General features: G+C 39.0%; 1 protein-coding gene across 7 annotated transcripts; it reads right to left on the reverse strand.

Moving 5' to 3' along the window:
• Positions 1-15,970: 15,970 nt before the first annotated feature.
• Positions 15,971-58,170, reverse strand: GABRA4 (gamma-aminobutyric acid type A receptor subunit alpha4). 7 transcript variants are annotated; one of them, XM_068680259.1, is made up of 9 exons: positions 57,698-58,170; positions 57,482-57,600; positions 47,985-48,052; positions 45,275-45,495; positions 45,090-45,172; positions 43,175-43,318; positions 41,638-41,790; positions 35,992-36,251; positions 15,971-20,811 (listed from the first exon to the last, which is right to left on the reverse strand). In XM_068680259.1, the coding sequence occupies exons 1-9, from the start codon at positions 57,778-57,780 to the stop codon at positions 20,278-20,280; spliced, it is 1,665 nt and encodes a 554-aa protein (XP_068536360.1). In that variant the 5' UTR covers positions 57,781-58,170; the 3' UTR covers positions 15,971-20,277. The 7 variants fall into 7 exon arrangements, with proteins under 7 accessions (XP_068536360.1, XP_068536359.1, XP_068536358.1 ...); XM_068680258.1 differs by lacking the exon at positions 57,698-58,170 and adding an exon at positions 53,695-54,237 and having other exon boundaries at positions 57,482-57,601; XM_068680257.1 differs by lacking the exons at positions 57,482-57,600; positions 57,698-58,170 and adding exons at positions 53,695-54,237; positions 55,083-57,379.
• Between the last annotated feature and the right edge of the window lie 13,919 nt (positions 58,171-72,089).

Below are 72,089 nucleotides of genomic sequence, written 5' to 3' on the forward strand. Positions count from 1 at the left end.
GTATGAATGTCAACTTGTGAGTTTGAATCACTGTAAAAAAAGTAGAAGACCAAAAGCTACTATGCATACAGAAAGTCCAGGGAGAGTATAAAGTCATGATAACAAAAACACATGCTGAAAACCACTAAAGTGCACAATGAGGTGGATCTGTGCACACACCATATTCCTGAAGTGGGGCACAGTATTGTCACCACCTGAGCATTAATTTTTTCCCCAACCCTAAAGACACTGACCATCTTCTCAGTTTTAAAGCCTGACACAGATAAATTTTGAGGGAAAAACATGCACCTGCAGCTTGCTTAAGCCCAGGATGCTTCCAGGTTTGAGTGGTTTCTATCTTGCCTCTGGATGTAAAGCATCATGAGGATTGGATACCTTGGAAAACTGGGTTGCTTCTTCAAAATGAGTTTTCTGCCTGCAGTGCACTTCCAGCTATCTTCCAAGATTTTCTGTTTGGAGATAACAGACTCTGGGCCAAGTCACAGATTAATCTAATAGGCAGAGAGGCATCCTCAGGGAAGAAATCAGGAAGGTCCCATGAAATCCCAGCCATTGTCAATGCCAGCAACCACACAAGGTCCTAATGGGGTCAAATCTACTCCACACAGTCTATCCAATGCCAGAAGGCCTTCCACTGTTCAGCAGGGACCTCACCAACAGGCACACGATCAGTGAGCATTGGGCTGTTTGACACTATAAGCAAAGAGTGTGAATCCTTTAGAAGATGATAAATATAAAAAATTAATTTAAATCAGGGTAAGAGTCCGATTTCAGTTCTGCCCTTGAAGTAACTCGTTTGCTATAGCTACACCTTTTCAACAGCAGTAGCTTCATTTTTTAAGTTGTCAGTAGGAGTACAACTTCACTTATTTGTTCTCAGCTTTTAAAGGGCCTCACATCAGGGATGTTATACAAGGACTGTCTTTATCAGTGACTGCTGAACCAGGAAGTCCTGAAATGAAGAAAGGTATCAAGCTTTTTTTCCTATAATAACTTGAAGTCAACAGCATTTAGGATTAGCTTTTTTTATCCCTTACCATTTCCTGTTCAAGAATCGGGAAAGCTGCTCTCTTTATGTAATTGTTTCCTTAAATTGCTGTTTTCAATTTGCATAATGTATCATTTAAGTAAAGGTAAAGAAGCATTTCATCTTGATAATTTCTGCCAGAGCTGAGATTGCAAAATTGCTTCTTGTTAGAAGGAAATTTTTAAAAAGTGCAATCACTGCAACTTTCCAGATGGGAACTAACATATTTTCAGTGCACTGCAATAGTGTGTTATAGCTATTCAGTTCAGACTATGAAATGTTAGTTCCAGCTGAGGTAACTTTTATAGTCCCACTTCTTCACATTTTATCACATTTCTTGCCATTTCATGGTGGTTGTTGGTTGGTTTGCTTTTTTGGTTTTGCCTTTTTTTTTTTTTTTAATTTCCTTGGCTCTAAATTTTGTCTTGGATATAGAAAATGCTCTAAAAAATTGACTTCCAAGATATGTTATTTCTCCATTACTAATTTGCTATTAAAGCTGATTATTTTTTTCCAGCTTCACCTAAGAATGAAATTCTTTATCCAGAATGCCATTAGACATTTATATTCCTTACTTCTTGCAAGACATTTTCCATTGTAAAATTTTTGTTTATTACTAATAACAGGTATTGATACCTGCAGTACCAAGCATGCTGCATGCTGGATATGTTGGATCTATTCAGAAGTCCAGAGCTACAAAACACAGAATTCTTAAAAAAAAAAAAAAAAAAGTTCACATCTGATACTTCTGTGGAATTAGTCAGAAAATTTGCCAGAAATATCACTGTCATTATATTGAACAGTATCAGGTATCAGGGAGTTCAAAACTCTGGCAATTGATCTGTAATTATATATTGTTTTTATGGGTTTATTTCCAAATTTATCTGAGGTTCTGACTCAGCCAAACATATAAAATATATTTTCCTCTTTAAAATCCATGCTTACATGCCTAAACTTTGGTTCAGTTCTGCTCATACCAGCCATAGCCATTCAACTATTAAATAATAATAATAAGTACATTACAAGCAACAAAAAACATACAGATGATACTGGTTTACACAATCCCATTCTTTGACTTTAAACAAAGTAACAACAACTCTAGTCCATGGCTATCTACCAGAAAGGAAGAAAACACCATTACTCAAACTGAAGCTCTTCATCGGGGTATAACCTTATCAGGAATCATTCTTGTTTACCTGATCTCTCCTCCTGATCTCTTCCCGCCTCAAGGTGGGCAGGATACAGAGCCATATTGTCTCTGTAGTGCAGTCCAAAGACTTGTGCAAATGGTCAATGGAGTGGAACAATTGTGCTTAATTCAGGCATCTTCCTTTTACTACATTTTGAATGTTATCTTTCTCCACCACTTTTTCCATTGTCAGTACTAAAAATGTGAGTCTGCAAGGTGATACAACCCTTCACTTGAAATTCTTTCATTAGAACAAGTAACTAGAATTAATTAAAACATGGCATGCACTTCCCTACCCAGTGGCTTTTATCAATCTTTTTCTACCAGAACTGGACAAAACTCCTTTTTTTGTTTTTCTCATGGAAAATTTGAAAACTTTGGTTTTGATGATATATAAACTTAACTATTTCAGATTTATTTTTCAGTGTCTTCTGTTTCTAGGTAAATCTCTTTAATGCAGAAGAAACCTAAACATTATAATGGACATTATATAAACATTATAATAAACATTATAATTTGTAATAATTTCATTTTGATACCATCTGTCTTGGTCAAAGCAAGCTCTATGAAACATCCCAGATCCAAACTCCAGTGATTCCCTTACATTTAATGACAATAACATGGACTCAAGAGACCTGCAAGAAGATCTGCAAGAAGACAGTGATATCAGCCACCTGCACACAGGGGCCAGAAGGATTGACTGTTTGCTGTCAGATCTGAAAGACTGAGAGCAGATTATATCCAGAATACATATGCTTCAGCCATGTGGGTGATGATTCATGGAGCTATCACTTTATCTCAGTCCTGGTGGAATAATTTGAGCTATGTCTGAGGGGATTTATTTGTATGCTACCACTTGGATGTGATCACAGGCTGTGAAGATCACATGTGATGGTACCAGCAAGATCATTTATATGTGATGCTTGAGATGCTAAATGGCTTTACTGAGGAATGCCTTACGGTTATTTCCTAGACAAAAGAATACATTTGCAAAGGACCAAACTGCAGTAATACACGTCATTTCATATTGAAATATAGTTATTAAAGTCACCCTATGTCATTAATAGTAGTTAAATTTGACCTTCAGCTAGAACTATTATAACCCTGTGGGATAGTCCTACGTAACTGCTTTTTAAAAAGTCTCTTTTCCACAAACACAGTTTGCATAATCCCTCCATACATTCACAGTTCAATTCAAAGAAGCTCCTTTGCTGCTTTTACCCCCTTAATGACTAGGTAAAATTACTGTCCTTTAATTAAGGAACATGAGGAGTCTTCTGTGCCCTGCTGCATCCTGGTGCACCTATACTACAGGGCTAAACCTGCCCAGGACTTTTGCCTGTTGCTGAGACTGAGTAACACCATAAATGTCTCTTGCCTTCCAGTGAAAGAAGGCACTGTATTGAGAAAGCTTCTATCATTAACTCCCAGATTGTGTTTTGGAACCACCTGGCTAACTGGTCTGAGCCAAAACCAGTTCAGAAACTAGGTCAGGCATTAAATTTTTAGTACAGATGTAATCAGAAAGAAACAAAATCAATAAAGAAACAAAACTATGCCTTTGATTTGCTGTCCAAACACTGGACTACAAAGTGTAACTACTGTACTGGAGGATGCCAACAAAAGCTCCCAAGTGAATATGTAAGTTGCTTTTTTTTCTCTTGCACACCAAGTAACTGAGAAAGGTTTATCTAGCTGCCTGAACAATTTATGAATGAAGTCATTTGTGACAAAATAAACATAAAAAAATGTTCTTGAATTTATTCATAACTCTGAAAACTCTTCATAAATGTTATTTACTTCACAGACAATTTCAGTCCTGATTAACTAGAGCATCCTTCTTCAGGAGAGCACTTGAACACACCCTCAAGTCCCATTGAAGTCAATTATTAGGTTAGTTGAGGGAATCAGTTATGAAGAGAGATCTGGGAGGAACATTGGACAAAAGAAAGAAGGAATTGAAAAGCAGAGAAGGAAAGAAACAGAAAGAATACATGGAACAAAGGCTAACAACAAAAAAAGTTGGTGCGGGGAGGTCTTTGAGATTAAACCTCTTGGCCTTGTACTACTGTACTTTTTGTACATTGCCCATTGTGGGAATCTGCACCTCACTTTTCAGTAGCTCCAGCACAAATATCTTCTGTAATTTTCTCATTTCTTTATGACTCCCATAAAATGTTTTATTCTATACAAGTTTCCCTAGAAAATCTTTAAACAAACATGTTAATAATATGATACAAATCTATTTGTAGCCTGAATTAACTCCTTGTGGATGCACCTAATTTAAAGACATTAATGTAATGTGTGTTAACTGAATATTGAGAAAAGGAAAGATCTACTATAGAAATGAGGCAGCAATGCATTTGCAAGTACATAACAAATACTCTTGAGGAAGATCCATGACACCAAATTAAGCGCATGATTAAGTAAAGATTTGGTTGATTTGCTCAATTTAGCACACCCTGACCTTATGATAATGGAAGTAAGATATGCTCACATTATATAAGATAATTTACTCAATGAATTTGACTTTCATGTGAACAAAGTAACAATAAATCATGCTGCATGAAACAAGGCCATTTCACCCAAGGGAGCACTCAGACTCATTCCCACAGCTCTTGCTTTGAGCACCTGCAACCTATCACTGCCACAGGACATTTCTGCCCATCTGATCAAACAACCAGACCACAGCATAGGCTGGGACAGAGTCTAGATACCTAACCAAGGATCTTGTTTGGAGTTCAGTGCAAGTCTTCACATCCATAATTTAAACATTTTAGCAAGACCTATATTCCACAACATACTTGTGAGAAAAAAAGACATAAAATTAGTGACACTGAAACCAATGTTGCCAAAGTGCATTTGTTCAGCGAATTGTGTTGGTCTCATATTTCCAGAACAGCTCCTGCGGTTTTGTCTCTGACAAAAGCAGATCTCTCCTCTTCCTGAGAGCATTTATATAAGTCCATTGTTTTTCCATTCCCACCAAGCACTTCAGTAAATACAGCAAGTACTTGCTGGCTAAGTGTTTAAGATGTAGATACAGAATGTCAACACAAATTTTCATGTCTAAGTTTTGATGTACCTAATTACTAGGCTTTGCCCACAGATGACTTGGAGAGACATTTGAACAATACATTAAGACTATCTGTTTCCAAGCCTTTCTCAGCAGACAGATGTCACCCAGATTTCAGAATCTGCTAACCAATTTCTCTCTCCATCACCACCTGCAATAGCAGGTTGGTCATTTATGCCAATGTGATTTTTATTTGTCAGTGACACAAAGCAGCCTAATAACTCATATTTTAGAGTGCAGCTCATTGACAACAACCTATAAAAAAAGGGCAAGATGAAGCATACTTTTTAAAAAAAAAAAAAAATCTATCAGATACAGTGATCTGCAAGTGGTCGCAAGTTTATAACACTGAAAACAAACAATAGGTAAACATATTCAGAAGCATCAATACTGACAACTTAGCTAATCTAGTTAAGTGGATATTATTATGTAACTGCCTGTTCCAATGATATTAAATCCCTTATAATAGGCTGAGTAAAAGGACAGTATTTACTGAACTTTTAGCAGATAATAAAAGAGCAAAGGATCTAACTGTCTAGGGTGCAATCAATTCATTTTACTACAGGAAGACTAGATAAAAGTCAAGTGAATTAAAATTATAATTTAAGAATAAGTAAAATCCATTAAGAACACTGGGAATTTGGGTTTACACATTAAATGGTAGGAACTGACTTTTTCTAAAAAGCTGCATCCCTATGTTTCTCAGCTAAGTATTTCTGTCAGGAATTAGGTTTTCAAGATGCACAAAATCTTTCAGTGTCACAGTTTCTATTGTATAGCCTGACAGCAACTTAAAAATCAAAAATAAAAACAAAAAAAATAAAAAATCAACAGATAATTCACTAAAGCCACTTGCTCTTGCTAGTTTGCCTGTACCTGTGAAACTCAGCCACTGCCTCAAAGATGGCTCTGAAACACTCATACTTTCTGCACAGCTTCAGGTATTATATCAGCAGAAGGCCTGGTGTTTTCCTTTACTCCTTCCCTTGGCCAAGTCCCTCTGATCAGAGCTACACGCCTTCAAAAGCAGCCAGTACTGTAACAACCTTCAGAAAGCATGGGAGGAGGCACCTTATCAAAGCTGACGATGCTTATAGGATCCCAGGCTCTTGAAAACACAGAATAAGAGGCTTATAGTTAGAGAAGTGGAGCAGACATGCCATTTCCTTACTTGCAAAGCTACATTTATGAACAGTTATGGTCTTTTCTCAAATTCACAGATAAAAGTTATCAGATTTGCTCTGTGAAAGTGATATTTATTTCAATCTTACATGCTGAAGTTAAAGCATACTAAAAAGGGGTTTCAGGGCTAATTCCAGAAGGAGAAACTCACAGACAACAGAGTGCTTAAAGAGGCTGGGAGCCACATGGAGAGCATGGAATCAGACATCCTCCTGTGTGCTGATCAGGGTCCTGCTTCTGCAGCCCCAAGGAATCCCACATACCAAGAAGAGCCTACACACATCATCTCCAAGGCACCACACTGCTTCATAACCCACAATGAATCACATAACAAAGGTGCAATGAAGTTTAGAAGAGCCAGAAATTTAGAAAAACCACAAGCACAACTTCCAGCCCAAACTGTCTTACAGATGTACTAGATTTCCATAAAACAAAAACAAAACAAAACAAAAAAACTAAGGTGATTAAATAAAGAAATCAAAGTAAATTGCATGGTAAAAAAAAAATAAAAATAAATTATATTAATAATAATAAAGAATGCTGTAATGCAGTAGCAAAAATTATTCGTTATTATGATTATTATTACTATGGGGGAAAAGATAGTGCTCCTATATCTGTTTCTATGTCTATACAACCCACATAAAGCTTAACCCTGAAAGTTATCTTTTCAGTTGATTTCAGTCTACTTCTCATATTGAAACAGGCCATAAGCTGCTTTTATCAGCTGCTATCTTAACAGCATTGAGGGCTGATTCCAGCAATATACATAGGGACTTTAGGTACAGACTCCTACAATGCTACCTGGTTCCTGGCTCCCTGTGTGTGTGTGTTCCTCCAGCAAGGGACCCAGAAATACTATGAAAAGTGTATTTGAATCACACATCTTTGCTCATTCATGATCCAGGATAAACTTCTAAAGCAAAACACATTCCAGTATGCTTCAAGGAACCCCATGAGCTTCTCCTTTGCTGTAACGGACTAGTGGTTATGGTTAATTACTCCATGGAATCTGGGAACATGCAGTAATATGCAAGTTGTAAACTGGGCAGGAGTATCTGAAGGTCTTTTATGGACAAGATCTCTAACCATTAGCCTATAAAGAAAAGGACATAAGAAGTACCTCAGTCTGCAATCAGTTAAAGGAAGACAAAAAAAAAAGGAGGGGGGGGGGGGGGGGAAGTAGGTACAACACTGGGAAGAACCGAGTTGTTCGTGCTGTTTTGGCATGCTCTCTTAATGTTGTGCATGACACTTCAGAGTGAGGAGCTCTCTTTATTCAGCTTCTTGTCATCTGAAAAAGAGAATACTTCAATACATTTTTAATGAATTTTCTGTAGTTAGAAGTGAAATTTTCTCAGCTCAGAAAGTAAAAATCTCCACAGACCAAGCAGAAAATGTCATATAGGAAACATAGCCAAAATTTAAATAAATACCACAGAATAAGCTTGGATACATTTCCCATCTTAGAATGCCTTTGGTATCTTGTTCCAGCAGTTTTATAGCCTGCTGGTTTTCCAGAGAGATTCCTTTCAAAACATCCCCCAGGGCAGTGGTGTAATTCCAGTCCAAAGGCTTTCGTCAGCATTAAAGCCAGCTCAGCAATACAGGCAAGTCCTCCGCTCCTCTTAAAGGCTACCCTTCAGCCTCACTTTCCAATGAAGTGAACCTTATAATGTTTCATTTAATATTATTAAATAATTTATCTAAATCATGCTGGCTTTACCACACCAGCTCTTGTTTTCATCATCATCTATTAACATCCATCCACAACCAGTTCCTTCCTGCTCTCACACTAGGATGGCTCCTTCATTCTCTCCCGACCTTTACCTCCAGCCTCAGTCAGCTGTGCTCTCTCCCTTCGTTGATGTGAGTACAACTGCCTATCTCTCTGTGTCTTTCTCATGTAAGCTATGAAAAGCCACGTGGGTCACATCTGCCCTATTCCTAGGTGTTCGTTCACTTATATCTGCAGCTGTTGCCTGGTTGGTATCTTGGACAACTTTACTCTCATCATCTCACATGAGCTAACATGCTGAGCTCATTTTACTTTTATATTCCAGGTCAGAGTTTACTCAGTAGATGAACAGTGATATTCAAGATCTGAGACAAGGGCTTTTTATTATGTTAATGGCATACTTACACTTCTCTTCTTCGGGACTGTTCCAACAAAGCATCCCAGAACACATCTGTGAGACCAAGCCCTGCAGAAAGGAAGGAGGAGAAGAGCAGAGAAGAGCAGCAGGAAAAAGATAGAGCCTGACTCCCCCAACTAAGTCCCAAACTGTGGTTTTTCCTTTATGAGAAGGATTGGGTTCTATGTAAAAAAGCAGAACATTTTAATGGGAATTGAGAGCACCCACTTCCAGCTCAGCATCAGGTTTTTCACAGGCCTGTAGACAGACTACTCACATAACAAACCCAGGCTCAATTTCCTTCTTCAAACCAGACCAAGAAACTTAGAAGTTTCACGCTCCTGCCTACCAGGAATGGACCCCAGTGCTCTCAAGAAACACGAATCACACTCAAGCCCTGCACACTAAGGCATTCACAGCTGTGAATAATGAATTTAGGAGGTGCTTTACACCAGCCCAGAGAAAAGTTCCCAACTGCTTTCAGGCTGCATACTGAACTCCTTTTACACTGCCAGGAGACAGAGCTCTGACTTGCATAAGATCTGATCCCATCACCCTCTGAAGCCAACAGCAACTGGGATGCTAAACAGGCCTTACAAGCAGCCTGACAGCAGAATCACCTGCCAAATCGATACAAGTGCCATTAATAAAACGTGATGTGGGGTAGCATCATGCCATATAGCATTAAATGGCAGCAGCAGCCCAAACAACAAGTTTGTGCATCAGGCTTAAAAAGTACACCCACAGAAGCCAGGAGAAAGAGACGCAGAATCTCCCAAATCTAAGAAATAACTGTGGTTGTCAAACACAGCAGATTTCTTGGTGTCAAAATCTGTCCCTGAAGCAAGCAGCAATTACAGCACTTTGCAGCACTGTAAGCCATTCTGACAGCTCTCATCTCAGCCTGCAAAAAAAGATTTGATGTTCCTGACCACCCTTAAGCAAAAGAAATAAGGGTGCCCCACTCCCTGCCCTGCACAGGCCACTGCACATACTGAAATGATTTCTCCATACATCTTTCTCCCTACACATATTTATTGCTAGGTATTTTTCAACCCTCACTGAAACACAGTTTCTGCAAGTCTACGTCTGCCTTCTGATGCATGGGAGCTGTATCAGGCCCAAGCACAGAATATTAGAAAAATCACTTTAGGTCGTGTAATGAAGCAGAGCAGCTCACAACTGGACTGCTGGCAGGTAAGGCAAGGAGTAAGAACTGTTAGAGCACCTCACAGAAAGAAAGGAGAGAGAAAGAGGGCACCACTACCATGAGTGTTATTTGTTTCTGTTGCTGTGAGAGGCAAGGTAATTTGTTTACCTCTCAGCTGATTAACCTGGTGGGACACATTGACAACAATACATCAGTAAATTGGTGTGCCATCCTAAGAAATTATACAACAAATTATCATTCATCCTATTACTGATGAAACCCATCCCTTTATCTGTCCATTAGGTAGACTGACACATTAACTAACATCAATATCCCAGCACTAGGGGAGGATCTGTACCAAAGAAGTTTGATATGTTTTTTCCTCTTCCTGCTGCAGGCCACAATTAGAAAGACAACCGTTTAAGAACTCTCACAATTGTATTTTATTTGACATCAGCAATATACACTGGAGTATAATAGGAACAATTTTTGCACAATCTTTCTTGCAAGATGGATTTATTTTCCAAATACATAGATGTTCATTATACAGGAAGGTAACAGTTAAGCTGCACAATAGCAAAACAAGTTGACAGCTATCAAACCACCTTTTCAGTTTTTTTTTAGTATAGTCAGGTGACCAGCATTAAATATATGCATTCAAATAATTTAGTTAACCTCCGATTCTTCCAATCTTCCAGCCACATTGTTCCATGCAACAAAAATGTGCACAAAGAATGATGTAAAATAACTCAACTCCAAGGCTTCCCTTGTTTTGATTTCCTTTCTGGTTTTCCCAAGGTATGGGTCAATACAAAGGGATACACACCAGAATTTGGCATGGCACAAACTCTTGCAACATGCATCTAGGACAGTCACATATTGCAGAAGTAATAAATTATTGAAAGAAAAGTTAGGGGATTTGGGTCTTCCCTAAGAGGGTGTTAAAGAAGCATCTCTACTATGCTGCTTTAGAGGGTATTTTCTGCATGCCACAGCTTTTACAGAAAACAAAGATTAAAATACTTCAAAAAGCTTCATATCTTTCACTGGGAATATTTCTTACAATGGTCTAAGATTAAATGCAAATGCTTTGGTTACAATGGACAGGGCTCCACAGGAAAAGAAAAGTTTACAGTTAATTAAAATACCAGTAAATATTAGCTTTTTTTTTTTTTTTCTTTCCCCAACTTAAAAATGACAGACAGCTATAGCACCTGCTGTAGCCACAGTAGAAATTCCCCTTTTCTTTTGGTTCCTCATCTGGTACAGCCATTACATTTTGAATTATTTACCAGCACAGAAATTAACACCTCCCAGCCTGCCCCACTGGTCACCATGATCTGAGAATGCAGGAGAAAGTGTGGCCCCACATTGCTTATTAGATGAACCAATTTTAGCAGCTAGGGGGAGGAGTCTTCACGGCAACACTTCCCCCCCCAAAAAAAAAAACACAGCTCTCCCTCCCCAGGCTCGTGGCCCTCCAGTGTCCTGGAGCATCCCAGCAGCTACTGGTCCCCTGCTCATCCACTGGGCAAGGGAGCAAAGCCAGGGACAGGTCTGGAAGGAACCAAAACAGTGCAAAAAGGAGCAGGACACGCTGAAGCATGGGTTTAGAGACTGTACATAGGAAGTTTTAAAATAGCTAACAAGCAGCTCTTAAGCCTCAGCTCTCTTACCCTACCTCAGCAAAATGTCTAACAGTCTCTAGGCTCAGCTTTCTTCCCCAGCACAGGGATACCTTCTCCTGCTCAACAGACGGTTTTACTAGGACTAAGTTCAGGCCTATTAGACCCCAGTCCCCACTCAGTAAAGCAATTACTGGCTGTGTTTGCTGCCTTCCCCAAATTTGCAAAACAGCCTTTGATCTCCATGTGTGCAGTGAAGAAACTTATTTTTTAAAAACATAAATAAGACAGCGGGGGGACAGCAGGGGAGAGTCAGCTCAGTTATTTTCTTCACAAATACACAGCATAACAGGGAATTTAAAAGAAGAGTCAAAAAGAAAGCAACTTTTGCAATGTTTAAGCTATAGGACAACTGATAGGGGCAAAATAACTATGCCTTTAAAAAATGGAGATGCTATTTTGCTTTTGAGGAAGCCCATGTGCTGCTACAATGGGCTTCAGGAGCAGAGCTTGTACAGCTGGACTTTTTTTTTTTTCCTAAACCACTGCAGGACTAGGAAAACAACTACAGAAACCATGGATATGTACCAAGCAGCTGCACTAAGCAAGCCCATTTTCATGTCAGTCCCACTACTCTCCATATCAGAGCATTTAGCAGATGTGTAAGGAGAAGACAAGTGCAGGACACCTTGATCCTCCTCTGGGATGTTCAGTGCTGTTACAGCCAGTATCAGCTGTGCTGAGCTGAAAGATGAAAGATGTTCACCTCCAGTCTGCCCTATTGGGTACTCCAAGAGAGCATTTTCTATCCTGTCGCCAGTACTCTGAGGGCCCTGATACATCACGGCATGGTTTGGAGGCACAGCAGGATGGATGCATCCCAGCTGGCAGTCACTGCTATAGCTCAAATCCTTCTAGTCTTCCAGCCACAGCATCAGAAACCTTAGGACAGACTAAGGATGCTGTTCTGCAGGCAGGATTTGCAGTTGGTGTTGACTTCCACATTACACTCAGCCTATACCTAAGCTTCCCACTTGGAAAGGAGTTTAGGGGGCATTTTCATAAGTGGCATAAGCCAGCATAAGATCTGCATCATCTCTGAAAGAGGCAGTCTCATTCTCCTTCATCCGTTTTCTGACCACAGGTTCCTAACCTTTCTCCACATCAGCAACATCAGAGTTCTCAAGCAGCCAAACGATGGGTTACAAACTCATCTTTTCCTTTCATAGGATCCATACTATACATGTGCCAAGGTTTTGGATGTACATTTTCCAACTACTTTAAATGCAGCCACAGTCCACAAGCTGTAGTACTGACCAGATTATCAGAAATGCTCAGCACAAGAAAGCTTCCCATGAATTTAGGTACACGAAGTCTTTAGATTTTGTAGGAAGGTGACACTTCCGAAAACTGGCTGTCACTGTAATGAAAGCTTTTGTTGTGTTTTTTTTTCCCCTCCTTCTATAATTGAGTTAAAACAGAGGCAGGAATCTCTCTATTTGGTCTCTTAAACAAATCAAGTTAAGCACTGGAAGTTTCAAAGTGCTTTAATAAAACTCAATCTTTTTCCTTTACTATTCTGCCTCTTAATTCTTCCTGACTATGAAAATACACTTTTTAATGAAAACAACTTCAATGGAACATAAACGTTTCTAGGAAAACATTAGCAACTTGTTTTCTTTATTACTTTCTCATTTTACTTATAATGAAGAAATAATTATTTCTAGGCTGTTTCCTGCCAGATGCTGCTCTAGTACCTCTAATAGGACATATCTTAAAATAACTGCTTGGTAGCAAGAAACTAAATTTTTCATCCTTGCTGATATTTTCTCTTCTCTTCCTTTTCTCTGTCTTTGACTTGACTCAAGATCTTTCATAAATTCTGGCCTTCATGTATTTTTTGTCCATTATTTATCATTGATGCAATTGACAAAATTGCCTTTGTAGAGGAAAAAAACGACCACATAGGGTACCTAAGGTTCAAGGAAGGCTGTGAGCCTCTGCCTTAATGCCAGAGGAGGCAGGGGAAGAATCCTATAGCTGTGGTTTCACAATAACTTTAATCCACCCCAAAACACAATCCCAGCCTTCTCACCACCTCCTTTGTACCAGAACTAACACAGTGAGCAGGATCAGAGAACTGATTCAGCTGCCTGCTAACTCAGACAAAAGACAAAAAAAAAAAAAAAAAAAAAAAGACAAACTTGCTTTTAGCTAGACAAGCTATTTCAGCCAGCTCACCATGACCACACCAGTACTTCTCACCACACAAAGCAGACAGCAAGAAGGTAGGAGCACAGTTAGTTTTGTGGCAGAGTAATAATGTAATAATGTTGTCTGTCTGGTGCAGACTGCTTCAGAGGCTAGTAGTGCATAAGGTAGCTCCCATCCATGATCCCTTCAAATATGGCTTGTGTACTCAAGGCCTGGATTAAACAGCAGTGGATTTGTCTCCACCATGAATTTGCTAGAGGCGTTGATCTGCAAAGGCATCCTTCTACATTATAAAAGGCTGCCTTAACCTAATTCTACAGGAACTTCAAGAGTTGGACTTGATGATCCTTAAGGGTCCCTTCCAACTCAGGATATTCTATGATTCTATGATTCTATGAACCCTGGTTATCCAAAACTCCTTACATCTCCACCAGCAGTCTGGTGCTAGAAAGTGTAGTCTTAAGTTAATAAAAATTAAATGAATGTACATACAGAAAAACTGATTTACTTAAAGTATGTTATGATATATATTACTCATTTGATGACCTAATGAATTCTAGCAGGGAAATTTTCAAGCTTGCAACTGTAAAACGGACTGTGAAGTTACAGTATAGTGAGGAGGTTCAAAAAACACTATTAAAGTGCTTTGAAAGCACTTAATGACACACTTGTATGTGTTCTTGAGTTCAACATGTTTGGTTCTCCATACTTGTGCATCTTTACTTACCATGGAGATGAGCCACCAGCACAAGATGACAAGGCAAGACAAATCAGTACTTAATTTTGTAATGCATTGAACTCACAAGTCCAGCTGAGTGCTTCATACAGTCACATGCTTCTTCTCCCAGTCTCCAGACAAGAGTTTTCAAAGGAGTAAAACATATTCCCATATAAAGATTATTTCTTAAAATGCTTATTTTATGCCAACCAACCATCTATGTGGATACAGCATTCACTAAAACAGACTGTAAACGGTGAAGTAGATCAACAACAGCAAGAGCAACTCAGATCTCTGTTCCAGTTGAGGGTTAATTCAGTAGTACAATATTTTTTTTTCCCCATCAGGATATTTTTCCTTGAAAATACAGATATGAAGATAATAATAATAATAATAATAATAATAATTTCTTACCTCACATGGTGCTTTGCATCCAGAAAGGTACTCTTTCAAAATAAGCCTGCTTGCAAGCGTATCTTGAGCCTGCTTCCGTTACAATTCAGAGAATTCATATTATTTGAATGTTTTTATATATATGTATCCAGGCTGTGATCACATTAGTATTTTTAAATACTGAAATTATGCTACTATTTAAAGAGATCATTTTATAGCTGTTGGGAGTTTGGATGCTTTTTCTAAAAAGGGAGTCTCCAAGGCTTTTTTTTTTTTTCCTCTCTGTTATTTTTATTTTAAAGATGACATGACATGATTTCTCAGGAAAGAAGGAAAGAAAATAGAATTATGACCAGAAAACATAGTGAGCTGCAGTGGATAGTAACTGGTTTGCTTTGAAATAAGCTCTTTCTCTTGAAATAATATAAAAAACAATAAGGAAGTGTAAAAGAGATCTGTAGACGCATTAAGTTACGGACTAGAGGGTAAAACTAATCAATTCTGAAAAGGATACCTACCACATTTTCAAATCCACATGAAAATAAAGTATGGCTTACAAGTTCCATCAATCTTACAATAATTGCTTTTTCATTCCCTCCAGTTAAGAACACAGTAATTAACATTAGCAAAGAGAGAGTTTTTCCGAATGCTCTGTATTTCTCACTACTCACACTTGCTTAGAATGTGCCAAAAATTTACTTTCAAAATCTGATGTACTCAGAACATGCAGAAACTGCACAACCACACTCATATTCTCCAAAAAAAACTACAACTTGTTTCTAAGTAGAGACCTACAAATGAAGACTATAAAAATTAGTGTGTATCAGACTCTTCCAAAATGATGCACTTTTCCTTCCAAGAGAACCAGTAGGCCTGATTTCCCTTCCACTGAACCATCTGGTTTTTTGCACTAAGTTTTATTTACGCAATTCTGCTCCTCCAACTTTTTAATGTACTGATTTATGTTTGTCAGACCATCCAGAGAAGTGCATCCCATCCTCCACTTTCCACTGACCTCATGCAAACTTACTGCCACACATCTCTGCTGTTCTCTAATACTTTGAAAACTCTGATCATCTTTGGCTTTATCCATGTCATCATTAAATGCTATATGTCACCTAGCTTTCTCAACAATGCATTTGCCATTTTTTTTAATCCATGATTTTAACTTTAGAATTAAACAAATCCAAAAGCAGTGTTTTTCAGCTGTCTGTATTGTAATTTACAATTTTATTAGCCATACAACAGCTATTCATTTTAGTAGAAGCTATTGGGATTTGGGGGGAGACTGTGCTACAGAAGAAACCACGCTCCAGCTTCCCACACTAAAATTCTCCTAGAGAATCTCCTGAAGTATCTACAAGAAAGTGTCTCAGGCGGCCAGCATGTCTCTTACACAACCTGTGTGTGTGTTCTTTTCTTCTGTTTTAGCCTACCCCTTCACTTCCAACAGCACAAGGGATATACACTGTATATTCCGATGTTCTGACACAACATACATGCAACTTCACTACCTCATAAGGTGCACTGTGTAAGAATGACATACAGGAGGTATGCAAGAAAACTGAAGGAAAAAGAATTCTGCACTTATCAAAAATAGCTAGTTCATTTTTCTCTGGAAATAACTGGTTAAATCCTATTACATATAGTTAATTGTTTTTCCCATTTTTTTCCAAGTCTATCCTCAGTCATAAAAATGATGAGATGCCCAAGACTATGCTTGAGCTCCCTATAATCGATAACTTTTAACTCTTGTTAATAGAAGAGCTCTAGTCACATTCCTTATTAAATTATTTGCTTCTTTCATTCAATTATCATATGTTCTACTTGCCTGATTGCAAGGTGACATAGACTGGATGACTTAATTTACAAAATCTGCTTTTTTTTAAAAAAAATAAAAACACATGGGAGAAGAAATCCAGAGCACCTCAGAAATGTGCCATTGACATCCATTTGATGGAGACAAGTCCCTTCTGCAGGGACAAAGACAGACTCCAGTTCTGCTGCTGAGCTCTAAGAGGGCTGGGGTTTGGATTTGCCTCTTTACTTGACTTCATCACTTTAGAAAATGGAGTGAAAATTCTTAATAGCAGGCTGAGAGAAATTTGACCTTGCACAACTCGGCCTTACAGTTGACCATGAAATACACTTCAACACCTGTGAAGACAATCTTCTTGAACTGAGTTTTCAACCGTTTTTCTCAAATGACTGCATCACTGGTTGGGGCTGCATCACTGAAATCTGTGGGAGTTTTGCTATTGGTAACAATGTCTCCGAGGAAACAGCAGTTAGTGGAGATTGATCTCTGCTTCCTGGTAAGGTTCTTTGGCTCTCTATGCATTTTTTTTTCCTGGTTAGAAAGATGACTATCTGAAGTGATTGGTTAATTTTAAATGACTATGCTACTGTCAAAAAAAAAAAAAAAAAAAAAAAAAAAAGGTTGTTCAACAAAACCAATATTAAAAAAAATAAAAATCTTGTAAAGCTCATCTCACTCAAAACCATCCCTAGTAACCTATCTGGTCACTGAAATGACACCTGCAACACTTTCCCTTGTGATTTTAGTTACCAGTGTTGAACATTTGGCCCTCTATATTTAGCATATTACTGCCTTGCTTTTTTTTTTTTTTTTTTGTGCTTCTAAATTACACAGTATTCAGAACCAGACAGTATTTCTGAGTATACTGCAGGCTATTTACTGTTTCTGATCACTCCAAAAGGAGATTAATTATGATGAAAAAAACACTGTTAACAATAACCTTCTATCTACATTGTCCTTATGTACTTCGGAAAGCTAGTTATGATAATTTCCTCATACACAGGAACACAATAATGTAGCACAGTACAATAAATTAGTCCTAGACTCAATGAGAATTTTTTTTTATCTCATTTTAAATATTAACATGCAAGTGTTGGAATGTAATTCAGAAATATATTGACAGATTAAAAACATTTGTTCTGAGATATGATTAAAAATTTCTTCTAACATGGAAGCATAGAAATTAATAATTGGAATTCCATTAATTTTTGCAATCCTTTTCTCCTCCTTGTAAGTCTTCAATATGAAACAGGACATACAAATGAACCCAAGTAGCATATTTAGATTGACCTTGGTCAAATAGCCTGAACCAGTGTTGATCCTACTGAACAATGCACTGAAAAAGCTGATTATGTGAGCAGTAGAGGGGGATGGGTGGAAAGGAAGAGACAGCTATTTCTCGTGAATAGTTTCAAGCTCTGTCTGAGAGAAAATATACATGTTTTTCATCAGAGAGAAAAGCAAAGAATAACTTCAGTAACTTCTGGAGCAAATTCTAGGTTCCCAGCACACACAAAACCATTGTTCTTTATAGTAGGAAAAATATAACTCTTGTGCAATTATGATTAGCAGTTGGCAAAGGATTAGTTTTGTTTCTTCTTGCTTCACAAAATAAACAAACAATCTCTTGTAGAATATCTTCTATTCTGACAATCTGCAGTAATATGACTTAATTAGAGAAGAAACAGTCACAGGTCCTAGTGATACCTCCAAAGATGCAAACTACTGCAGCTACACAACTTGCATGGGTGCTCCATTTCTGGTTCCGCGCTATGGCATGTGTAATGGTTTTCCAAGAACTGTTGTAATCTCAACCTTCTTCTACACATAAAACGCAAAAAGGAAAGGACCATGCCTAGCCTCTTGAGAATATCACTTAAGTAAACAAAAAAAGATTAAGGTAACTGTTTATATTACTACTTCTTAATAAAGTCATGTAAGACATCCCAAATCCTATGCATCCTATCATAAACGTTCTAATGCTATACATGAAGTAGGAGCCTGGGATCCCTTCTACATGCTGTAAGACACATTTCTTATATTCTCCCAAGTCCTGTAAGCTAGAGGGTCAGATTCACAGCTCTGAAATAGTTACAAAATTTGGATAGAAAGAGATGGTCACTGTGCACTGATTCTTGTCCCAACTCTGTTAAGGCAGTCTCATGCATGACCTCAATCACCCCAGTAGCTTGTGATTTCCATCAGTCTCTCAGTCATTTGACCACTACTTGGGCAGAGAACCCCACAACACTCACCTTATCTGCCCCCCAGTATAAAACTTTGACAATGGGCTACCAATCTGCTACACAAATTAACTGAAGATAAGAATTGGCCCACTTGAAGGAGAATCAGCTGCTTCCCGACCCTTTAGAGGTACGCTGAGAATTTGAATTTTCATTTGTTGCCTGCACAGAAAGAGTAGCCATTTGCCTAGCCAGATGGATCTCTGCAAACATGTTTAGATTTATTGCCAGCATATCTTCTACCCGTTCTGGTAAAAAGAACAATGCAGATAACATTTTTATCACGTTTAAACTGTTCGCGTTTTTGTTGTTGTTTTAATAAAAACGGGTAATTGCCTGCTTGCATATTGAGCCAATAAAGAAAGCACCTATCTATGCATAACAGAAACAAATTGACCATAAATATACATTGTGTTCTGCCCTGCTTTGCCAAGAAGCATTCTTTTCCTATTTATGTCACAGCGTTCCTTCAGAAAAGGGTGTCTTGCATTCACTCAAAGATGTGCCATAGCCATGCTCATCAAAGCACTGGAAATTTTGTTTTGCTCAATTCTGAAGCTACTTCAAAATTTGTTGAAAATTTAACTTGAAACAAACATTATATAAAAGAGGGGGAAGAAATATGTGTTCAAAGGAAATCAGAAGTGTCAGACTGAAAATTATGGAAAACAAGCAAACAACTCAAAAGCATCCAAAGGAAAGAACAAAATTCAAGCAGTTGAACACTGTGGGCCTGGTTGCCTTCTACCACAACAGATGTAATTTAGGAATAAATCCACTCAAGCTGGTCAGCAAAGTTGAAGAATCACATTTAAGATCACCTTACCAAACAAAAAAACTCCAATTTTGAGAATTACATCAGATTTCAGATTTTATAAGGTTCACTCATTCCTATTTTGAAGTGAGAATTTCTCAGGTTGCAATGCAAAATAATGTTTAGTAAAAATATATGGAGCTCTACAACTCCTTTGCATAACTTTTCTGGAGTTGCACTCTCCCAGGCTGGACTCCATCCTCTCGTTCCACTGCTCATTTTTCCCCCATTCTGCCAATTTTAATCTAGCAGGGAAAGTCCTTTTCTAGCAAGTACTGTCAAAATATTCAGGACATAGGCCTTGCACTCAAAGAATGCAATGTTATGTCCAGACAGCAGTGCTAAGTGCCTCAGGGATTTGTGGTAATCAGCATGCATAATTCCTAGCAGTCAAGATGTGTTCCACTGCACAGTTGTGCACCTCTGCCTTTGATTTGTTCCCTCTGCATGTTCCTCCCAAAGGCAAGCATTCTGTGTGAAGAGACTGGTGGTTCACTGCTAGCTGAAGGGAGGAAGACAATTCTGTTACCTATTACTCTGGAAGGACTTTACTAATTATCCCCAATAACTCCAGCCTTTACAACGGGAAAGTAGCACACAGCTTTTATAATTATTGACTTTTTTAAATAGTTTCAAAAGAAGAAACTCTGCATCAAATGTGAGTATAATTTAGGAACTACTACATAGCAGCAAAACTACATTAGACTTTCTGATTTTTCCATGGTATCCTTGGATAGATACACCACCCAGTAGACCATGTTAAATGCTCCAAAGGTAACAGGAAATAAAATACGTGCATATTTGTCTATCTTACTAGTGCCAGAGTGGGAGGCAGGGGGAGCAGGTGGTGGGACAGCCGATGGTTTTGCAGATGCTCCTAATGTATTAGGTGTGGTGGTCTGAATCTGCTCCAGTCTAGATCCAAGCAAGTGCTGAATGGAAGGGGATCCAGCTGTGGCATGCTGGGATACAAATCCAGTTAAAATTGGGGTAGAAGGAGGAGCTGGAGGGGTAGCTCTTGCAGAAGATAATGTCTCTGATGCATTGATGCGTGTGAAAGGGTTGGGACTTGATGCAGAAAGAGAGTGGGGTGTAATGTCAGAAGACCCCTGCGCTACAGAGGGAGTCTGGATGGAGCTGTGCCTTGTGTCAATTCGGCTCCCACCGTCAGCTTCTGACTGTACTGTGGCATTCGTTCTTTTCCTCACGTTTGAATTGGCATCTGTACTCTGCAAAGTTACAAAAAAAATACTAGTCATTCTTAAAATAAACACTAAAACAGAAGCAATGGAAACTTTATAATCAAGTATTAACTGAACAATACTCACAAATATCAATAGTAGCTTGATCCTGAAGTACAAAAATACCATATGCTCATGGTAATAGATTTAATAGCATATAAAGTGATAAACAAGAATTCCTTTTACCTGTGGCTGTAATACCAAGGTGAACATATCCAACACTGCACACTCCATGTGATATGGTACCTATGTAAACTTAGTAACATGAAGCTAAGCATTCTTGGGTTGGGATTTTTTCAGGCTCACCACCAAATAAAATTGTCTGATGCTTGCTTATTTCTTTGATAATACACAAATATTCTAGAACTGACTTACCAGCCACGATGGTTTACTTCTGCTTTTCATCTCTGTAAAAGTAACTACCATATATTAGGAACTGTAGTTTTCCTTAGATAGTAAATGCTACTAAAATTCTAGTATTTACCAAACCAAGTTACCCCCTTCTTGTTCCTTAAAAACAAACAGACAAACAAACAAAAAAAAAAAAACAACAAGTCAATGCTTTTTCACATCAACCACAGGCAATAAATTATCCAGCTGCAACTGAACCAGTGAATAAATCAGTCTTTCATCAACTACTCCTTTCCTTTAATTAACTAAGAAAAGTGGCGAATTCTCCATTACTCGATGTCTTCAGGCAAGTCCGGATGTCATTCTGAAAGATATATTTAAGCCAAATGGTACTTATTAGGCTAGATGAGAAACTAAAATACAGATAAGGATGTAGAGATGGCAAATCCATCAGGTTTTAGTATTTTACTGACTTCTGAGACTAGGACTTGGGCTCTGTCCTTCTTTTCTGTATTTAAGAACAAGCCTAAAATCTCCTGAAGCTCCTTCAGGAAGGGTACCTGAAAAGCATTCTTTTAAACCACCAGCTCTGCACTTTTTTTTTAGATATATGAATATGTTTTGCACAAAGGCCCACTGCTTTTCATGAAACATGGATTTAGTCATGGGTAGGGTATACACACTCAACAGCAGCAATGCAGGTGTAAATACAGACAGGACTAAACAATCCCTTGTTATGCATCAAAAATCATATTTTGTACATCTTTGATACGCTCTTCCCAAGCATTGCCCTGCACCACCTCAGGCTGCTGTGTCTTTGGCTCCAGTACTTCCCTTTTCCCTTCTCCCCATACCAAAGAACCCTGCCAAAGATCACAGCACAACAAAGAGTGAAAGTGGGCAGCAATCCCTCCTCCCTCCTTCATCCAACGATTCTCTCCGCCAAGTGCCAGAGCAGTAACGGAGAATAACTGGGGTATTATTCAAGGTATTAGTGCCTTAAACAGCGAGAAGAGTGACAACCATGTCTGCCTGCTGCACCAGTTGCGCTTAGCTATTTTGCTTAAGAAAAGAGAAACAGGAGCTGAAAAATATCTGGGGAAAAAAAAAAAATAAAAAGAATACAAAATGATAATAATAAATCACTTGACATGTGCAGCACTCCCATTATGACCAGAATGCTGGTCCCAAATTCTGTTCATTTCAATACAAATCAATCACTGGCAATACTGCTGGCTTCAATTTGTGTGAAGCTGTCGCATATACAGTCATGAATAGCAGCCAGTTCACGGCTGATGTATTTGCCAGCTCATGGTTGATATATTAAAGAAACCCTCTTAGGTTTCACAGTTTTCCTTCCTGCACAGAAGTGTGTCAATAGATTTTCTTTATTTTTATGCATCTGCAATCCAAAGAAGCAGAGGACTGGAATTACTGCATAAACACCAGAGGAAACGTGTATTTCCTGAAAGAAACACTAATTGTACTGTTTGAAAGAGAAGCCTGAATCACTATTTGGGAAACACAGAAGTACACACAGGTGTGCAATTTGGATACTTTCACACTAGGGTTATCAATGACCCAGGAATAGTATAGCGGCTTTTTAAGACTGCTAAATTTAAGTTCTAAAATACAATCAGGACAGGAGTGTTTGCTATACATTTGGTAATACCTGACACAGTGCTGCATATTACTCAAAGGCTTGCAAAGGTAAGTAGATTGATGCTCACTGTCCAAAATAACAGCTCTGTGCTACAAAGGGGCTGACACTAGAGTCATTCAGAAGAGCTGAGTTTACGTGCCACGCATAGATCCTTGGTTTTTGTTTAGCCCTTCCCAGCCCACAGGCTGGGACAAGGGTTATGAAATAGACCTGCTCTGTGGCTTGGACAAGATATGTCACCTGTTTTCAACAGCCATCTCAGTGTCCTTCCCTTCTGTGCATCAATTATAGACACTGTTATGGCAGACAGGTAAGAGCCAGGCTCCTTTGCACACTGTAGTCACCTCTGTTTCTTACGTGGGCATTTGCTTCCATCAGTAGAAATACATAATACCTCCTCTTCCCCCGCTACTCCAGCTGTCATCCAAATAACCAAACAGGACTGGTTGCTATTGAATCCAGTACTCACATCCCATTAAAATGTTTAGTCGAGAATAAAGTTATATATATACACACCATTTCAAATGTTCATAATGCCTAACTTTATAATTCTAGTATTTTTTTCTTGCCGCTAGTACATAAATATTCCAGTACTTCAGGAACCTAACATTTAGAGAAACCCAGTTTCTGCCTAAGTACATGTAGATGTACTAATGTGCATGTGGAACCAGAATAGACAACCTCATAAGCTATCACAACATAGCACTGCATAATAAGCCTACAAAATAAGGGTGCATTCCTTGTTAATTCTCTGAAAATCACCTTCCAAATGCTCAGTGTGGAAATTAGAAATCATATTTCTAACTTGCTCCACAGTTAACATATCACTGAAAAAGAGTTGTTCTTGTTTGATGTCATAGTTTGCATTTGTGTGCTTGAATTAAACCTTGGCCTTGAAATGTACTGGAACAAGCCAGTTGTGGAGAGAGAGATATTACACATGGAAAGACGGGGGCTTTGACCATTGGTGGAGCAGCTAGTTAAGCAATAATGTTCTCTCTAGCAGTGCTGGGAGCAACTTAAATATTGGAGACAGAAAAACTCCTAGGGAAAGGCTTACCTCCAATACCTCACGCACCCCTGAAGACTTTTCTAAGGGGAGCATGTTCCAGCTCCTCCTGCACCCAGTAGGATTTGCAGAATCAGCATGCACTGAAGAAAAAAAAAAGGTGCAGTGGGGAAAGCTGCTCACCTCTCACCAGCACAACTGTGAGTGGTGAGCACCTAGCTCAGTGCCCTGCCAAAGCTGAGCAGGATGCACGCTGATTCCTAGGGTAGCCTTACCAGTACAGTGCCCAGCAGCTCTCTTCACAAACTGGTTACTTGCACATGCCTTATTCAAGACTACCCTCATGACAATAGCTCATTCTCCTCCTTCAAAACTCTCAGGTATCACTCATTTTTCTTTTCTCCAGTTGAAAAATTGTTATTGGTTTGTGCTGGTGCAGCCCCACAATCACAGTATACATGTGACCCTATGTTCTCCTTTATCAAATGTTATCAATATCATTCATTTCTTCCAATGTTCATTTATTACTTCTGTGTACTGACACAATCTCACAACCCCATATCATCTGAAGATTTCATCATTCTACTACTGCCTTGTGCCAAGGTCACTAACAAAAATGTTAAACAAGGTTGATCCCACAGCCAAGTCTTAAAGAACCAAATTCCATTGACATTAGCAAAAGTCAGATTAATTACTACATTACAAAACATACTAAAATGCTACATTTGGTTTGTATTAAGGAAAACATTCACAGATATTTCAGTTATGGTGCATATCCCTAGTAAAAGGATATCATGATAAAAATAATCTGAACAACAAAAATTATATATATGATGTAAAACGTTTGCTGCTTCCTAAAAATATTTTACTTTTGTTTGTTTGCTTGCTTTATATAACAGTAAGAAACACAAAACTACTGCCAATTGGTAGCTTTTAGTTTGGAGGCATCAGAACAAGAAATAGAACACGAAAATCAAATGGAAGCCAAATTAAATGCAACCCAAGAAATGAAAGGAAAGACTCCTTTCCAAGGGCAAGTCAGGCAAACACTCAATTATCCTCAAACAACACAGAGCTGCTGTGCTACTCCAGATGGGGCTCCACAGGAAACACTGAGTCCACATTTTTTTACATTCTCACTCTGGATTCTGAAAGGAACTGATTTTCTAGAGACATTTGGGTGAGATTTTTGGGAGACATTTAATATGCCGTAGCTCAAGAACAAAAAATGTGAGTCTGGAAGCTCTCATAAAATGCAACATATCACAGCATACAAAACCTGCCTTAGTATGTTTGATAAAGATTGCCTTTTTTTAAAACAGGCCAACTTAATGCTTATGGCAACTGACACCTCACCCTTCCTTTGAAATACCCTGTCATTCTGACCTTTCCAACCAGCTCCACAATTCACAACCACTAGCAAGCCAGAAGTGGTACGTACTTTGCTACTGTATCCTACCCCAAGAGGATACCATCTTTCATAAGAGATTCATAATCACTATTCCTTTCTGTCCAAACAAATATTTAATTAGTCCAAACAAGTGTATATAAAGAGATTTAAGGAGCAACCACCCTATGTGTTACTCAGACCAGAGAGGCAGGGGGACATGGAACAGGACAGGAAGTTCAAATTCTGCCAGGCATTGAAATAACTCAATCTGTTCATATCTCCCAGCTCTCCAACATGGGACACACCTCTGCCTCCCTGTTTGTTGAAAACACTAGAGCAGGTTAGTTGTCAATAGCAGTTCCTGAAGCCCAAGTTTACATATCTGAAGCCCAGAGAAATGCAAATTAAAGGCCTCTTCCATAATGCTCCATCTGGCTGGGACTTGGCACCCTGGATTTGAGATTTCAGCATTGCTCCCTCAGAGACCTCCATCTCCTGAGGCATCAGGTGCATACACAGGACCGAGATCCCACCATCTCTCTGGATGGTGTGCTACAACATCCAAATTCTTTAGGTAATCTGTGTACTGAAACTGAAGAATCAAGCACAAACCTCACTGCATCTTGCAACAAAGAGGTGTGATCATATGATTTACAGCTTAGAGCAGAGTATGTCACATTTTTGCCAAGATGTAGCCTTCCAAGATACCAGTGCAAAAAGCATGTCACACAAGTGACTGGTAATTCCCCGCACTTCAGCTAAGAATTGTTTTAGCTCAGGGGTTTGGTTGTTTTTACCTGCCCCCAAAATAATAATAGACATATCCTAATTTATGTTAGGTGATAACAGATTTCCACCAAATTTTATATTAACCCCATTAATATGGACCCAGATTTGGAATAAAATAATCTAAGCCCCACCATTCCATTGATCATTTTGCTAGTCCCAGAGCAGAAAGTCCATTTTATCTGACATAAAGATAGGATAACTAAACAAACCTCCTTGCAGGCATGTGTAAAATGTGGTAATTAATGCTGCTTCCTTCCCTTGACAAGTGGATTCACAAGCAATTGACTGTGAATAATAAAATGAAGGATGGTGTTAGCATACTTTAAAATAAATCTATATGATCTATTGTTAAATACTATGGCAGATTCATGGAGCAAGATTGATGGTAAACTTCTGTGATAAAATGTATAGACGAAAAAGCTTCCTATCACAATAAATAAATAAATAAAATCCACTCACAGATCATTTCCTTTTATATTTAAGCTCAACTTCGATGGATACTGCTATTTACTACCACACGAGAATGCTGCACAAACATGAGTCAATCTAACCTCTTCAATATTTAACAAGGTTGGCACACTATAAACAGCTGCTCACATAATGTGGAAATCCTGAAACATTCTCTAAGCCTATATAAGCCTTGACTTGAGCCAAAAAATAAAGTACCGCATTGTTTTGTATGTATTGCCAGTTTTTCGACAAGCAAGCCAACTTTGCACTTCAATGAAGTCAGATTGCAAATTTAGCATGAACTGAAGTAGTCTGCAGCAGCTGAGCTGAGATTCATGGGAATGGGATCATCAGCACAGCAATACACAATACTGAACTGACAAACTTAGTCATCTTGTTACAGAACAAAGAGAGGTGGTAACAGCCACAGTACATCTTTCCTATGATAAGGCCAACCTAGAATCTGTAAAACAAACAAGAACACTATTTAGAAGTCACATGCCAAGTTCTAGGGGGAACACAGTAATGATAAAAGCAAATGCCAGGATATCACGTAATTTTATCCCATGATTGTATTTAAGAACATGAACACAAAGAACACTGAAAGCTGTGAGAAATTCTTGTCTTTGTACAGCACAGAGTTAGCTCCTTCATACATCTCAGCAGCATCTTCCTATATCCTATCTGTGTTCTACATAGCAGCTTTCAATTATTCCCTGCAGTTTTAAATTTGTTCATAATTTATACTATAGATACATCCTGTTGGGACTGTAGACCAAAATAAAGCAGGTCCTATTGGCCAGCCTAACACAGATTCAGTAGTACTTGACATTAAAATCATCTTCACAGGCCTCTGGCCACTAAGGGACACAGCCATCACCAACTGCTTATGAGCAGGTACACACTGAAACTAGGGCCATGCATTTGCAAGGTGATGCAGAGTTTCTATTCTAATCAGCCCCAGCACACTGTGGAAAACAGTTCAGCAGTCCTGGGGTTAGATACGTGGACACTTCAGTAGCTCTGCTCAGCCTCATCCTACTACAGACTCTCAGAGGAACATTATGCAAGGTCCCAGGGCTGCTTTTACACCATTTGTTTACTGAAACAGGGAGCTCAGCGGTGCATGCCAATGCATTTTCTAGATCCTTAGCACATCTTTGACGCAGGATTTCACTGAAATGGTATCTCTTTGGGACACAGACAGTACAATATTTAAAGCAGTATCTTCTACCTTCTCAAGGATAAATTCACAGTGGAATTAACAAGTGACATCATCACCATCCAGTATCAATCCTAAGTATCTGATGCCTAGAAGCAGCAGAGAGCTAACACTTCTGACATCCAGCAAGCAGCTGTCAAATCTGGGGAGAAACACCCTAGAGAGCAGATTTGAGATTACATGCCTTTAGAGTAGCAGCCATCAGACTCTGTCCAGCACTCTTGGCTCTGAGCTCTTTCCTGAGGCTGGATAGCTAAGTCACAGTATGAAAAGATACACACAAAAAGACTGTGTCCCTCTCTGCAGTAGCCCTGCACCCAGGATGGGAACCTGTGTTTGGTGAAAGATGACAACTTCTGAAATCTGCCAGGACTGTGGCAGGGATATCAGCCCAGGTCTCCCACCTCTTAAGTGCTTACCCATCAGGCTACTGGATATCCCATGACAGGTGGTTCTCATTTCCTTCCTATAGATGTTGCACTCTGCACTCTTCAATCTCACCCTCCCAATTGCACTGAGAGCCCAGACAAGCTGATCCAACAATCAGTTCCTCCCACTCTCCCCAGCCCTATATAAATTATTTAACAGAACAGAAACAGCTTCAATCAGAGCTTAGCAAACATCCCATGCACTACCAAGTAGTATTCTGGTTACTAAAACAGTTCTCTGAGACAGAACAGGCAGGACACAAGCCTGCTCAGACTCCAGGATGAAGCACAGTAGGTATTTCTTCCACCTAAGATTCATGGCAAATGCTCTGGAAGCAAGACGGCTCTGTACATGTCTACCCAGGGAAATTTAGTAATTAAGCCTTTTAGGTGCCTAATCACCATTTTGAGCACTTAATGTCCTCAGACTAAAAAAAATAAATAAATAGATGAATAGGGTACCATGATCAGAACAGTTTTAAAGTCACACAGAAGAGATTTATCAGAATAATCAAGCATAAAATGAAGAGGTATTACTATAATGGAATGAAAAGTGAACAGTAAACAAACATCTTTATGCCTCAATAGTGATCTTGCAAGACTAAGATTAGAATCTTTTGTGATAGCATTATTAAGCCTTCAATATGACACAGGTAAATTAATATATTGGAAGATCAGTGATCTGCTATACAAAAGCACGGGTTTCCAAAACTGAGGGATCTCTGTTAATTCATAGAAAAACTCATACAAAAAAATTGGAAGGCTTAAAGCAACCAAGAGTCTGGCATTACATACTGTTTATCTGCAATATGAATATTGTTTGTGTGGTAATTAAGTAATATTTTCCTATTAAACTCTACTACAGTGTTTTTTATCCTTTCCATTCCTTCCTAAGAAAACAGTCTGTTCTTTTGGGAGGACATTACATAGCCTGCCAAATTCACACCATTTGACATTTACCAGGGAAGTAGCATGTTGTCATCAGTGTAAATAATGCTGCTTGTCCCAATTCCCACTGAGTCACCATATTGCCATGCTGCTAGCAAATGCACAACTTGGAGGAGAAATCTACCATGTTTTACTATTATGTTGCAGAGCCAGTCAATCAAAATTTTACTGGAATAGTACTAGAGATTTTGTTTTGCCTTACAGAGCCCTGGAATATGATCAAGTAAAAGCTCCACCTGCCACAAAACACAATGAATTCCAATTTATAGCTTTAGCAATGCAAACAGCAACACAGATTGCTCAGGGAGAAAAAGCAAGGGGAGGTAAGCTACAACAGCCAGTCCACCATCCATGCTGCCGACTTTATGATCTGAATCATGCAAGAGGAGGAGAGGTAAGAAGATCCTACATCGCACAATTGCATATGCCTACAAGTGTGTGACGTGGAAGAAAAGCAAATTCAAAGTTAGAGAGACATAAGAAAACTACAAGGAGCTTTTTTTTTTTTTTTTTTTTTAAATGATGCCAAACAAGCCCATGCCAAATAAGCACATCCACCTGTATAGCAGTTAATAGCCATTAAGAACTAAAAGCACACACATGTATATTGTCTTAAAGACTGTGTTTATATCATGACAAAAATGAAAGAACTGAAAACGGAGCTACAGAGAAAAAATTTACTAGGATAGGTTACGTGCTACCCAGTTCTGGAGGTGCTCTGTAAAACATCTACAAAAGGAAGAACATGTGATTAGGAACCAAAGAACATTATTTTCTGTATCTTCAAGTTTTAGTGACCTTAAAACCTTACTTAAATTTGCTTCAGTACTTTGCTGAAAATGCCTTGAACTGTCCATAAACTTTCCCGAACTTCCCATTGTTTATTTCTTCTGACTCCAAATTTCCCAGAGTAAAAATAAAGTCAGCTAGAAATCTCACACAGCAGTGAAACTCAACTGCAATTTGGTGTCATTGGACTCCACAGTATTGAAAACTCATTGTGGAGGAGAAACAAAATTGAAGTTTAAATATACATACAGAAAATATTTTAAGCAGAAAATATGAAGAGGCTTGAGTTTACAGGCATCATGGGGAAACCTATTAACACCCTGAGATTTTGTATAATGCTGAACAAACCATCCCCCTGACACCATAAAGATCTATTCTGAGTTGGTGTTTCTGAAATACTACCACCTTCTTTTTTTTTTCCAAGTACTTATATTTATTTATACAAAAAAAAAAGAAGAAAAAATTAAGGAAGTTGGAATTAGGTCAATACAAGACTTTACTTACAGCTTAGAACTGATATTAGCACAAAACTAACTCTTATTATTAAAATAAACTTGTATTGTTTATTCAAATGATGAAACCTGAAGGAGTCTCGTCAGGGGACCAGCACAATGACAGAGAAAGGCACTTATGGTTTTTGTTTGTTTTAATTAAAACAGTGGGTCTTAGTATTTTCTAGAATAACAAGAGATTGACATTACTGAGCTATGCTTTAGTTTCCAAAATAAAAGCCTTATCCAAATTAAGTCTTCCAGTAACTACAGTAAACACTGTCAAGTCCTTGAGCATCAGACAAATAACAGCAGAGCATATCCCTCATATTCCCTTGCCTACAATTGTGGTAGTTCATTATAATACTTAGAGAAAATTGAGGAGTGAGCAATTACCATATTTCCAAGTAAGGTTTGGAGGAGGTAGCACTCCAGCAGGATTTCTTGTTTAGTTATAAATCAATTATAATCCTGCCTTTTGTGCAAAAAAAAAAAAAAAAAAAAGAAGTAAAAATTCCCCTTTCCATAAGAAAACTTCATTCCACAACTTTGAATTCCAACAGTTATGTTATTTTTATCAACACCCAGCTATTTTTTTACCTTTGTTATAACTGAATTCTGTAATTCAATGGAGCTTACATCACATTTAAGTTGGATCAGAATCTAGCCCCAAACATAACACTACTTGGTGTAGTTTTAGTAATTACTCTGCTCAGTTAGCTAAGAGAAATGTTTTTTACTTCCACTGTCAATTTATTCCACAACTGAAATGTATCAAAGGTAGAGCAGTATCAGGTTCTTGGAAAGAAATCAGAGCTTTTAATGTAACACTTTAATTTATGCTGTTTAGAAAGATATACCATGTAAAATATTAGGAAAAATATTTATAATTGTTGACCTCAAATTTATGTCCCAATCATTGTGTTGTTTGAGCATATATTTAGCTTTATATGTTGTCAGTAGTTCCAGTTCCTGGATAGGGCTACCTAAGTCTAACAAACAAACAAAAAAAAAAACAAAAAAAAAAAAAAAAAAAAAAAAAAAAAAACGAACAAAAAACACTTTTGTACCTGAGCATTACAGGTAGTAAAATACTTTAAAGACCACTTTGTTGGGATACCTAAAAGGTAGAATAGATCCAAAGTTCCCACTAAATCACTGCAGCATTGTTCCAGGTAGCCACTCTCCTATCTTACAAATAGCATTTAGTATGTGTACATTACGACTCTAAATCATTGACAGCAAAAGTGTTGAGTAATGGAGCTAAAGCAACAGAAAATTGTTGACATGTCAAATAAATTATTCACACAGCACAGTGGTACCCCTTCTTAAGGTCCTATCCTTCCATTTGCATGAACTCCAAACAGCTCTTGAGCCTGAAGTCCTTTATTAGGATCTGTGATTTAAAAGCCATCACCTTACAAAAAAGAAAAAAAGTTTATTATCTACTGAAATGCTGTTCCATCTCCACTATTAAGTCATGTATCCTCATGAGGAGGTCAATAAACAGAGCATCCCTTTGTGGTCCAAGTACCCCATTTAGATGTGGCTGCTCCTCAAATAACTCCCTCTGCATATGTGAAAAATGGATTTAGTTGCACTTCTCTATTTGCTGGGAGAGGGGAAGCTAGTATTCTATTAGCCCCACAGTAACAAGAAACATGACAGTGTCACTTGTAAACTTATCAGGTACACTATGGATGCTCCAGTTAGGACAGGAGTGTGCATCTATGCAATACTGAAGAGCTTAACCCCTGAGTTCCTCCATTAAATGCTAAATGGCTAACTCAAGACAGTGTGACACTTAACCAGCTTCAGAAAATGGGAAGAAAGTTCACGAATTACAATCTACTTGTTATCAAGCTTAACAAAATTATTCCATTCAAAAGGTTTGTTTGAGTCTGACCTGTTTTTTTCAAGTTTCCCACTCTTGTAACAAACAGCTGAGGTTGAAGCTCATTCTAACAGTGTTTAGAAGCCTGTTTTTGAAGAATATTTTTCGGTAACATTCTTCATCTCCAAAATTGGATAGGTCTTTAAAAATAAACTTCATAAGAATACAGTGAAAAGGAAATAGTGCAGAAGCATAAAAATAGATTCAGGAGCCCAATAACAACCTATAAATCATTCATTTCCATCACATACTGACTTGCAACAACACTTCTGCTTTTACTAAAGAAAGGAGTTCAGAATGCTTCAGGACAGGTTTGTTCCTTCCAACCTGAAAGCAATTTAACTTGGTCCCAAGACAAGGAAATCACAGGAGACCATAGTGTAAGTCATCTTTCTTAGCTTAGACTTGAACACTATCTCACTGGGGCTGACAAAAGGGATGAAGGAGACTGTCCAAGTCCCTTGTGAACTCAAGGCAGGTCTCAAACAAGCTTGGGTCCTACTCATGTGATAACAACTGCAGATCTGCACTCCTCCTTATGGAAATATATTTGTTTGTATCAGAAAGATATATGCTACAAGAAGAAAAAGAGTTAAAATGGGGGAATAGATAAAAAATGAGTACAACAGCATGGCTAAAATGATATCAGGTGATAGAGGCACACACACTTCATCTGCAGGCACTACAAAAGTTGTCTGCTCCCTCCTACCTACACCAACCCAGTAAATTAGCTTCACACAAGGAATTTTGGTTGGATTTAAATGCTATTCAGACTACTTAGCTAGTCTCCAAGATCCTTTTAATACTTAATGTAACTGATAAATTGACAGGTCATATCCACTGTGTGGATCAAAGAAGTCAATACAATTACACAAGAGACAAATTCCACAAAGCTTAATTTTGTGAGTGGCAAATTTACCAGATCAGGCAAAGCCAGTTCAAACAAAAACCAACGACAACAACAACAAACTTTGAAAGCCTTTGCTTGAGCTCTGGCAACTGTGCTGCTAACAATAGAATTTCTAGCAGATTAGCAGCAACGTATAGCAAACTTTAAAAAACATATTTCAACTGGGTAAAAAATTCTAAAACTACTGTTTAGCTGTGGAGACTAAATGTGTAGTATTTTTTTATGTTAAGAAATAATACTTAGAGGTTATATGCTGCAGACAATTGTCGTGCATTCTTTACGTACCACAGATTTGCAGTAAACCTGGGATTGTGTGATCTCTGGTAATACAGTGCTGATTAGACAGTATACATAGAGAAAAATCAGATTTATAAGAAGACATAAGAAGATTTGAGATTATCCTTTCAGACCTAGAACTAAAAATTTTAAGGAGAAGGGCTGTATTACATATCAGGTTGACATAACAGTCACATTTGCTTCTAGTGACCTTCTGTGCAGCAAGATACAAGAACAGAAATCCTCCTCTTGTCATTGAAGGGACTGCATGATAGCTAAGCCCTTTTAACATATCTGTGAGCACTCCCTCCTGGAAGAGCAAAGACTCAAATCTTAGTATAGACATGACTCGAGAAAACACCATAAAAATAACAGTTCCAGACGTTATCATCATTGTCACTGTCACACATACAATATTAATGCATAACCCTTCAAAACAATAGATTGCTCCCCTGAGTGCTTTTAAGATCCCCAAACCTGTAAGCAAACTACCACATCTATCTCAGAGATAATAATTTAGCAACAGAATAGAACTCACATCTCAGTTTACCTAGTTTTAAATTTGGGTGAATCTGCATGTGGTCTATTTTTGCTGTTGTGAAGTCTTGTATGTTTGTTTTAAAATATTTTCTCCAAAACATTTGTGTAAATGTTGAAGTGCAATACAAGACAGACACACAGCAATTCTGACCATGAATCAAAACCAATATTTTAAACCTCCATCATTACTACCTGAGAAAACTACTATTTCTCCTTGTGTTTTAATCAGATCTTATAAATAAATCTAGTATTAAACTATTATGCAATTTATTTTCCTACAGACTCAAGTAAAACTTCACTGTCTCCAAAAGCAATATTTATTACCACTCCCGGAGTGCTCAAGATGCAATATTAAACTACATGCTGTACCACCAAGAAGATTAGCTAGATAAATTAATGTAGAAAGAGAACCACATGCTACTATAAGCATACTTTTTCTTGTTCCTGACTCTTACTAGCAGTGAACAGAGTGACGTGTAATAAACTCTTCAGGAGCACATCCATCCTTTTAAGTAGAATTGGGAGCTAGCAGAACAACACAGCCAGAAGACTGAAAACAATAATGATGTATGGTAGGAGAGCAAAGAAGAGGAAGAAAAATGGAAGTGGGTGGACAGCAACTGAGGAGTGATATCAAATGGATTGGGTGGGAAGGCAAAAAGAGCAAATGAATAAGGAAGGAGACAAATGAGATGTGAAAAGAGACAGAAGACAAAATTACCAAGAGTTAGTCTAAAACAGTAGCTCTTAAATCATGGCTCAGTCAAAGGAAATTACAAAGTCAGCCTGACAGGAAGAGTAAATTACGATGTTGCTGTGAGCGTCTTACTTCTCGGTGTTGTCAAGAGAGCTAGCCATGACTGAGAATTACTGGCCTACCATATGGCCAGTACAAGTGCTGTAATGACTTTGTTAGCCAAGTGTCTAATGAACAGGAGGAGGAACGCAGCAGCTAGTGAGGACAGAGAAACCAGCAAAGGGAGGAAAGGAGAATTACTCGTGAGCTCAGCTGGAAGCCAGATCAGACCCTTATTAACTGGTCAGCACACTAAGATAACTACCACACAAGTCACACAATCCAACATGCTAAGATGGCTGAAAAGTATTCCGCTAAACAGAGCCCCAAAGCCTTTTCAGTTAGGTGAGCTCCTATGCAAAGATACGTAAGTTACATAAAAATAGCATCTATGGTGGACATGAAAGCTTCATCCAGCATTCTTCAAAAAATCCTGAAATTGTAGCTGATTAAGAACAAAATCTCTATGTGCAATGAGAGGATAACAGTGATGGTGAGGGAAATTCTCTGAGGTACAACTGCAATGTTTTAGCATATTTTAATTTGTTAGAGACATTATCCACAGAAGGGAATGTGCTGTCCAGATAACCTGTAATATCTTGGTCTGTATCATCCATCCAAGCAAAATCAATACATAAAGGGAAAGAAAGCTTCATGAAGATACCCATCCCCTTTGACCCTCATCAAAACATGACTAAATATAGAAGAAATTGCAGATATGTACAGACACAACCTCTTCCTCTCCTCCAAGTTAATCCAATCTCCAAAAGCGAAAGTAAAAATTAAATAAAGCTTAATGAGATTTTGTCATTGAATACGGTGGAGCACTAGTCTTCCATGATGTTGACTTATACTGCATGCAGGGGGAGAAAGTCATCTGCCAGACACTTATACACCACGCTGAATCCAGAGTCAAGAATGAGGCAAATACTTTTTTATGACTGCTCTGTAGAGAGAGCTGCACACCTCCAGGGTGCTGTCCCTGAGGGAATCTGAAATAGAATCTGTTGTTTTATAGTCCTGAGCAGGAAATACAATTCTGTTGGGATGGGCCCAGATGGAGAAGATCTGCTGGGACACGTCAAGAACTTTGTTCACTGTCTCCTCTACTAGTGTTGGGAGGGTGCTCAGAGGGAGCCTGGGAGGAGGTTAAAGTCCTAGTTTTGCTGAGAAACACTACAAAAAAAAAAAAGGAAAATAATTTTATAAATTGAAATCATACCGTGACTGTTTCTTCTGTACTTTTTTCTCTTTGTATAGGAGCAACTGGAAATTCAAGGAGGGATTTTACGGTCTTCCTTTTGGCTCTTTCCATTTGAATATTAGTAAAATAGTTGACAGCAGCAAACTCGATGAGAGCAGAGAACACAAAGGCAAAGCAGACCGCTATGAACCAGTCCATGGCAGTAGCATAGGATACTTTTGGCAGTGAGTGTCTTGCACTGATGCTCAGTGTTGTCATTGTCAACACTGTGGTTATTCCTTCAAAGAAACAGAACAAAATCACTGTTGAATCCAAGAAAACCAAAGAGAACAAAAACAGGCAAACAGCTTCAAACAAAGAATCTTAAAGCACTTAGGAATCATGTAAATTAATTCACATCTGCAAAACCCATTATCATGAAAAAAATGTAGTTACATTGTAAGATATTATAACAGAAGTAACTTTGCAGTGTTCCACTCATGATCTCAACAGTAAATGGAAGAAAATACATATCTATGTTCGGTTAAAAAATAGTATTATTTTTAATTATAGTAATATAGAGATTTTCACATTTAAATCAATACAGGAAACATGGTGTAAGATATGTATCTATGTTTTCTCAGCACTGCAAAATGATGTACCATGTAATTCTACTGCCATAAGCATGATACAGATGTTGCTGTCAGACAGTGCACCCTGTATTTGCTTAATAAAACAGTTTTAAGAAACTCCAAGGTCCTGCACTCAGAGATTCACCTTCCGTAAAAATGAACTTCTGTGTAACACAAAAGAAATAATTCACAAGTGGAGCATCACAGAATCACAGAATTTCTAGGTTGGAAGAGACCTCAAGATCATTGAGCCCAACCTCTGAACTAACGCTAACAGTCCCCACTAAACCATATCCCTAAGCTCTACATCTAAACGTCTTTTAAAAGACTTCCAGGGATGGTGACTCCACCACCTCCCTGGGCAGCCTGTTCCAGTGTCTAACAACCCTTTCAGTAAAGAAGTTCTTCCTAACATCTAACCTAAAACTCCCCTGGCGCAACTTAAGCCCATTCCCCCTAGTTCTGTCACCAGTAAAGACAACCAGAGTAAAGACAACTCATTTCTCAGCTGGATTAAGAAAACAGGGCTGAATCTTTCTTTGCTACTTGTGAATACTGCATTAGATTTAAGTTACCGTAACTACCACATGCGTATGAATAGTAATTATACACGCACAGCAGTTAACCAGCATGGAAAGCCATGACTTTGTGACTTCAGTAGAACATCTACAGCTTACAAACAGAAAATGTGGAAGCCTTAATTTCATATTTATTTTTTTCATTGTTTACAATTTCCATCAACAATTTATTTTCTAAATATTTGAATATAATTTATTTAATAGAGGAACACTGTGCTCCTCAGACTGCAACAAAAATATTTTTCCTGTAATGGTTTTAGAAAGCTAACGATTACCCTGTGTCTGGTCTTCTGATCCCACTTGCAATCCAGATGCCATTAAATCATGGCAAATTATTTTGGTGCTAAGGAAAACTATAATGTTCTGTGAACAACTCTGTTAATTAGCAAGCCATCACCTTATCTTTTAAACCCTTCTGCTACTACTCAACCGATGAAATTTAATTAGGATTTCATCTTCTGAAAGAGCAACTTCAATTAAAGTGTACATGCATGAACACTGAGCTCAAATATGACCACTTCATGATAATACTTCAAGTGAAAATACCAGCTATATACAACCAATGTTTTTTTTCTTTCATCCAAAATATTCCAAGAATAGTTAAAACATCAATAATTCTTTATCTTTCAAATATAAAATACCATGTAAAGAATGAACACTGCTCAAGTCCTACCATGATAACCACAAGGACAACTGAATGCAAATGTATATACATCTTTACTCTTACGAAAAGAAAACTTGTACCCATTTTAATTCAAAAGGAAATGCATATACTGAGAAAAATTCAAAATAATTAAGAGCCTGTTTTCCAACAGGATCTTCACACACCCTCTTTCCTAAATGGGCATATCCCATCTGGGGAACCTAATATGAAAAAGCTTCATATATATACTGCCACACAGAGAACAGGACACAATTAAAACAGTCTCTCCCATTAAAAAAAAAAAAAAAAAAGACAAGAAAAGAGCAGCAGTTAGTTCATAAATGCATAAAGAATATCTCAGAGCAAACTCAGCAGGATAAAAAACACAGATGCGAGCTCACAAAACCTTCTTCAGTGGGAAGGTGTTGAAAAACACACCACTGAAAATGTTTAATGCTGAGAAAAAAATTATGGAAAGTTATTTTATCCTGGAAGAGGCACATCCCTGCTTACCCTATCCTTCCCAATTCTACTTTTGTTCTCTTTGAGCTAAAGATTATCTGAATTGTCTTTTTAAAAAGACAATTACTTAACAGATATAAGAACAGGATGAAGTGAACCAACTAGACAATGATTCACCAAATGTAAGGAGGAGAGGGCAGGCCATGACAGTGTTACACAGTTTACTGTCTCAGTCTTTATCAGTTTTTCCCCTATGAAACCATTCTGATGAAAGACTTGCAGTTATCTCTGCAACTGCCCTTGGATACATGCCATAGTTATTTATAGGGTGGCAAATTATGTTCTGGTAAATATATATATATATGCACATACACATGAACTGTAGTTATCCAGAGATAAGTACTTGCAAGCTTCTGATTAGAAATGCACATAGTTATACATGTATATAAATATATTTAAGAGTATTTTAATATAAAAAATAATTTTAAAAATCTGTTTGAGAAATAAAATTTCCTCTGTCTTTCCTCTAAGAAATACCAATCTTCCACAAATGGGTCTAAATCTCTGACTGCAGAAATCCCAATTTATGTACCTTATTAAGATTTATTTTACTATTACAGTTAAGAATTATGACAGCAGAGCATGAAGCCTTTATAAAAAGTGCAAATCACTGCTCCATGTGTAACTCCATATGCATAAGCAGGTCTGGCTAATATGCAATAAAGCAATGTAACGTTCTCACAGGGTTCTCTGGTTCATAGGAAAAGTAAATCTGTTAGTAAATTGGACCCACAACTGAAGAGGCAAATTCTACCTTCCTGAGAAGCTAATATTCATTGAAGTTCAAAACATACTGGGATGTCTCTATGACGATGTTGTGTTGGTGTCACAGCTGATGTGATTTTTCAGAAAACAGGTAGCAAACAGCCAGTAGTGGTTACATAATCAGTACACAACCATACTGGTTACATAGTAGTACATAAGTTACCCCGTTTTAATGAAAACCCTTAACAAAAGCCTTAGATGAAAAAGCCTGTAAGTCTGGCAGTGAGAACAGAGAAAATGGTTTATAATGTCTAAATGGTGATGGGGAAAATACAGCATCCTTACTGAAATATGGGTCTTACAACCATCCCTTTTGCTCCTGCATTACTGATTCTGACTGGTACAGATGAACTGGGGGTCATGACAGTTCTCCCAACTCAGCCATGCCTGTTCCTGTTCATTTGCAACACTGCTACCCAGCTTTTTTGGATTGTGGAGGTCTCAGGCTCTCACAAAAGAAACTGAAGGACATATGCTACAGCTCCTTGCCTACCTTATCACACCACTCAGTATTCACACACTGAAACTGGAAGCAGTGTGTGTCAGATGGTGGTAGTTGACCCAGACAAATGACTGAACACACATATGTGTGACTAGAATTCACTTGCATGTCTAATCCCACATCCAGTTAAGTGCTCCTCATACATCAGAATATTTCCATTTTGTTTTCTGCAATGCTGATATGACATCAAGAGGTCACACACTATTTAAGAAAAAGTGTGCTGGAAGACAACTCCCAACGAGCTACCCCCATATGAGGGATGATCAGAAATAGCAGTTTACCACTAAGATAAACCATTCAGGTATAATACATCTGGTTTGTAAGCAAGAGACAAAGCATCCCTGTTTCCTATTCAAGCTACTTTCTGGGGGAGGAGCTTTTAAAAAGATTAGTGTTTACTGGATCCTATCTCCCAACCACGCACTGTTAACCTGTTAAACATTCAGAATATATTGTAAAACCAAGTCATTACATCTTTGTTCCACATGAAAAGCATCCATAGTGCATCATGTTCCTCATAGTGCATCTTTTCCATAGTAACAGACATCTTGACAGGCAGGAACTCCCTAGATTGTTCCTTGTCTGTCCTTCCTCCGTTAACTTTGCCAAGTTCTCTCTAATCATGCAGGAAAGACCTTTTGGCTAGCCTCTTCTAACAGTTCCTCTAGAAAGTCAGTACCATAGCAGATATTCTGGCTTCATTCTTATCTCTTGCCTGCAACATTTTTATCTTCTCTTAAGAATACCTTTACAAAACAGGGTCCCTTCTGGCATTTGTCAGAAAACTAAAAAAAAATACCCATACTTTAAGCCACCTGTTTTCAAAGCCATATTAGAGACTTAAGTGTAACTTTGTATACGTCCAAAATCTATTATTATTTGTTCTCAGCTTTATATATAGATATAATGACACATATTACATATTGCTCTATGATTTCTACATTTTCAATTGTCACATTTTGTCTATAAATACAGATTCTACCTTTACAGTTCGTGGCACTACTCCCTTCAAAAAGCACTACTGTTCAACATTACTGCAAAGACATTTGAAGCAATATAGTTGTTTGCCTAATATAATGCTCAAGTTGAGAGCTACTGGAGATCTTACTAGCTTCACAGCTTGTTTTTCCTATAACTAATCATTAACTTTGTCTAATTTGTGATACCAAACAGTGTTCAGACTCTACTTACATGTCTGAATGAGCCAGCATGTAGAATAATTCTTATCACTCTTGCCAGCATCTATCTATAGCAAGGCTTTTTGTGGAACATTCTTTTCTTGATCAGTCCTGCTTTCAGCTTTGCTATATTATAAAATCAAGACACTGCTCTATGAAGACTGCTTTTAAAATGTTTTTATCCTACTCCTTTGTTAGGAATCATACTTCCATTCAATTTCTTATGCTTTGTCTTCCTTAGAAGCTTTTTTATTTTTTCATTTTCAGTGTTCACTGCAGCATCACATTCAAACTCTATTTTGATGAGTTCAATTTTAATATCTTGCAATATTTTTTCCTTTTGAATTCATTTCCATAATGGCAATGGCAGACAGGAGAGAAGATCACTAAACGTGAAATTACAGAAACAGGATCTAAGCCTTGCTCATAGCAAGCTTCCACTGATGACACAGATATCTAGTTAGACATCTGCACATTTCACACATTACCAATCAAATTCTTTTAAAAGGATTTTAGAAAGCATGAGTTCAAGTAATTACACTACTGTTCACTGTAGGACAAAACTGCTCTGGATGCAGAGCAAGGACTTGACTAGATCAGCCTGGGCCAGGTCTTCCCAGATTGCTCCCCCATGCAGCTAGAATCCCCACCAACATACACACATTATTCTTCTGAATAAATATTCCAAGCTTCTTTTCCCATTCCAAGGTTTCACGTACTATAGTCTTCATATACTGGTAGCAAAAATTCTTCTGAATTTACCTTACTCCCTTGCTTCTGCACTAATACAGTGGCAGTATACCCTGTACATTAAAAAGACCTATTCTAGAGAAAGTCATTAAAAGTGAAAAGCACAAATAGTTACCAAACACAGTTCTAGCTGGAACAGATTCCTTATTTATCCAAAATGAAACTTGAGAAAGGATGACGGTCATAATGCATGGGATATATGTCTGAATCATAAAATAACCCATTTTCCGTCTGAGGTGGAAGTAAACTGTCATAACAATATATTCACCTAAAAAAAAAAAAGAAAAAATATTTTTCTGACTGCACATAAAATTCATGTGTAGCAGAATAACTGTTTCAGACTATCAACTACGATGATTAAGATGATGCCGATCACAACACTTAACATGTATAGAAAGATATCTGCCTTACAAGACAAGAACAAAGATAAGTTTTAACCAAAAAATCCTAGAAACAACAGGTCCTTACAGTATCATTCTGAAGCTGCTTTCAAAAATACTGCATATACACAACTAACACTGGATCACTTTGCATAGCGTAAGTATGATTTAATTTTTTTTTTGGCATCTGCTGAAGAAAAGAGTTTCAAGACACAAGTTATCTACCTACCACAGTATCCAGAACATTGTGGTACCCATCTGCTAAATAAAACAATTATAACAATGTTGCATATAAAATGATATGGAAGCATCTCAGCTTTTTACTATATTTATACACCAGCATCACTGTGATAAAGAGACATGCAAAAATCATTAAAAATGGCTTTAGATAAAGTATCATTTTTAATATTAAAAAAAAATAGTTATAGTTTCAGCTTAAACTGAATAAATCATCTAAACAGAAGTACTACAGAAAAAGCATTTGGGGGACAGTAAGGAAACCGGGTCATTAACTCATAATAATCAATACACTAACAGGCCAATTTCTAGTGTACTTCAAAATGCTGTTTTATCTTACAAAAAACATCCTTAAAGCAATACATCACATATATTTGCTTTATTTGTTTCATTTTGACCATCTCACAACACCCAAACTTGCTGATGTTTAGAAAATGATTCCAATTTTTAAAAATATTTTGAGAATATGCTTGCTTTATCAGCAAACTGCTCATCAGTGATACTTCACTCATTTAGGATGCCTGTAGTTGCCATTTGCCTTATTTCTTACAGCACAAATCAGCAGAAGTATCTATTGTGACTAATGCATTTGTGCCTATCCTTATCTGACTAGAGGGTTTTTATGGTTTTAATAACCCATTCTGTATGCTCTGCTTTTATCCCGAGCTGTTTGTACCACCAAACAAAGGAAGTCTTTTGCACATAATGTGGATACAGTGCTGAGAAATTACTTCCTCACCCAGGCATCCTCTTGACTCTTCAAACTGCATTTTAAGCAGTGATTAAATACTCATTTCGTCCCTTGGAGTAATGATCTCATTCCAGTTTTCTGAAAGACCTTCGCAATCTACGGTAATGAATCTGCAAATGTAAATCTGAAGGACAGAAACCTAGTTCAGATTTATGTTCTCAGCCCTCAATATATACCCTATGACATTCAGTAGAATATCTTACAGGAAAGAAAGAAAAAAAGCCTAGGGCAGTATTGCAGGGTTAGTTTTACCTCAAATTAACTCTTGCTGATGAGATTCCTACCTGTAATAGATTTAATGGTTTCACTGGATACCGTATGCCCAAGCAGGTCATACTGAACTAAACTGGAAGACTCCTCAGGAACTTCCACTGACTTCTCAGGTCCTTTTGTCCAGGTATAAATCATTTCACTCTTTGGATATGCATCTACAACACAGCACCAGTTTGCATAAATAGGAAACTTCTCACACCTTACCAGGACCCCAACCCAAACCTACTGAAATTGAACAGCAAGACTGACAGTAACAACTTTAGAAAATAACCTCCACGTGAAGTTGCCCCAAAAAACCACCCTCACATGAGAATAAATTGGAGCTAAAGTCATACGTCAAGTGTCACACATAAATTAATTTCACATTTGAATGTGAAGTCTGAACACTACACTTTCTGGATCAGCCCTTACTGAGTGTGTAAAGATTATCTTTAAGTTATTTTAGAAATTTCTATCTAAAAATTTATTATTAAAATATACGGTATCTAAAAAAAGAGTATGATAAAGAGGACACATTCTGGAGACTGGGTGCAAATTTATTTACAGGAAATATGATTATACTAAAGTCAAAAGTTTAAGGGTATTTTTTGCCAGAAACCAGAGGTCAGTAAAAGATTCAGTGTAGCCCAGAAATAAGAACTCCCAAAGAAACATTCTAACATTTAACACAAAAGACATAACTTAGGGCTAGCATTCAATCCCTACACAGCCCAAACTCCTGTTAAAATTAAATTAAACCAGTCTTGAATTTGAAATTGCTATATCTTATTTAAGGTTTCACTGAAGAGGACACCAGATTAGTGTGAAGCACAATTTCTGCTGACTGATGATTCTGCCTGAAGAAATATGCTGGTGGAAAAGTCCCTGCTATTGAAATTCCCCTAGTACATATCTGACACCAAAGCCAATTCTAGAAGGACCAGGTTTCCAGTCTCACCATAACTGGAAAGAAAAGCCTTATCAGAGCAATATCTTTAATATCCTCATTTTGCTTGACTGACTACCCAGCTGCATAAGCTCAATGTATGCTAAGGAACAACTCTAAGCAGCTTCCAGTCATTTCTAACTTCAAAATTAAGGTGTCAAGGAAAGCAGATTAATGTCCAGCCACTAACTACATCCCACCGTAAAGCAGCAGTGACCAGGGACACTTAGAAGAGTAACAGGATAAATAACAGAGCACATCAAGCGTCCCCAGGTGGTCACAACAATCTCTGCTGTGGATTAAAATCAGAGAATCATAACTGCCCCTCTCTGTTGCATGCAATATGTCCCAAAACAACTTCTAACAAAAGTCAGGTGTCGATTTTTTGGATAACCTTCAGACCTGGAAGCAGAAAAGGACGGTCACCTGCACTAAGACTTCTCTCATTTACTCTCACCAGTCTAAAAACTATCTAGCATAAACTTGTCACTCAGACTCCCTCATATAGGCCAGGAGATAGGAGATAAGACAAACACAACTAAGATCAAATCTTCACACTTAACATACAAGTCTATCTTAGGATGTCATCTTGACACCACTGACTGTAGAGAAAGCCAAATAACCAGCTGCCCTAGGCACCTTTTACCTGACTGCCGTAAGTTGAGATGGATCCCACCCTCTTTGTCTTCTCCAAAGAATTTCTCACTTCACTGAGTGTTCAATTCATCCCTAGGAACCAAGAAAAACTACATATTTCAAGAAACAGTATAGCCAGAATAGGGGGGTTTAACATAATAGCTGAATCACTGCCTGCTTTTCAGTTCTCTGTCTGGGTTTAATTTTTCAGTTCCTAAATAAAATTCTCAAGGAAATTAACAGGAGTTTCGTCTGCATAAGGATTGTGTATCAAGACTAATATTCAGAAAGTTTAGTAATTGATCAAAATCTACTTCTACTATTTAAATTCTGTAGTTACAAGAAATTTCATAATTGTAACTTACAACTCCCAAATTTGAGAGGACAAGCATGACCATCCATGGGAAAATCCACTAATCTCATGGGACACTCTGCACTTATTGTAAGCCTATAATGGAACAAATTAAATAGTCTCTGGTTGCCATTTTGTCTAGGCAGCATAACTTTTGCATACAGTAATTGTAAAAAGCTGAACAAACAAGCTAGATACCTCATTGTGTACAGGATGGTGCCATTTCTCATTATTCTGAAGAGTTTATTTGGGGCTGTCATATTATGTGCAACAGACTTTTTCCCGTTCCTGAAGAAAGTGTCAGGAGTCCACACCTTCGAAACCATCAAGTTGTTAAGCCTTAAAATTTCAATAGGGCCATCGTATTTTAATCTTTTGTCTACCCATGTTTGACGGAAGAAGACATCCATTGTATACTCCTGTATTAAATTGCAGAAAAACAAAGATCATATTTTGCATATATAAGTGTTTCCTGTAAGTAAAATAAATAAATAAGTAAATAGAAATCGCTTGGGAGCAAAGAAATTAGTTGTAAAGAAAATGCTAAGTCCACTACACAAACATTTCCACCAATTAAAGTGCTGTGTACGTCTTAATAGCTTAATTTCCCACATTAGTCATATCAATAAATTGCTACACATATTTAATCATTAAGAAATAATTAATCTAATTAGATTGCAGGAAGCAGGCAATTTAATTTGTAGTCAAGCATATAACTGGAAACAAAATGATCTGTGACAATAAGTGTCAACAGATTTTTAAAGAAAACAGCCAGCAGCAAAAAAAAATAATCCATGGATAAATTAAAATATCAGGACAAACAATTACCTCCACTTTAAAGCCACAAAAGGAAATTTAATTTCAACTGATCAGAAGTAAGCTTTTAAAGAACAAAAGTGAATATTTCCTTTGTCATGTCACCAAGAAGTATATAATAAAATACACAGAGCTGCATAAATACATATTTATTTTTAACTACATAACTATCCCACTAACTTCCCCAGAAAAGCCATTTGGATGCTCCAAATAAAACGTGCCAACAACTGCAGAATTGCAGACACAAGTACATCATGAGAAATCACATGTGAATTAATTGACAAAGGAATGCATTTCTCATTTTGGAAAGCTTAAGCATTTCACACACCCACAAAATATGTATATATATATATATAGTGGCATTGGAAAAGGTAACACAGGAAGCCTGAAGTCCTTTCTAACTTATAGCTGCAATTCTGTGTTAAGTCAAATAATATTTTTGACTTTATTTCAAATGTTTCTGCATGTTATCAGCATTGAAACTACTTGTTTGTTCATATCTATTCATATGGGCAAGGATACATCTCTACAAGTGTAATGCATCCTAGAATTAGGTTTGCTGCCTTTTGCATGGCTGCATCATCCAGTAAGGTTCATAGTGAATCTACCAGGTCTCTCTTCTATTGTCATTTCCTGCCGGTGACTTCATAGCTTATAGTAGCAGTTTCTGTTATCATCTTCTACGTGACACATTTTGTAAAATGAGATTTCGACTCCTTTCATTACACTGGGTACCAAAGTAATCCAGTTCTCCTAAAAAAACATTCTGATCAATCACCCCCTGTGCTGAGACTATCTCACGCTTTGCTCTTCCAGCGAGTTTTATGAATGCAGCCACATACATACCACATTGGGTCACTAATGGATACACTAACTAAAAATCATCCCAAAACCAATTCCTGGATCCCTGGAGTTGTCTTCTAATCAATCCCTAATGACAAAAGGGAAAATATCTGCCCTAAACTCTCCTTTTTCTGGCTCATTACCTACCTTCACTTCTTGTTTTCACTCCTGCCTTTTCCAACATAACTAATAATTTCCACGTGGCAGCATGTCAAATGCTTCACCAAAGCCTGAGAGATCATATGAAGCCATCAATTTAGAGGTGAGGATCACATTACTAGATTTGCTTTGGACCAGATTGTTGCACCCCTTGTCTGCATCATACATAACAACCACTGAAGGTGTAAGATGCAGTTCAACATAAGCCATAGGTGCAGGAACCTAGTCCTTGAAAAAGTATCTTGCTGTCACATACCTCTCCCCAGCATAGAAACAAATCAGGTGCACCAGAAAGCACAGACTAGAAACACATGTGAAGGAAGCTATTGCCCTGAAACTACCTTTCCCTTAAACAAGGTAAGTACGAACATATAATGCACATATGTCTCTGTTCCTTCCATGTGATTTCTTGGATGTTTTATAAAAAAAGAGAAACTGTCACATGATTTAAGGGAATACTGCTGGATTATAGAAGTTGATGAGAGTTATGCTGGATTTGACCTCAAGTGGATGCAGATGCCTTTCAGACACAAATAACAGTACGTGCAAATGTAGCATTTGTCTTCTGTGAGTATTTCATGCATGTCATTTTGACATTCAATTTCTGCAGACACTTATGAAAACTCCTATCAGTCAAACATTTACTGAAAGTGATGCTAAAAGGGGCACAAAGATTGACAAAGGGAATTCATCTGAAATGAAAATGTCAACAAGTATTTGTGAAATGATGTCATTATTATTCACCTGAGAATAACACACATTTCAAAAAGGGAAAGGCAATTTCAAAGAGATTACATATTTTCCCCACAGTATGCTTAGTGAGATGCTCCCTGCAAGGCCTCTACACCATAAAAATCTGCTTTAAATCCTGTGAAGTGATTTCTTTAAACTAGTCAAAAACCAGTGCAAGTGTGACCAGAATCAGGCCTACTGTATCTAATTATAAACTATAAATTAAGCAGCTCCTAATCCTGTCTACTTTGCATGACTGACAGAGCAGTACGGAGACATGACTTAAGCATCCACTCCTGACAGCAGTTAATGGTTTCTCAGAAACAGGAAAGGGCATTTTAATTCCAGAAATACATACCATTTCTACATCAGAAACAGGTCCAAAACTGGTGACATATATATCTGTTTTGACTTCAGTAACAGGACCTAATACATGAAAAGGAAGTGAGCAAGAAAACATGAATTTTGCTGGTCAACAGTTCTCATAAGTGATCCTGGCATGTGAACAGTTATCTCTTTGAGGGTTCTGTGGAAGAGCAAGAGCAAAATGCAAAACAGGTCATTTCAGCTAAGTCTCTAATAACAACCACTGCTCAACTATCTTTACCACATAAGTAAGTTAAAAGCAGCATTTCCATGCAAATCCCCATTTAGGAAACCAACATTTACTCAACAGATAAGAAAACACATACCGATAAATTAAAAACCTTATGGAAAACACCATGCTGATAAACAACAAGCACCTCATTTAAGTAATCCACACTCCCCAAGGTACCTGTTGCTAATATTCAGTCTTACTGGTAATAACTGGGCTACAGATATTGGCATGCCATGCACTAGGCAATTTACTATTGCAGGATCAAGAATTGCAACCATATCGAGAGAAGTACTTAAGTGGCTTAATACTGACAAACAGAAGATTTAGGAATTTCAGCATTTTGGAGTGTCTGAACCTCGGTCCACATGGTATTGCAAAGCCTGTCGTGAAAGACCTAGTGATATTTATGACACAGTGCAGCAGAGGTCTTGAACATTCACAGCTGGGAATGGCAAACAGCCATCAGAAAAAGAAGTTTCATCTCAACGTTATCATCTCCTTTACTACAGGACAAAGCACTTTGAAATGTAAAATGGGCACCATTCCACATTACCTTTAATGGGAGTTTTAGGATTTCCATTAACCTAAAAACACATGCAGGATTTAGGTCCATTCCCAATGTAAAAGGCCAGAAAACTGCGAATTATTACCAGTTATGATGATGATTCTGCAATCAAAGCATTAGCTAATGGTTTAATTCAGGTAATGAATTACATTATAAATTAAAAATAATAATAATAATAAAAATCTACTGATGTTCCTACCAACCAATATCCGTTTGAAAAAAAAAAAAAAAAACACAACCACAGTTTCTACATTCCTGCAACTCAAATTTCTGAAGAGGATAAGTGGTTCAAGTCTGTTAATTCAGGCTTTATTGTAGTATTTGGAATCTAAATATGAAAAGAGGAAAGACTTAAGACTGTTTGAAGCAGAAGAATATGTGCCTCTTGGAAAGGAAAAAAAAAATCACTGTTCACAGACATCACTTTGAATCAAATGTTAAAAGGAGAAAAAGATAAGCAACTGGAAAACAGGAAACGCATATTTCTTGCACCTAGAACAAGTGTCAAACTGTGAACAAAAAGTAAAATAAAACCATGCAAAATTATTTCACTAAACAGTTTGCAAGTTATGTAGAGAAGAACAGCTAAGATTTTTTCAGCTAAATGTCAAAAAACAGACTCCTTGCTGGAAGTTAACAGTTTCACAGAAGGACATTTTTTCAAGATAAAATCTTAAGAAAATTCACCCTACAACAGTTGGTAGCTCAGTGGTCCCTGGAAAGTTGGATCCTTCAGCATGTCTGTCTTGAAAAGGTTTTAAGAAGCATTTCCCCAGTTCCAGATAACACACTTTTATACCATTCTGCTCTTCTAAACATGTCAAATGGAAGCTGCTCCCCTTTCTACAAGTAATTACGTGTTCATCAGGGCACAGAAATCCACGAGTGGTTAGACCACTCATTTCACTGCCAATGTAGTCCAATGAAATTTCCACAATATAATTATTTATGGAGAGCTCCAGGAGATCAGAAAAAAAATAATCATGCAAGAGCTGTCAAAATACTGGAAGTGAAGACTTTCACCTGCAGCATTAAAAAAATAGGTGAGAAAAACTCAATCATACTTGCACATAGAAACACAGGCGATTCAAATTTCCCATAATCACCAGACTATTATTTATCTAGGGTAAACTACTTTGGGTTTAAATACATATATATACACAAAATATTTCTTTATTTCATCTAGCAAATTTGAAATGTTTCTGAAATCCAAGTTCTATAGAAATGAAAAAGAGACATTGCTGCACACTGCTCTAGGGGGAAAATACAGAAATAAGTCTTTGTTACCCAACAATAAGAAAATACTAAAAGTCATATTCCTAAAAACAAACCAAAACCACCTTTTACTGGTTTTCTTTATGATATCTTCATTTCTTTACCTCACAGAACACTGTAATTTCATAACTGTTGAATTGAACAAAGAGGCAGATTTTTCCCATCGGCATGAGCTGGTTTTCCTCAGACATTGATTTCTTCTGTTTTATTAAATCATTACAGCTTCACAAGCAATAAGTGCTCAGAGTCTTTTTGCAAGTTTTTTTTTGGAGTTTCTTGGAAAGATGGAGAGATCTAAGACCAGGAAACTAACCTCAAAATCAGCAAGCTTATGATTTACTACCACTAGAAACTCAATAGGAGCAACATAGGACTAAAACTATGCTAAAGTTTTGTCTTCTAGCAACTGCTATTCTGCTCTTAAACCTTTATTTATTAGTAGGACTCATGAGACAGAAGGAAGGAGGACATATAAACAAGAAGCCACAAAATAAGGTTGAAATTAAAGTTTAGTTTTGGTTGAATGCCTGACACGATGGTAGTGCAATGATGAAATAAATGTTAAAATTCACATTTTTAGGCCACTAGACAATGTTAGAGGAATGAGGATCTACAAACATTTTATGTATCATAACAGAACAAATACATCCACCTAGTACTAGTACCACTGATATGCAAATCCCTGCTTTGCATACGAAACTGTGGTAAGCGTTAAGACGTTTGGTAGGAGATAAGATAATTGCAAGGGACAGTGGAGACTGATCATCTCTCTAATGCTTTTCCCAAAGTCGTAGCCCCATCATGCTTCACATCTTTCACATCTTGACCGACATTGTCAGTCCACAACTGCTAAGGCCAAACACTGGATTTTCAACCACACCACAGTACTCAATGCCAACCCAGGACCACCTATGGCGACATCATATTCTCCTTGTAGGAGAAAACATAACTCCAGTACGTAACAATAGTGGGGGTAGAAAGAGTGAGTCATGCCTTTTTCTTTTTTCCTAATTATTACTAATCATGGGAATTCCTGTCAACGAGGAGGTGATTTGTAGTCACCTAACCTACTTTTACTGGTGATTTAAGCAGCCCTCTGAAATGAGCATGTTGCACCACTTAATCAACTCGGGCTGTGCAAGCAGAAGATCCTATTAGAAACCTTTACCTTCCACTACTGGCAATAAAATGCAGGGAGTTGTAAGAAGGCCAATTAATTTTAAATATGACCATTTGGGTTTATCCTTCAATGGATGTTCAGAAAGCATCTAATCACCATAAATCTTCAGGAACACTGAAGAACTATTTATAACATACTGGTGTGTATTTTTATGTCAATGAAATAGGAGGAGAGTCCTACACACTGCAGTGGGAACGGTTAAGTCTGAATCACCGCTTGCAAGATAATATATTTTAAAGAAGCTCAGGCAGGATTAAAAGCAACCCCTGCAAAAAAGCCAGAATAGTTCAGCGTTCAGTGGAGATGCTGCATGTGGGCTGCAGAAGTGATGCCAGGCCCTAACCCTGCGAACAGGAACATAAGACAGCTCTCCCATGCATTGCATGCCAACATATGGGTTGAACTGCAGCACAGCTCCCAGCAAAAGACTTTGGGCTCCATTATCCCCTCGTCTCCATAGGCAACTGTCACTGCAGAGATCTCCACTGTATGTAAACAGTCAAATCCTGCACAGGCTCTCTGTACATTGCAAATTTCGCCATCAAGAGTCATGCTGCCAAGCAGGAACATTAGCAAACAAGTCTGTACAAAGGTTTTGACACACAAACTACAGTTTAAATGTTAAGTGCAGCTATTGCCACTGCTGTGAGATCAGTCCCAGGATACATAAACTACGTGAAACTACATTACATCAGTTCCTACAGCTACATCTAAAAAAAGGGGGGAAGGAGGAAGTAGTTGCTACAGATTTTTTATTTTTTATTTTAAAGAACTGTATGTGAAAGACTTGGTGCTTTTTCTAAATTCTTGCTGGCTGCTTATGATTGCTATCTTTCAATTTAAAAGAACATGCTTCTATGAAGCATGTTCTTTGTTTAATTCTACAACAGAGGACCCCTGCTACATGTGAAATTCTTGTTGGGTACTCAGAACAACTAGGTAAGGCATTTCTGAAAACAAATGTGGAATTCAAACATTTGTGCTACATTCTTTATCCAAAGATAAATATAACAAATGTGACAGCACACAGTAACTTTTATATTCATCCATCAGCATGTCTGAACCCTGTAAATAAAAAAACATACCTCCAGAAATGAGGAGACTACTCTGTTTCTTTGCCTGTTCAGCAGATACTCTCTGCTGAGGCAGCCAACAAGGCTGACACCCATGCCAGTTCCCATGATGTGGACACCTGTCTGCTAAGGACTGGACCAAGAATATCAGCTAATTTTATGCAGGTCACTAAACAACAGACAGATGGTAATGACTTCAAGCATTACAAACCTGGGCCAAATTCAGATCAGGCAACTACAGGTATATAACACCATATCCTGTTAACAAGCCTTTGAGTCATCTGCGCTCACCAGCTGAGGAAAACTGGACAAGTGCCTGAGGAAAAAAATGATCACCTTCACTTTACACTGCTCACGTCCAGTCCCTTTGCAACCTTAAAAAAATATATTACAGAATCTATTATGCTGAGCAATGGGACCTTGAAAGTATGCATGAGTTTTTTTTAATAAGAACAGATAATCATGAAGATATAGTTCTATTCTAAAAAAAAAAAAAAAAAAAAAAAAAAAGATGTCTTTGCTCTTCAGATTTATCCTGCATGTATTTCTTGACTACACTCACTCATTTTGCCTTGACAGGAAATGAAACTCTTCAGTAACAATGTTCATATGCTGAACATTACACAGCCTACTAGGGGCAGAGAGGCTGTCCCATACTTTACTTAGGGGATAGCCAACATATGTAATTTCACCAGGTATTCAGCTGCACTTTCACAAACACAAGATCATGAGAAAGAGTAAGAAAAGAGGAAGGAAAGAAAAAGGAAAACGAACTAACGTGGTTCTGTTCCTTCTACTCATGAGCCAGCATGCCAGCAACTCGTGAACAGAAAGGTGGAGAGCTATCACCACTTCACTAGCTGATAGTAAGACTTGCACTTTGTGCCAGACTGCACCTCACACAAATAAACAGATTCAAGAGCAGAGATTTCTCCAGTCTTCACTGACTTATGGGCAATCACACCACAAGGAGATAGGAACATGCTGAGGGCAACACTGTCAGCCTCAGAAGGGGCTTTTAAGACCTAACATCAGTGGGTTTCTCAGTCAACCTAAGAGCCTTGAGCAGCAGGCAAGCCATAAAACACCTTCTTTCTTTGGTCTGAACAAAAAGCAAGTTGCCCAAGATTAAAGGCATGCCTAGCAGAAAAATTTATTAGAATTAGCAAATACGTGGGAATACGAAGTGATGCTCTTCCCTCTCACTTCAGTCATTTCATTTCTTCTTGCTTTGCTAAGAACAGGCTTAAGTGAGTTAGCATGTCACAGAAGTTTTAAAAGATATCATAACATTGCAAAGTTATGACCTTTTAATAAAATATATATACATAACAAAATGTGATCCTTCCCCTCTACTCAGCACTGGTGAGATCACACCTTGAGCACTATGTCCAGTTATGGGTTCCCCAGAGAGATGTGGACATATGTGGAGAGAGTCCAGCAGAGGTCCATCAGGATGCTGAGGGGACTGCAGCCTCTCTGTGTAAGGAGAGGCTGGGAGCTGGGACTGCTCAGCCTGGGGAAGGGGAGGCTCAGGGGATTTCATCACTGTGTGTAAATACCTGAAGGGTGGGTGCAAAGAGGAGGGAGCCAGGCTCTTTTCAGTGGTGTCCAGTGCCAGGACAAGAGGCAGTGGGCACAAACTGTAACACCAGCAGTTCCCTCTGAATATCAGGAAGCACTTCTGTGCTGTGAGGGTGACCAACCGCAAGTTGTACTGAGAGGTTGGGGAGTGTCCCTTCTCGAAGATCCTTAAAAGCTGCCTGGACATTATCCTGGGCACCCTGCCTGAGCAGAGAGATGGAACCAGATGGCCTCCAGTGGTCCCTTCCATCCTTAACCATTCAGTGGTTCTTTAATCCAGCACAGGTTTTAATCAGGTCTGTCAGGCCCTTCTATCAGGAATTCCTCAGGTGAAGCCTAAAACCATAGAAGTGTTAAAATGGCAAATCAGATTCAGGCCTTTTATGTCAAGTGAATAATGCTCCTGTCAAAATGTCATCTGGAGTTCTACAACCATTTTGAAACTAATCACCCGTGGAAAAGTAATGGATTTTTGGAGAAAATCAAGGTTTTGCAATTTTCTAGAGTTTGCCTTCGTTGTGTGTCATATGTAAACTTTTAAAAAGCAGATGAAAACTGGAGTCAGGGTATAAGTTGAAATGATCTTCAAAGTTTTACAGCTCAATAAAAATAGCACTTGGGTAACACCTGAAGTTTTACAGCAAATAATGCTTTTCATTAATCACAGGTGACTTCTGTAAACACCCTAAGCTTATGATCTGATAGATTACCCAGTGGTTTTGATTGGAAAATCCACATGTTACAAACTGTATCCTGATATTCAGGATAATGGCAAAATGGCACACAGAGAGTACGGAATGTAACTGACTTAAATTCCACTACACCATTGTAAAACTACACAGCATTACTTTTTTCTTTAGTCCCTAAATACTTTCCCACCACTGAAATTCAAAGCTGCCATGCATTTAATGTCTTCCTGAGAGCACTTGAGGTTTGTTTGTTTGTTTGTTTTTCCCCCCTACACAAAACTGCCTGTTCTGCTTTACTTAATTAAACTTCTGGCCAAAGTCTCTTTCCTTCTCTCTTGCTCCTGTTAAGGGTTTAGATTCCCATCCCTCAAAGTCGAGGGGAGCTACCACTTAAAGAGTCATGAATAACTTTCTTCATGAACTCTTCTGGTTTTATTTATTACGCTAGCAAACCTTGCAATCATTAGTAAGTAACAGCAACTTTTTTTTTACCTGTTTCATAAAGCAACTTTGTAATGCACAATGTCCATCAAGTGACATGGAGAACTTAGTTCTTCTGTTTACCCTCAACATACGCTATGTTCCTGCATAAGATGTACCAGGGCAAGCTTCCATGTACTCCACTGATGTTGCAAACCCTCCTGAGGGACCATAACTACATTTGTAAGCACACTCAGGTGATTTCACTTCTCCTTTATAGCTACCAACAATTGTGCTAATTAGTCATTTGTATCCAGTTTTAGGAAACCTCTAAAATCTAATGCTTCCTCCTTTGCTCTGCATGCAAAAATCTTCATGAATTGTTATTTGTGGACTATAACTCTGAAATATGACGGCAAAATTCAGAATTTGGCTAGCTCCCCAAGTCTGATTTTAAACATCACTTTTGCCAGAATTAGAAATGTTTTCATCGATTTGTAGTTTAAAATCAGCATCGGTCAAACCTCTGTGAGGCCTTTTGTTCTTAAAATAAAACTTTCGTTTCATTTTGAGCCACGTGCAATCTAGATGGTGAATCAGCTTCAAGAATAAAACAAAAATAAATATTCTGCTGCTCATCAGAAAGTGACACAGCTTTAGCATTACTGAAGCACACTATACTTTCCATCTCTAAATATTCCCACCCCCTATGACATTTGTTTGCTACGCTCTATAATAATGAGTGACCCATTTCCAATATGTGAGTCCCATTTGGCATAAAGATTTATCAGCAAAACCCAAGAAATATAGGGAAAACTGAATTTGGACAGTATACATTTTAATAATTAATCCACACATCTTGTTGAGTTATGTCAAAAGGTCGGATCTGACCACTTAGAGAACTTTACATTTATGTTGGTTTCAGTTTTTAGTTAAAAGCTGTTCTTGTCAAATCAGGTGAAGATAACTCACTGCAATGAGCTAGGGTGCTAGGCATTGTTTAAAAAATTGAAGTATTTTTTTCCATGTGTTACTTAGAAGTTCAAAACTCAAAGATGGATGGTTTAGATATTGTAAGGAAGAAGCAAGAAACAATAAAATATCAATTTTGTGAAATATACAGCCAGAAGTGCCTTCCTCAGGATGAAATCTGAAGGTTTTATCTCCCTGTGCCATCTACTTCAATACTGCAGTTATGAAAGTTCAAGGAGATACAAGGAACTTTTCCTTCTTGATAGCATTTTGCTGAAAGACTACTTTTGCAAAATATCCTGCAAAGGACAACTGTATCGAAATAAAAATCAGCATAAACTATATGTCACATCACATATTTAGTAGTTGTTTAATTTTGGAAATCTGATAATGCTCATAAAGCATCTTTGCAAGATGACTAATTAGTTGGCATTCAACCTAAAATGATACCAAACATAGCACATCTCTTGTACGCATGCAGAAGTGTCTGTAACCTCTCTGCAGAGACTGAAATGGAAAAGGCTACCTGTTCTCAATGACTCCTCGGGGTGCTCCAGTAAATTTAGCTTTATTCTCGCATAATGTTTAAACTGAGCTATGGAAGGCCTCATTTATTCTATATACCCAAAATAATACAGAAGTGATCAATGATGCCTGCTGTTGTCCTTTAATGATCAAGATCATGCATGTGAGCCCAGTACATGGCATGTGTTGTCATACATGTCAGTGTGGATGCATCACGTGTACGAAGAAGGTACTTTCAGGGGAGGAAGAAAGTATTTCGCAACAGAAACCTACGCAAGGATCTCATTCAATTCCGTATAGGAAGAGTCAGCCCATAAGATGTTCTTGCTGGCTTACTGCATCATGAGACGGGCTGTAGCACCTCTCTTTTCTAAAAAAAAACTTTTAAATTTGTATTTTTATATTGGCATGCCAGATACCGGAATGAATTCCATCCCGATCCCAATTATTTTCGGTCCCGAGCCCCTACAGGCGACCAGCACGCCCCACACCGACCGGCGAGCCCGGCTGCTTGCTCAGCAGCACCGAGCTGCGCCGGACCAGCCGGGGGCACCGCGGGGGAGCGGGACCCCGCGTCCACACGGCGGGTGCGGGCAGACTCGGCGCTCCGCTTCGGATTCCTACCCCCAGTTAACTACTAAACCGGAGCTGGACCCGGAGCAGCCGAGCGCTGCTCGTCCCCAACTCGCTGAAGGGAGGGCGCCCACCCCCGACCTGACCCCGCAGCGCGGTACCCAGCCCCGGACCCGCTTCTGCTCGGACCCCATCCGCGACACTTAAAGGGGGGACAAAATCCGCCGGCCCCGGGCTGCGGGGCAGCTTCTCCCTTCCCTGCCAAGCCCACACACGCCGGCTCCCCGGTTTCGCTCCGGCACGACGGCAGCACCCCGAGGACCGGGCCCTTCTCCCCTCCGCTCCCCGGGGGGCTCAGCGCTGCCCCCCGCACCCCCCGCCCCCGGGCACGGCGGCCGTACCCCCGAATCCCGGGCGCAGCCGGTTGTCATAGCCATCCAGGAGGCTGTTCAGGATGCTGGTGAAATTCTCCGGCCACAATTTCTCCTCTTTTTTGCTCTGTCCCGGCGGCCCGCTGAGACTACGAGGCAAAGGGGGAGAGCGGGTGAGAGAGGAGCCGCCGGGAGCCGGCTCGGCGGCACCGGGCGGGGGTCGCCCCGCCGCCGGGGGGTACTCACCACGTCGCCAGGCACAGGCAGTGCAGGAGGGCGATGGAGAGACCCGAGGACATGGCGATGGCTGGCTCCTTGGCAGAAACCATCTTTGCATGCCATACTTCACGCCTGGCCACGTTAAACGCCTTGCTCCGGGGCGGGGGGACGGGGACGGCGGCGGCAGCCCCCCGGCGGCCCTACATGCGCGGCTCCCCCCCGGTTGCCAGGCGGCGGCGGTGGCGGCGGCGGGCAGGGGCGGAGGAGAGGCGACTTTCCCCGCGCCGTTAACTCCCTCGGGGCAACAGGCGCCGGGCCCCGCCGCTCCCGCCTCCGCCCCGCTCTGCCCCGCCTCGCTCTTCCCACCCGGGGCCGCCTCGGCACCCTCCGGGCGGCCGGCGAGGCGAGGCGAGGCGAGGCGAGGAGCCCGCCCGGTAGCGGCCTCCCCGGGGAGGGAGGAGCCGGGCCGAGCCGCGGGGGGAGGCGGATCTCGGCCCCGGGCGCCCTGAGGGGGCTGGTGAGCCCCGAACTGAGCCCCGGGTACCGAGCTGGGTGTCTGTGAGGGGAAGGTTTCTCTCCCCTCCGTGCTCTGCTCATGACTGAGGGTTGAAGTCTTTGCTGTCCCGATCCTCTTTTCTCCCTGAGGGGGAAGCAAAACCAAAAGCAGGAGGGAAAGAGAGCATTTGCCCTGCGAGGAGGGTTTGGGAGCAGGAGGGTCCCGCCACACCAGCTGGAGGCATACCAGGCTCTGGGATGAGGAAAGAGCTGTGATTGCAGGGTTAAAACACCCGAAATGGATGGGAGTGAGTGGGTTATCCCAGCTTTCTGGAAGCAAAAAATGCTAGAATAAGGGAATGGCTTTGCATTGTATTGTATCTTTTTTTTCTTTCCTATAATTAGGAAGCCAGGTTTGGTGACCCAAATAATTTCCATTATACAAGGTCCAAGGGATTCTTGCATAATTTGCTGTAAAACCCACTGCAAAGTGTTGCTTTTCTGTCGGAGACCGTTGGGATGGTTGGGTCTTGGAGGGAGAGGGAAGAGAAGGGTACAGGCTGTTTTTCCCCCAATACAACAGGTACTGAAAATAAACAACTTGTCCTTCTGATCAGGTGTGTTGCAGAGTTGTTTAGGTTTGGTAATCAGTATGCGTGTCAACTTTAATGAAGCCGGTGAAGTTCATCGTGCAGGAGCACATGGAGCAGGTATTGTAATTGACTTCAAGACTACAGCCCTGCCTACGCTGACATGAAAAAGCCTTATTCATTATGCTACACTATCTCCAAGCACTGAAACGCCTGATTATCTTCAAAACTACTGGACACTTGAAATCTTCCTGATTGTACTTCAGAGCTTTTTCCAGCTAGGGTGCCCTTTGCTGATTCCTTTGAAAAACAATTAAAGCTGTGCTTCAAATACATTTAGTTTGCTGATGCTGTTTATCTTTCAAAAAAAAAGAAAACAACAACACCAAAACCTCTGTCTAGGCAGTCAGCTCTGCTTCCAATTTTAAAAGCCCCATTTAGGCCTCTGCAGATTACTACTACTCTATTCTCTCTAATATTTTGTCAGATGAAATGCAGGCATTACCCATCAGCAATCTCCTCCCAGGTACGACCACTCTGTTTTGCATCTTCCTTAGTAAAGAAAAGGCACTGGGCACTAAGGTGGTCTTATCACAATAGAAAGTACCGATTATTTTGGCTCACAGCTTTATCCCCTCTGAATTCACCATGCCTTCAAGACAGACTGAAAAAGAGGGCTGAATGACTACTTCAGCCATAGCACTGTGATATTTAAGCCAAGTCCTGACCAAAGCCAGGCTCAAGGAATTCATTGGCTTTCAGCTACTCCAGCCTTTCCTTCTCTATTTAAATCTTTTGTTTTGTTTTGTTTGTTTGTTTGTTTGTTTTTTCTCAAAGTCCTGCTAAATCCTCATCCCCTTACTGCAACAATGAATGCTCTGTGGAACCTAACATAGTGGGCAGCCTGCCTACAGACAACACACGTGCTCCATGCAGTACTTACAAGCTTAGACAACTCAGACAGTAGAATGTCCAAGGTCATTTAGCTCTCTTGATGATGCTGTGGGAGCAGCCTGTTTAACTCCAAACACAGGTGGGAACCAATGTGCCCGCAAGAGCCCACTGCCCTGGCTCCATTTGCAATCTGGTCAGGAACAACAGCGGGATAGATCAGCAGCTCTTCATGAGTCTAATTTCCCCACATCAGATAAATTTGCCTGAGTTAATCAGGCACTTTTTATCTATAAACAGATGTAATTTGTTTTTCTGGACTAGTCCTTGTCCCGTGCTATTGCATGAACTATGCCAAGGGAATACTTGCAACTGGCCTTCAGTAAAGAGGATTGCTAGTTTTACTGTCCCTTGCAAAAAAAAAAAAAAAAGTCATCCCTTGCTGCAGAACAATGAGATTATCTGATCTAGGAATATCTCAAAAATTTTTGCTGGCAGAAGCCAAACTCACAAATATAAATGGAGAGCAATAGATGGCAATTCAGAAATGGGAAGAATTCTGCTGGCTGGTCACAGATACAGAACAAAACCCAGCTCTACAGCACTGCCTCTTCTAGCAGCTGCTGTGGATGGAAGCCAGCAACATCCTGGCAGAGCAGGGGACACCCTTGGGTTTAGATTGTTTTATTACCTTCTGCATATGTACAGACACCTGTGTGAACTGAAATAGCAAAATTGAGCGGTATTCACCAGTAATAATCTCTCCATGTGAATGTCCTGAGAAATGTTACCAGTCACCCCCTCTCAGATCCATGCCTGGAGTCATAGGGAATGTGGATGCTGCAGATCCGATAGTACCACTACAGGTAGAGATCAAAGAAAATCAGTTATTCCCCTCCCAGTGATTTTAGGAACTGATCTGTTCTTTGCATGATTCCCAGATTCTTTATAACAAAAGAATAATAATAATGGTATCTTCTATCTTCTCACTAAAGGTAACAGGTTGAAAGATCTGTGGACGTACCATGTCAGGGCACCAGGAAATAAGTATTCATGGCTTCTAAGAAGATACTCAGACTGTTTTTGATAAGGAAAGGTAGACATAGTACCATTCCATCACATCCTGCCTGCCACGGGTTATACTGATGTAGGATCAGGTGCTATTTGGCTGCATTTACTCCCTACAAGTCCTAAAACTAAATGAGAGATTACTTTCTCCAGAACTAGAAAATGAGTTCAAACACTTCTTAAAGGTATCAGCAGTTCGTATCTTCCTTAGATCCCGTGCTATCAAAAATTCACTCGGATTAATACTGAAAACAGAGACTGCTGTCTGCGATCTCTAAATGAGTGCATCATTTGTACGTTACTGAAACTTTTACAAAACTAGGCTTGAAGGGAACATAAAACAGTTCAGAAAGACATTAACCAGTCCTGCAAGCCAGATATATTACTTTTGAGTACTTGCTTCTGCTTTTTGGTATATCCATTGCCCTGGCTACTTTTCAACATTTTTGAACTAAATCTTGAGAGAATTCCAGATTCTTTTGTATGTCTTTGTAGCATAGATACATACAAAACCTCCCAGGGTGAGTATTTGTCACCAGCAGATATACACTGATTTTAAAAATACTACTTCAAATGGTCTTTGATCACTTCAAAGAATTTCTAGGTTATATCATCTCTAAAAGAACTTGATGACTCGAAGAAGGTTTTAGTGGTCACAGTCTGGATTGATGGTCCCTAAATATGTTTTCTGAATTCAGCATTTTCTCAGCTTCTCCAGTTTTTACCACCAATTCTTCCAAGATTTCTCCCAAGATATCTCACCCATCATGGACTATTGTAAGAAGGGGACTATTTTTGCCTGGCACCATATGCTCAGAAAGCACTTGAATAACTTAAATAGACTTTTTTTTTTTTTTTTTTTTTTTTTTTTTTTTTTTTACTGCCCCTAAGCTGATGTACCCCCCCCTAATTCTTTTTGATGAAGCAGATATTCTGGCCATGCTTCAAAAGCAGTTTTATCCAAAGCTATGGATTTTTTATTTATCACAACACACAGAGAAGCAGGAAAAAAAAATCATCACTCTTCCCATTTCTACTTTACTATCAGATTAAGTAGAAACAAAAATAAAGTTGGTACTTTTCTTGTGGAAACATTATCTAGCCTTTCAGTTTTTTTTTGTTGTTGTTTTGTTTGTTTGGTCTGTTTTTTGTAAACCATAGGCTTCAGCAATATTGCAGGTTCTACAGGTAAATTTTAGTTTGTAACCTTTTTCCTGGGAGATTTCATTACTCTGCAGATTTTGACATGATTTAGTCCTGGCATCAAATCCATAAAGACAGCCAAGCTTATTTGGAAAAGACTAGGAAAATCTTTAATGCTCAACTATAAATTACATAGTTAAAAGCCTCTAACACTTAGGAAAGAGAGGAGCTAAAACTGGGGTCACTGCCAAGCACCTACATGTTTCTTTATCTGAAAAGCTAAGTTAATGATTTCATAGATTTTGTATTTTTTTTTTCAGTTTCTGCCCATATCACTACAGTTTCTTACAGTCCTGGTCAAACTGCTGGTCTTCCCATGCATCCTTTTTAAAGCTTACTGGTAGAAAATCCATTCCTTGGACAATTTATATCCTAATTCCATTTTTGGTAGATGACCAAGAAAAGATACGGGTACCTTTTCAGTATGGATAACTAGAGGATTCCTTTCTTACATCTCCTCAAGGGTGCAAGGGTCTTTTACTCACCTCTTCTCTCACATCCACACATATTAAAGAGATTGTGGGAACCCACAGAAAATACACCTGCCCTTGGCTTTATCATGACTTTAATCTGGAGCTCAGGAGAAGCCTGAACTCTCTGTTCAGGGACAAGTATCAGTGGGGAAGCGTGCTTACTATGGGCCTTGACTATACCTCTGGAGATATGGTTATTTTTAAGCAGTCTGGGTTCTAGCTCTGTTGACTGCAATTTAATTTCTGCTCCGGGAACAGTAAAATAGACGCTGCAGCTCCTTGCCACTCTTCTTCTAGTCCAGATTTCCCTCCCTGCTGTAGTTCTGCCCTTAGTACATTTACTACAAGACTGCACCAGCTTATTTCAATATCTGATCATGAAGTTACCTCCAGTTTTAAAATGATCCTATTGAATGCATCATAGCCAACATGATGCAGTTCCTTCTTGCAAGAGCTTGTAATCTAGCTAGATAAGACTAAGGACTGGGTACTAGAAAGCACTGTTATTTTTATTTTGCTGGAAACCGAGATACAAAAAAGCTTAAGTGGTAACCTGACACCACAGAGGTAAGTTGCTTAATATCAGTCCGCTGGGTCCCAGTTCAGTTCTCTAGTCGCCACCTCAGTTATCCTCTGAAAGCACAGCATAAGCTCTATGTAAAACTGTAACCTTCAGCTGGCCCAGCTTTGCTTCACTTCCATGGCCAGAACTCCTACGGAACTGCAGGAACTGATGCCGACATGCATTTAGCTGTATATTTTTTCCTCTGACATATGGTATTTACAAGACTGTTCTACAGTACCATGGTTATTTTAACACACATGTCCTCGATACCTTGGAATAAGGCTAGAAAATCCTTTGAGTACCAAATATATACACGCATATATATACAAGCATACACATGGATATATTGCTATTACTGATTGCAATAGGATTTATGTGGATTCTTCTAGTGATTGACACATGGATGTCTAAGGAGGTAAGCTGTGAGCTTCATATTTAAGGGGACCTCCAGTCTACACACCACGTTGGAAAAGTGCTAGTGGAAGCACTGCTGGTAGGAACTGGGGCAAAAAATGTCCTCAGCAAGAAAGAATTACAGATTTCCTGTACCTCTCTCTTCCATTTCTCATCTAGCCCTGCTGCTACCCTGGCATACACGCTTATGTATTTGGGCATATCACTGACCTACGTTACATCTGCACCAGGACTCCTGTGCTACCGGGGCCAGCAGGGCAGGCTACAGCCACCTCCTCAGTGGCAGGGTGGAGGATAAAGCAGGGCTCCTGAGTTCTGACTCTAAAATGGGCATCCCCAGAAAATATGTGAAGATCTCTTCATGCAGGGAGAAACAGATTTTTTTTCTAAAAGCAGTGTGAAGGACAGGGTATCCAGGGTTATGGGGAGGAATCTAGGAAACCACTACCCTACTCCCTGCCTTCCTCTGTCACGCCTGCCAAGTTTAATGAAAAATGTGTCAAAAATTTTGGTTGCCCTGAGCAACAGTAGCAAACCTTCTGCAGCTTTCAGAGCCAGCACGCAGGGCAGAGAGAGGGGCAAGGGGCACCGAGGCAGATAAGATAGCTGTATCTCACTGCTAGTGCCTGTTCCCGGAGGCAGTGGGAAAGCAGAGGCACCAGCAAGCCCCCTCCTTGAAAGGCTTCGTGTTCCTGCTCACTGCACATCTATTAATCTCAGAAGTACGTGAGTCATGGGCAGATGCCTGGGGAATGACTTAAACTTGCCATGGGAGCCATGGGTCTGGCTGCTGACTCACGCTGAAGCCAGTGGCAACAGCTCTAGTGATTTTCTTCTTACTGGCTCAGTGCCTGGCTTGTCGGGTATCTTGAAGGCAGGTGAGCCTTTTTTATCTTTAAAAGCAAGAGCATAAAGTCTCTGGGTTGTGAAGTAGTTGAGAAAAACCTACATAATTGAACCAGGTATTTTAAAAGGTACTACGTGAAGACCCCTGAGTCCTGCAGGCAGAGAGAAGTAGAACTGGGACTTCTGAACCTTGCGAGCTCTGTTGGGGCTGACTTCTGATTCTCCCAAGCCTGGGGCTGGCAGTACTGAGGAGGCTCTGCTTGTGCTGCTCTTCCCACTTGTCGCTGTGCTGGGAGGTGGTTCGCCATGCTCAGCACCACCTCTGCACTGACAGTGATGCTCAGTAAAGACACATTCATTTTGTTTGCAGGGAGAGGGCAAGAAGCCCTTTCCCCACTGCCACTCTCTTTGCAGATGTCAAGCACACACATTAAAAGAGAGACCTTTCTTTCTGCGTTAGAAAACATGCAACTTTTATCTTATAACATCTTGAGAAATATTATGGCTCCAGAAGGAGAAAGGCACACACTCACCATAAAATGCTCTGCATTTATCTTCTTACAAGAAATAGCTTGCATGGTTACACACCAACTACAGTCAAAATCTTCCTTTTAATGATAGCATTATCTGTACCAAATAATCTTATCAGCTAATAACACAGGCACTTGTGTCAGGTGAAAAACATCCCCTTTAAAATGCTTTAGTATAAAAACAAACACAATGAGTTCTTTATTCAAACAGAGCTGCTAAGCAGACTTTTGCAGTGACCCAGGAGTCTGTAAAGAGCTGAGCAAATTGGCATTTACAGCTGCACTTGTAATCTCTGCTTACAAAGGCAAAAATTGCCATTACAGTAATACACTTAATCTAGAGAAGACACATAACCAGTCTGCTCTTCATTACCATCTGGTGGTTGCTGCATGGAGTGGCATTACTCATGTCTCAAAAAATTACTGAGGGGAATTTTATCTCATCACCATCTTATCACCAAAAAGGGAAGGGTGCTGTGGCAGCAGTGAGCAGCACAAGGGGGCTGGTTTTGTCTTACAGGCATTGTGACAGCAGCATCAGGCCCAGAACACTTTGATAAAATAAGCGGGTGGAAGAGAAAGAAAATTCATCATTCCATCAAGTAATTTAAGTGTACCTGAATATCATTTGCAAGGGGCTGAGACCTGCTTTGGAAAGCATGGTGCCCTGTTCCCTCCCACTGAAAGCGATGGCAGTTGAGGCTAATTTGCAAGGTGAGGTATCTTGTTAACCACTTTTAACAGCTGGTTCCCAGATCTCCTTCAGTACTTAGGCAGGGAGGTATATAAGCCCAGCAGGGGCATTATTTCCTCTTCAGTGGACAAGAGGGAGACAACTTCACTGTACAGCTATATAGGGAGCCAGCTAACTTCTCCACACAGTCTATAGTCTTATTCTTAAAGCTAGAAGCACCACTATGATGAAGCTGCCCCTACCTCCAGACACTCAAACACCTTTACCTTCAGACACTCAAACGCCTTTTCCTCCAGACAAAACTTGCTTTGAACAGGCTAGGATGTCTCAACAGCCTGGAGCTGCTGCGTTGGTCCTCTGTATAATCTCATCTTCCCATCCAATGGTTTCATCAAAGGCAAGTCATTGATTCAAAGCAAAGCCACCCTCAGAGTTAGAGCAGGTAGCTCTGGGGAGATCACCTTTTCAATTTTCTTGGAGTATTTCTTATCCAGCATAAAGATCATTCTTCTTTTATACCAAATAAAAGTACAACAATTATTAATGAAGTACAATAACATCTTGCTTTTACCTAAGTGTGCAGACTGACGGAGAACTGATAAAGCCTAGGAAGAAGGTACCCCAAATAGACAAGTCCACTGAAAGTACATGTATTTCGTACCACTAGAAATACCTCTTGGCCCAGGTCATACAGGTGCTAGTCTGGATATACCATGGGACTGATCCAGTGCAGCTGCAGTATCTCTCATCTTATGCACTAGATTGAATATTCAAGAATAGCACGAAATAAAGCAAAATCAATTCATTATTGTAATTATTAAATTCCCAAAGCATAATGCACTTAAAAACAGAAGTAGTTTTATGGCTCAGTTGCTTTTTATGTTTAAAGAAGGACACTTCAGTTCCTTTCCCAGCTCTCCGACTGATTTCTGTGACCTTGGATAAGTCATTTAGGCCAAATCTTCCCAATAGGAGTATCTAATATTAAGCGCATAAACGCGTATGAAGGCTTTTACAAATAGGAGTGACCCAGATCTTGTGAAGACCAAATACCCAAATCTGCATTTAAAATTTTTATCCACAGACCTCCGTGTATGAATTTCTTGTTCTGTAAATCATGGATAAGGCTTACATATGTCGCAGGGAAATTTGAAGTATTAATTAGTGCAAATGTGTGCCATGGCTTAAAATGTAAAATGTATAAATACTAAGCATTATTATCAAATAGGTCAGTATTTAAACCATATGCACATCCCTGTTTAGACATTTTGTCAACTTTGTGTCTCATTTGGGATGTTTAACACATAATTGGCTTTCTAAATATTTCTCTGCAGGACACAGGCATCGGAGTATGTGAGATTAACACCAAGAAATAAACACTTCTTAGCTAATACACTGTCCACATGAACAGTTCTCTGCAGTCACCTCCCTGACCTATTAGCTCACTTATACATGAGAAATAAAGCACTTTCACTGTTGATGGTGAAAACGAGTGACCCGAGGGACAAAAGGTGAAGCTGAATATTCTACAAAGATAAATATATGATTCCAGGGGACAGCCTTCAAGAGATGAATGGTTTTAACAGGATGGATGAGGTCTGCACTCATAAGCACTCTTTTATCTCACAGAGAACCATTTGTGTATTTCCCCTTCCTTGTCTATTACCCCAGAGCAATATATACACTTCTTCTTCCAGCTCACAGCCCAAAAAGATGAACAAATCTTTTCCGATTTATGTATGATTTAGATACCAGGGTCATTTAGGTCCTGTTCCAAAACTCACTGAAACAAAGTAAAAACCTGCCTTTCACCTTGGGGATTCTGGAAAGGAACCAAAAAGCATTTTTCACTCTGGGTTCCTGAATTACTCAATTGTTGGGTTTTTCTCTATGTTTGTAATGCTTTGTTTTCATACAGACTCTTTTTTGTGTGCTTGCTTTTGTTCTGATCCCTTTACTGCATGTTCTGATCCCTTTACTCCTCAGCTCCCCATCTGAGAGACTGTTAGGCAATATTTTGCCTTCATCAAAGGGGGAGTGGACAGGAACTTGACATGGCTGCCACTCCTCTGGCCAGCTCCTCAGATCTTCCCAGCACAGAGAAAATACCAAAACACATTTTGCTGATTTTCTGAAACAGAAACCTTGATGATTTCCAAAACTTGAAGTAACATCTAGGCCTTAATGTACTGGGTGAAGGGAGAGAAATTCTCTGAATCAAGTAAAAAGCCAACTAAGGAGACATTTGGCAAGACAAAAACACAACAGAGAGCTTAAGAATATGAGAAGGACCTAAAATTCCTCCCTTGTAATAGGAAGAAATGAAAGGGGAATGCTTCCAAGTTATCAAGTAGTATAAAGTATAGTCATGTTATTTCTTTTTTTTTTTTTTTTTGGCCTCTTCTGCCCATGAAGCTAAGTCTTCTTTCAAACTCTTATTTCTGTCCAGAGATGGCATTAGAAAATACCTGAAGCTGACACAGTTGACATCACATAAATGCTTGCCATTACTCAGAGGAACAAGACATTGCTCCTCCACCCTTATTTCACCCTATAAAGTTTGCTCAGCCTTCATGTTCTGCTGATTGCCCTAAAACTGACTTTAGGATGGTTCTACCCCCTATGGTGGGCTCTTTCCCCAAATGCCTGAATAATGCACATATACCAATAACCCCTGCTGCTCAACTGTTCCTCCCTCAGGCCTCTTCATCCCTGGTCATGTCATCCTTGGTGGATCTCTGACCATGTCCCCACTGTTGTGGGGAGAGGTATCAAGAGAGGCGGAACAACCAGTAGTGTCCCAGTTTTGTGGTCTGGCTGAGGAACCTCTATCTCACACCTTTGCCAGTTCTCTTTCTTTTCTTTCGATTTCTTTTTGTCTTCCAAATCTTCTCTTTGCACTTGCTTTAGGCTTTATTTTAGGATTCTTTTTCAACTAGCTAAAAACAGCACAAATGACAGGGCGTAATCTATTTCTCAGTTTATGGACTGCTTCCAGGGACTGCTGCCAGCCCACGTGACATATATAAATCATGGATTTTAGACCTGCACCCCTGCATCAGTTAAACAGATAAGTAAAATTACTTGTTGTCTTACACTTCACTGTTGACAAAGTGACTCCCAGCTGAAGAGATTCACATGTGCTCCTTATTTCAGCAAGCAAGAAGCATATATCTCACTCATCAAATGTGCTCCTCTGACAAGAAAGGAGAGTGCAAGCAGCTGTTGTGTAGGACTATTGCATTTGTTAAATTTATGCCCACTTTGTTTTCTCCCAGCGTAGGTATGACTATACATGGTGATACATATTTAATGCTGTCATTTTCATGGCTGTAAATCTGCCCAACAGAATTCCAGAGGAATTTGCCATCAGCAAAGAAATCAGACAGCCTGTAAGTTTCCAGTCTGGCAGCTTTTATTGTCATATTTTGCCGTTGTTCTAATACTCACTTTTAAATGTGAGAGGTGAAATGTTTTGTAAACATATTCTTGAAATATAATGCAAATTTTCATTCTTGCCACTTTTGTCCTTGGAGGCAACAGACAACCTCTATAATAAAGTGGAATTACAAAATCCCTACCTTTCATGAGCAGGGTGCAATGGCAAGATGATAGAGAACAGTTCCTATTTGTGGTAGCTCTGCTCTAGCCTTTAGTCTTTAGGGTCTTACAATATATAAGCACAGCCTCTTAATAAACAAGTACTATACAATCTTAATAAAAGTACGTTTCTTTTCAATTAAAGTTGGCTGTTCGAGATGTATGTGATATTGGCAGATAGTTCTCCAATGCGTTAAGAATATTTTCAGATAGATCCAGTTTTGAATTGGAAGACCAGGCCAATGCAAAATGCCAGTGTTCAGCACCATTTTTAATCCAAAATCAGAAGAGCACAGTAAAAAAGAATGAAAAATAGTAATAATAGTAATTATATATGTATATATACATCTTTGAGGAAAAACAGACCTTCATTTTCCCCTATAGTGTAGAACAGCCAGTGAGCAGGGGCTACTGGAGGTAACAAATCAGCTGGAAACTCTGTTGTTTCCATATAAAATTAGTTTGTTTTATAGAAACTATACTTTGCATAAAAGATCAGCAAACCATTAGTAGAGACAGAAAGTGATGTTACCATCTTTTAGAGTATCAAGATTTCAAAAATGATTGGAAGGGCAAGTTACCTAGCTTTTCTCGTGCCCATTTCCAGAGCAAAGTTCAACTCCTTCTCCAACCTGAATTAACCACAAAGATAGATCAGGTTGCTCAGGTCTTTGAAAGGAATATTTTTTTAATTCTAAATTTCTTGGGAGTAAATAATGCAGAAGTCTATCTTTCCTCAAAGAAAGGTTAATTTTGATTAAGTAGTTTCTTTCTTCTTCCCGATGAAGGAACTCTTTGATCAACGTGCTTATGAATCTCCATGTGAAAATATCCCCAGAAAAGTTGCTTGTGTGAGTGAATTCAGCCATCCTGTCCCCTTATTGCTGGAAGCAAACAAGCTAGGCTCTTATTTACATGAGTCACAGATTCATAAGTGTCTGTATGTAGTGAGTGCATCACAACACTGAAATGGGACAAAGAGAGACATTGCATTCTAGTGGCTCAGTGTGGTAAAATACTTCTGTTAAGAAGAAAACTTGTATTTCTCTATTCACTGCATTTAAAACAATATATTTAACCTGACAATTTAAATAGAGTTTTGCTGTGAGCTGCTTCAGAAGGTGACACAAAAGCAAAGCTAGAGAAAATGAATTCCATTTATCAGAAAAAATAATCTCTGGGCCATTGTGGTAACAGTGTTTCATTTCTACAAAAAATTACCCATACAAATAAAGACAGGACAAGGCCTAAAAAGCATAGTAGTAAAGGTCTCAGTCCTACAAATATGTACACAGCTTTCTGCACTATGAATCAGCGTGTTAAAATAAAGGGAGCTGCTCACAACAAAAAGGTGTATGGGCGCTCAATTTCTACAGGTGAGTTTGCACATCAGGTACCAACTATTTCTGTTGTATTTCTGACATCTCACCAGCACTGACAAAGCCCAGTTTTGGGGAACCATGTAAAAGAACATACCTGAAATATTTTTTAACAGGAACTGTAACATCACCCATCATATTTATCCCTGTTCTTTAAATTTCTCCTCAAAACCTACCTCTGCGGTGCTGTCTATAACCGCCTGCATTTTTTTGGTGACACTAAAGACTACTGGTTACCTGTAGATAACACGGCCACTCAAGGCCATCAAACTATGCAAATGCATACAGACTAACTGCTGCCTGTACCTCCTTCATGTCTGTGCCAACACTTGTTGAATGTCTTCCTAATTTATCCTGGGTGGCTTGTCATCTGAAGTCAGAATTGTCTTTTTTATTAATATCTATAGCATCTGACAAAGTTCTTAGGCTCCAAACTCTACTCTTCATGCTCTTGAGATCAGCATCAGCAGAATTTCTTCTTGCAGGTAGCAAGGAGGGGGGCCATGAAAATGTACTTCCAGGGGGGTTTGGGCATTAGACATGCAATACTGGACTAGCGTGCCTCCAGAGGATAGATGCAAGTTCTGCAGTGTTAAGGATGTGGGATGAGTGGTATAGACATACGGCTGGGAGATCTGAAAAGGGACTTCAAATAAGCATTACAGATGTTTATCTGACATGATTAAAGACTCACTAAATTATTCTGGCTGGAGATATTGCAGGACAAATAGATCCCTACAGTTCTTATTATAGTCCTTCTCACTTTGATTATTAAAGGTGAATAACTACAATTCACAGTCTGAAGATCCCAGGATAAAATGCAAATTTAGTGTGTCACTCCACAGCTCTTCTCAGTCACTTTCCTGGTGCACTGAAATCCCCAAAGCACACTAAAAGTACCTTCAGCTTGCTATTTTCTGCCATCCAGGAAGACAGCTCACAAGCCACATCTGACTCAAGGGATTACTGTGGGTATAAAATGACAATAGCATTATCACTAAGCAGATGAAACGTGTGACCTACATGTATTTGTTACCTACCTCTTTAAATACAAATAATAACTTTTTTTTTTTTTTAACCTGCGTATGTAGTCATTTCACAGTTCCTAGGTTTAATTTCATAGTATTCAAGCCCATTTACCTTAACTTTTATAAATTTGAAAATTTGATCTAAAATTTTGGATACACTTTATCAGTACAATTACTGAAAAAGGACACTTGCTGAGTGCCAAATAAGAAAAAATGTATATCCATCCTAACTCTCATTTTTCTTTTACATGGGGGGTATGCAATATGACAAGCCACACGGCCAAGCAAACAGTGGGGTGTAGATGTCTGACAATGAATAATCCAAAGAGTCTGAGCTCTGTTTTGCCTTGTTTTCTGTGCACGTTGTTTCACTCTCATGCAGTTTTGCTAATTAATGATGTTGCTTGCACATTTAACAGCAGTCCTGCTTTCACGCAGTAGTTCTCCTCACTGACTGGAGAACTGCAATTCTGGTTAATGACAAGGTTTATGAGTATCCCAGTTCTGCAAGTCCCTATTTCCAATTACTCAAACCAGTCACCATCACAAATATAAGCCTTCAGAGTCTTTATCTCTACATACAAAGAGCACAGAGCTATCTCTCTCCATTATGAGCAGAATCATAGATACATATCTGCCCTCA

The sequence above is a fragment of the Anas acuta genome, chromosome 4, assembly GCF_963932015.1.
Source record: "Anas acuta chromosome 4, bAnaAcu1.1, whole genome shotgun sequence".
NCBI lineage: Eukaryota > Metazoa > Chordata > Aves > Anseriformes > Anatidae > Anas > Anas acuta.

Excerpts from the sequence above, each read along its gene's own strand:
- GABRA4 (XM_068680258.1), bottom strand. The coding sequence starts at position 54,151 with ATGGAAGGGACCACTGGAGGCCATCTGGTTCCATCTCTCTGCTCAGGC. Across the intron at positions 48,053-53,694 it reads AACTGGACATAGTGCTCAAG|GTCCTGTTACTGAAGTCAAA; the intron begins GTGTGATCTCAC and ends TTCATGTATTAG. Across the intron at positions 36,252-41,637 it reads TCCAGCTAGAACTGTGTTTG|GAATAACCACAGTGTTGACA; the intron begins GTAACTATTTGT and ends GTTTCTTTGAAG.